Here is a 70,441-nt window from a genome sequence, read left to right on the forward strand (position 1 = left end):
TCCCTTGGGTCTATCTGGGCAGCAGAAATTTGAGGAGCGGACAATTTTGGTCTGTTATCCATCCTTCGATATAAGGATTCTTTTCAGTCAGGTCCCAGCCGAGTGCCAGGGGCCCCAGGGAACATCCTTTGGCCATTTTCCCTGGGAAAGAAAATTCACCAGTCCAGGTTGCTGATGTCAGTTTGTAGGGCTCCCTTGGGTCTATCAGGGCAGCAGAAATTTTAGGAGGGGACAACTTCGGTCTGGGGTCCATCCTTCGATATAGGGATTCTTTACAGTCAGGACCCAGCCCAGGTCCAGGGGCCCCTGGGCACATCCTTTGGCCATTTTTCCTAGGAAAGAAAATTCACCAGTCCAGGTTCCTGATGTTAGTTTGTAGGGCTCCCTTGGGTCTATCAGGGCAGAACAAGTATGAGGTGGGGACAACTTCGGTGTGGGGTCCATCCTTCGATATAAGGATTTTTTGCAGTCATGTTCCAGCCCAGGGCCAGGGGCCCCTGGGCACATCCTTTGGCCATTTTCCCTGGGAAAGAAAACTTACCAGTCCAGGTTCCTGATGTCCGTTTGTAGGGCTCCCTTGGGTCTACCTGGGCAGCACAACTTTGAGGAGGGGACAATTTTGGCCTGTAATCCAGCCTTCGATATAGGGATTCTTTACAGTCAGGGCCCAGCCAGGGGCCAGGGGCCCCTGGGCACATCCTTTGGCCATTTTCCCTGGGAAAGAAAACTCACCAGTCCAGGTTGCTGATGCCAGTTTGTAGGGCTCCCTTGGGTCTATCTGGGTAGCACAACTTTCAGGAGCGGACAACTTCGGTCTGAGGTCCATCGTTCGATATAAGGATTTTTAGCAGTCAGGTCGCAGCTCAGTGCCAGGGTCCCCAGGGCACAACCTTTGGCTATTTTCCCTGGGAAAGAAAACTCACCAGTCCAGGTTCCGGATGTCACTTTGTAGGGCTCCCTTGGGTCTATCAGGGCAGCACAAGTTTGAGATGGGGACAACTTCGGTGTGGGGTCCATCCTTCGATGTAAGGATTTTTAGCAGTCAGGTCCCAGCCCAGTGCAAGGGTCCCCAGGGCACATCCTTTGGCCATTTTCCCTGGAAAAGAAAACTCACCAGTCCAGGTTCCTGATGTCAGTTTGTAGGGCTCCCTTGGGTCTATCTGGGCAGCAGAAATTTGAGGAGCGGAAAATTTTGCTCTGTTATCCATCCTTCGATAGAGGGATTCTTTTCAGTCAGGTCCCAGCCGAGTGCCAGGGGCCCCAGGGAACATCCTTTGGCCATTTTCCCTGGGAAAGAAAATTCACCAGTCCAGGTTGCTGATGTCAGTTTGTAGGGCTCCCTTGGGTCTATCAGGGCAGCACAAGTATGAGATGGGGACAACTTCAGTCTGGTGTCCATCCTTCGATATAAGGATTCTTTGAAGTCAAGGCCCAGCCGAGAGTCATGGGCCCCTGAGCACATTCTTTGCCATTTTCCCTGGGAAAGAACACTCACCAGTCCAGGTTCCTGATGTCAGTTTGTAGGGCTCCCTTGGGTCTATCAGGGCAGCACAAGTTTGAGGTGGGGACAACTTCGGTGTGGGGTGCATCCTTCGATATAAGGATTCTTTGCAGTGAGGACCCTGCCCAGGGCCAGGGGCCCCTGGGGACATTCTTTGGCCATTTTCCCTGGGAAAGAACACTCACCAGTCCAGGTTCCTGATGTCAGTTTGTAGGGCTCCCTTAGGTCTATCAGGGTAGCACAAGTTTGAGGTGGGGACAACTTCGGTGTGGGGTCCATCCTTCGATATAAGGATTTTTTGCAATGAGGACCCTGCCCAGGGCCAGGGGCCCCTGGGCACATCCTTTTTCCATTTTCCCTGGGAAAGAAACTCAGCAGTCCAGGTTGCTGATGTCAGTTTGTAGGGCTCCCTTGGGTCTATCAGGGCACCACAAGTTTGAGGTGGGGACAACTTCGGTGTGCGGTCCATCCTTCGATATAAGGATTCTTTGCAGTGAGGACCCTGCCCAGGGCCAGGGGCCCCTGGGCACATCATTTTCCATTTTACCTGGAAAAGAAAACTCAGCAGTCCAGGATCCTGATGTCAGTTTGTAGGGCTCCCTTGGGTCTATCAGGGCAGCACAAATTTGAGGTGGGGACAACTTCGGTGTGGGGTCCATCCTTCGATATAAGGATTATTTGCAGTCAGGGCCAGGGGCCCCCAGGTACATCCTTTGGCCATTTTCCCTGGGAAAGAAAACTCACCAGTCCAGGTTCCTGATGTCAGTTTGTAGGGCTCCCTTGGGTCTATCAGGGCAGCACAAGTTTGAGGTGGGGACAACTTCGGTGTGGGATGCATCCTTCGATATAAGGATTTTTTGCAGTCAGGGCCAGGGGCCCCCGGGCACACCCTTTGGCCATTTTCCCTGGGAAAGAAAACTCACCAGTCCAGGTTGCTGATGTCAGTTTGTAGGGCTCCCTTGGGTCTATCAGGGCAGCACAAATTTGAGGTGGGGACAACTTCGGTGTGGGGTCCATCCTTCGATATAAGGATTTTTTGCATTCAGGTCCCAGCCCAGTGCCAGGGTCCCCAGGGCACAACCTTTGGCCATTTTCCCTGGAAAAGAAAACTCACCAGTCCAGGTTGCTGATATCAGTTTGTAGAGCTCCCTTGGGTCTATCTGGGCAGCAGAAATTTGAGGAGCAAACAATCTTGGTCTGCGATCCATCCTTCGATATTGGGATTATTTGCAGTCAGGTGTCAGCCGAGTGCCAGGGGCCCCAGGGAACATCCTTTGGCCATTTTCCCTGGGAAAGAAAATTCACCAGTCCAGGTTGCTGATGTCAGTTTGTAGGGCTCTCTTGGGTCTATCAGGGCAGCACAAGTATGAGATGGGGACAACTTCAGTCTGGTGTCCATCCTTCGATATAAGGATTCTTTGAAGTCAAGGCCCAGCCAAGAGCCATGGGCCCCTGGGCACATTCTTTGGCCATTTTCCCTGGGAAAGAACACTCACCAGTCCAGGTTCCTGATGTCACTTTGTAGGGCTCCCTTGGGTCTATCAGGGCAGCACAAGTTTGAGGTGGGGACAACTTCGGTGTGGGGTCCATCCTTCGATATAAGGATTTTTTGCAGTGAGGACCCTGCCCAGGGCCAGGGGCCCCTGGGCACATCCTTTTTCCATTTTCCCTGGGAAAGAAAACTCAGCAGTCCAGGTTCCTGATGTCAGTTTGTAGGGCTCCCTTGGGTCTATCAGGGCAGCACAAGTATGAGGTGGGGACAACTTCGGTGTGGGGTCCCTCCTTCGATATAAGGATTCTTTGCAGTGAGGACCCTGCCCAGGGCCAGGGGCCCCTGGGCACATCCTTTTTCCATTTTCCCTGGGAAAGAAAACTCACCAGTCCAGGTTGCTGATGTCAGTTTGTAGGGCTCCCTTGGGTCTATCAGGGCACCACAAGTTTGAGGTGGGGACAACTTCGGTGTGGGGTGCATCCTTCGATATAAGGATTTTTTTCAGTGAGGACCCTGCCCAGGGCCAGGGGCCCCTGGGCACATCCTTTTTCCATTTTCCCTGGGAAAGAAAACTCACCAGTCCAGGTTCCTGATGTCAGTTTGTAGGGCTCCCTTGGGTCTATCAGGGCAGCACAAGTTTGAGGTGGGGACAACTTCGGTGTTGGGTCCATCCTTCGATATAAGGATTTTTTTCAGTGAGGACCCTGCCCAGGGCCAGGGGCCCCTGGGCACATCCTTTTTCCATTTTCCCTGGGAAAGAAAACTCAGCAGTCCATGTTGATGATGTCAGTTTGTAGGGCTCCCTTGGGTCTATCAGGACAGCACAAGTTTGAGGTGGGGACAACTTCGGTGTGGGGTCCATCCTTCGATATAAGGATTATTTGAAGTCAGGGCCAGGGGCCCCCAGGCACACCCTTTGGCCATTTTCCCCGGGAAAGAAAACTCAGCAGTCCAGGTTCCTGATGTCAGTTTGTAGGGCTCCCTTGGGTCTATCAGGGCAGCACAAGTTTGAGGTGGGGACAACTTCGGTGTGGGGTCCATCCTTCGATATAAGGATTTTTTGCAGTCAGGGCCAGGGGCCCCCGGGCACATCCTTTGGCCATTTTCCCTGGGAAAGAAAACTCACCAGTCCAGGTTGCTGATGTCAGTTTGTAGGGCTCCCTTGGGTCTATCAGGGCAGCACAAATTTGAGGTGGGGACAACTTCGGTGTGGGGTCCATCTTTCGATATAAGGATTTTTAGCAGTCAGGCCCCAGCCCAGGGCCAGGGGCTCCTGGGCACATCCTTTGGCCATTTTCCCTGGAAAAGAAAACTCAACAGTCCAGGTTCCTGATGTCAGTTTGTAGAGCTCCCTTGGGTCTATCTGGGCAGCAGAAATTTGAGGAGCAAACAATCTTGGTCTGCGATCCATCCTTCGATATTGGGATTATTTGCAGTCAGGTGTCAGCCGAGTGCCAGGGGCCCCAGGGAACATCCTTTGGCCATTTTCCCTGGGAAAGAAAATTCACCAGTCCAGGTTGCTGATGTCAGTTTGTAGGGCTCTCTTGGGTCTATCAGGGCAGCACAAGTATGAGATGGGGACAATTTCAGTCTGGTGTCCATCCTTCGATATAAGGATTCTTTGAAGTCAAGGCCCAGCCAAGAGCCATGGGCCCCTGGGCACATTCTTTGGCCATTTTCCCTGGGAAAGAAAACTCACCAGTCCAGGTTCCTGATGTCAGTTTGTAGGGCTCCCTTGGGTCTATCAGGGCAGCAGAAATTTTAGGAGGGGACAACTTCGGTCTGGGGTCCATCCTTCGATATAGGGATTCTTTACAGTCAGGACCCAGCCCAGGTCCAGGGGCCCCTGGGCACATCCTTTGGTTATGTTTCCTAGGAAAGAAAATTCACCAGTCCAGGTTCCTGATGTTAGTTTGTAGGGCTCCCTTGGGCCTATCAGGGCAGCACAATTATGAGATGGGGACAACTTCGGTCTGGGGTCCATCCTTCGATATAAGAATTTTTTGCAGTCATGTTCCAGCCCAGGGCCATGGACCCCTGGGCACATCCTTTGGCCATTTTCCCTGGGAAAGAAAACTCACCAGTCCAGGTTCCTGATGCCAGTTTGTAGGGCTCACTTGGGTCTATCTGGGTAGCACAACTTTCAGGAGCGGACAACTTCGGTCTGGGGTCCATCGTTCGATATAAGGAGTTTTAGCAGTCAGGTCGCAGCTCAGTGCCAGGGTCCCCAGGGCACAACCTTTGGCCATTTTCTCTGTGAATGAAAACTCACCAGTCCAGGTTGCTGATGTCACTTTGTAGGGCTCCCTTGGGTCTATCTGGGCAGCAGAAATTTGAGGAGCAAACAATCTTGGTCTGCGATCCATCCTTCGATATTGGGATTATTTGCAGTCAGGTGTCAGCCGAGTGCCAGGGTCCCCAGGGAACATCCTTTGGCCATTTTCCCTGGGAAAGAAAATTCACCAGTCCAGGTTGCTGATGTCAGTTTGTAGGGCTCTCTAGGGTCTATCAGGGCAGCACAAGCATGAGATGGGGACAACTTCAGTCTGGTGTCCATCCTTCGATATAAGGATTCTTTGAAGTCAAGGCCCAGCCGAGAGCCATGGGCCCCTGGGCACATTCTTTGGCCATTTTCCCTGGGAAAGAACACTCACCAGTCCAGGTTGCTGATGTCAGTTTGTAGGGCTCCCTTAGGTCTATCAGGGCAGCACAAGTTTGAGGTGGGGACAACTTCGGTGTGGGGTCCATCTTTCGATATAAGGATTTTTTGCAGTCAGGGCCAGGGGCCCCCGGGCACATCCTTTGGCCATTTGCCCTGGGAAAGAAAACTCACCAGTCCAGGTTGCTGATGTCAGTTTGTAGGGCTCCCTTGGGTCTATCAGGGCAGCACAAATTTGAGGTGGGGACAACTTCGGTGTGGGGTCCATCTTTCGATATAAGGATTTTTAGCAGTCAGGCCCCAGCCCAGGGCCAGGGGCTCCTGGGCACATCCTTTGGCCATTTTCCTTGGAAAAGAAAACTCAACAGTCCAGGTTGCTGATGTCAGTTTGTAGAGCTCCCTTGGGTCTATCTGGGCAGCAGAAATTTGAGGAGCAAACAATCTTGGTATGCGATCCATCCTTCGATATTGGGATTATTTGCAGTCAGGTGTCAGCCGAGTGCCAGGGGCCCCAGGGAACACCCTTTGGCCATTTTCCCTGGGAAAGAAAATTCACCAGTCCAGGTTGCTGATGTCAGTTTGTAGGGCTCTCTTGGGTCTATCAGGGCAGCACAAGTATGAGATGGGGACACCTTCAGTCTGGTGTCCATCCTTCGATATAAGGATTCTTTGAAGTCAAGGCCCAGCCAAGAGCCATGGGCCCCTGGGCACATTCTTTGGCCATTTTCCCTGGGAAAGAAAACTCACCAGTCCAGGTTCCTGATGTCAGTTTGTAGGGCTCCCTTGGGTCTATCAGGGCAGCAGAAATTTTAGGAGGGGACAACTTCGGTCTGGGGTCCATCCTTCGATATAGGGATTCTTTACAGTCAGGACCCAGCCCAGGTCCAGGGGCCCCTGGGCACATCCTTTGGTTATGTTTCCTAGGAAAGAAAATTCACCAGTCCAGGTTCCTGATGTTAGTTTGTAGGGCTCCCTTGGGCCTATCAGGGCAGCACAATTATGAGATGGGGACAACTTCGGTCTGGGGTCCATCCTTCGATATAAGAATTTTTTGCAGTCATGTTCCAGCCCAGGGCCATGGACCCCTGGGCACATCCTTTGGCCATTTTCCCTGGGAAAGAAAACTCACCAGTCCAGGTTCCTGATGCCAGTTTGTAGGGCTCACTTGGGTCTATCTGGGTAGCACAACTTTCAGGAGCGGACAACTTCGGTCTGGGGTCCATCGTTCGATATAAGGAGTTTTAGCAGTCAGGTCGCAGCTCAGTGCCAGGGTCCCCAGGGCACAACCTTTGGCCATTTTCTCTGTGAATGAAAACTCACCAGTCCAGGTTGCTGATGTCACTTTGTAGGGCTCCCTTGGGTCTATCTGGGCAGCAGAAATTTGAGGAGCAAACAATCTTGGTCTGCGATCCATCCTTCGATATTGGGATTATTTGCAGTCAGGTGTCAGCCGAGTGCCAGGGTCCCCAGGGAACATCCTTTGGCCATTTTCCCTGGGAAAGAAAATTCACCAGTCCAGGTTGCTGATGTCAGTTTGTAGGGCTCTCTAGGGTCTATCAGGGCAGCACAAGCATGAGATGGGGACAACTTCAGTCTGGTGTCCATCCTTCGATATAAGGATTCTTTGAAGTCAAGGCCCAGCCGAGAGCCATGGGCCCCTGGGCACATTCTTTGGCCATTTTCCCTGGGAAAGAACACTCACCAGTCCAGGTTGCTGATGTCAGTTTGTAGGGCTCCCTTAGGTCTATCAGGGCAGCACAAGTTTGAGGTGGGGACAACTTCGGTGTGGGGTCCATCTTTCGATATAAGGATTTTTTGCAGTCAGGGCCAGGGGCCCCCGGGCACATCCTTTGGCCATTTGCCCTGGGAAAGAAAACTCACCAGTCCAGGTTGCTGATGTCAGTTTGTAGGGCTCCCTTGGGTCTATCAGGGCAGCACAAATTTGAGGTGGGGACAACTTCGGTGTGGGGTCCATCTTTCGATATAAGGATTTTTAGCAGTCAGGCCCCAGCCCAGGGCCAGGGGCTCCTGGGCACATCCTTTGGCCATTTTCCCTGGAAAAGAAAACTCAACAGTCCAGGTTGCTGATGTCAGTTTGTAGAGCTCCCTTGGGTCTATCTGGGCAGCAGAAATTTGAGGAGCAAACAATCTTGGTATGCGATCCATCCTTCGATATTGGGATTATTTGCAGTCAGGTGTCAGCCGAGTGCCAGGGGCCCCAGGGAACACCCTTTGGCCATTTTCCCTGGGAAAGAAAATTCACCAGTCCAGGTTGCTGATGTCAGTTTGTAGGGCTCTCTTGGGTCTATCAGGGCAGCACAAGTATGAGATGGGGACACCTTCAGTCTGGTGTCCATCCTTCGATATAAGGATTCTTTGAAGTCAAGGCCCAGCCAAGAGCCATGGGCCCCTGGGCACATTCTTTGGCCATTTTCCCTGGGAAAGAAAACTCACCAGTCCAGGTTCCTGATGTCAGTTTGTAGGGCTCCCTTGGGTCTATCTGGGCAGCAGAAATTTTAGGAGGGGACAACTTCGGTCTGGGGTCCATCCTTCGATATAGGGATTCTTTACAGTCAGGACCCAGCCCAGGTCCAGGGGCCCCTGGGCACATCCTTTGGCCATGTTTCCTAGGAAAGAAAATTCACCAGTCCAGGTTCCTGATGTTAGTTTGTAGAGCTCCCTTGGGTCTATCAGGGCAGCACAAGTATGAGATGGGGACAACTTCGGTCTGGGGTCCATCCTTCGATATAAGAATTTTTTGCAGTCATGTTCCAGCCCAGGGCCATGGACCCCTGGGCACATCCTTTGGCCATTTTCCCTGGGAAAGAAAACTCACCAGTCCAGGTTCCTGATGTCAGTTTGTAGGGCTCTCTTGGGTTTATCTGGGCAGTAGAAATTTGAGGAGCGGACCAGTTTGGTCTGCGATCCATCCTTCGATATAAGGATTTTTAGCAGTCATGTCCCAGCCCAGTGCCAGGGTCCCCAGGGCACATCCTTTGGCTATTTTCCCTGGAAAAGAAAACTCACCAGTCCAGGTTCCTGATGTCAGTTTGTAGGGCTCCCTTAGGTCTATCAGGGCAGCACAAGTTTGAGGTGGGGACAACTTCGGTGTGGGGTCCATCCTTCGATATAAGGATTTTTTGCAGTGAGGACCCTGCCCAGGGCCAGGGGCCCCTGGGCACATCCTTTTTCCATTTTCCCTGGGAAAGAAAACTCAGCAGTCCAGGTTCCTGATGTCAGTTTGTAGGGCTCCCTTGGGTCTATCAGGGCAGCACAAGTATGAGGTGGGGACAACTTCGGTGTGGGGTCCCTCCTTCGATATAAGGATTCTTTGCCGTGAGGACCCTGCCCAGGGCCAGGGGCCCCTGGGCACATCCTTTTTCCATTTTCCCTGGGAAAGAAAACTCACCAGTCCAGGTTGCTGATGTCAGTTTGTAGGGCTCCCTTGGGTCTATCAGGGCACCACAAGTTTGAGGTGGGGACAACTTCGGTGTGGGGTGCATCCTTCGATATAAGGATTTTTTTCAGTGAGGACCCTGCCCAGGGCCAGGGGCCCCTGGGCACATCCTTTTTCCATTTTCCCTGGGAAAGAAAACTCACCAGTCCAGGTTCCTGATGTCAGTTTGTAGGGCTCCCTTGGGTCTATCAGGGCAGCACAAGTTTGAGGTGGGGACAACTTCGGTGTTGGGTCCATCCTTCGATATAAGGATTTTTTTCACTGAGGACCCTGCCCAGGGCCAGGGGCCCCTGGGCACATCCTTTTTCCATTTTCCCTGGGAAAGAAAACTCAGCAGTCCATGTTGATGATGTCAGTTTGTAGGGCTCCCTTGGGTCTATCAGGGCAGCACAAATTTGAGGTGGGGACAACTTCGGTGTGGGGTCCATCTTTCGATATAAGGATTTTTAGCAGTCAGGCCCCAGCCCAGGGCCAGGGGCTCCTGGGCACATCCTTTGGCCATTTTCCCTGGAAAAGAAAACTCAACAGTCCAGGTTCCTGATGTCAGTTTGTAGAGCTCCCTTGGGTCTATCTGGGCAGCAGAAATTTGAGGAGCAAACAATCTTGGTCTGCGATCCATCCTTCGATATTGGGATTATTTGCAGTCAGGTGTCAGCCGAGTGCCAGGGGCCCCAGGGAACATCCTTTGGCCATTTTCCCTGGGAAAGAAAATTCACCAGTCCAGGTTGCTGATGTCAGTTTGTAGGGCTCTCTTGGGTCTATCAGGGCAGCACAAGTATGAGATGGGGACAATTTCAGTCTGGTGTCCATCCTTCGATATAAGGATTCTTTGAAGTCAAGGCCCAGCCAAGAGCCATGGGCCCCTGGGCACATTCTTTGGCCATTTTCCCTGGGAAAGAAAACTCACCAGTCCAGGTTGCTGATGTCAGTTTGTAGGGCTCCCTTGGGTCTATCAGGGCAGCACAAATTTGAGGTGGGGACAACTTCGGTGTGGGGTCCATCTTTCGATATAAGGATTTTTAGCAGTCAGGCCCCAGCCCAGGGCCAGGGGCTCCTGGGCACATCCTTTGGCCATTTTCCCTGGAAAAGAAAACTCAACAGTCCAGGTTCCTGATGTCAGTTTGTAGAGCTCCCTTGGGTCTATCTGGGCAGCAGAAATTTGAGGAGCAAACAATCTTGGTCTGCGATCCATCCTTCGATATTGGGATTATTTGCAGTCAGGTGTCAGCCGAGTGCCAGGGGCCCCAGGGAACATCCTTTGGCCATTTTCCCTGGGAAAGAAAATTCACCAGTCCAGGTTGCTGATGTCAGTTTGTAGGGATCCCTTGGGTCTATCAGGGCAGCACAAGTATGAGATGGGGACAATTTCAGTCTGGTGTCCATCCTTCGATATAAGGATTCTTTGAAGTCAAGGCACAGCCAAGAGCCATGGGCCCCTGGGCACATTCTTTGGCCATTTTCCCTGGGAAAGAAAACTCACCAGTCCAGGTTCCTGATGTCAGTTTGTAGGGCTCCCTTGGGTCTATCAGGGCAGCAGAAATTTTAGGAGGGGACAACTTCGGTCTGGGGTCCATCCTTCGATATAGGGATTCTTTACAGTCAGGACCCAGCCCAGGTCCAGGGGCCCCTGGGCACATCCTTTGGTTATGTTTCCTAGGAAAGAAAATTCACCAGTCCAGGTTCCTGATGTCAGTTTGTAGGGCTCTCTTGGGTTTATCTGGGCAGCAGAAATTTGAGGAGCGGACCAGTTTGGTCTGCGATCCATCCTTCGATATAAGGATTTTTAGCAGTCATGTCCCAGCCCAGTGCCAGGGTCCCCAGGGCACATCCTTTGGCTATTTTCCCTGGAAAAGAAAACTCACCAGTCCAGGTTCCTGATGTCAGTTTGTAGGGCTCCCTTAGGTCTATCAGGGCAGCACAAGTTTGAGGTGGGGACAACTTCGGTGTGGGGTCCATCCTTCGATATAAGGATTTTTTTCAGTGAGGACCCTGCCCAGGGCCAGGGGCCCCTGGGCACATCCTTTTTCCATTTTCCCTGGGAAAGAAAACTCAGCAGTCCAGGTTCCTGATGTCAGTTTGTAGGGCTCCCTTGGGTCTATCAGGGCAGCACAAGTATGAGGTGGGGACAACTTCGGTGTGGGGTCCCTCCTTCGATATAAGGATTCTTTGCAGTGAGGACCCTGCCCAGGGCCAGGGGCCCCTGGGCACATCCTTTTTCCATTTTCCCTGGGAAAGAAAACTCACCAGTCCAGGTTGCTGGTGTCAGTTTGTAGGGCTCCCTTGGGTCTATCAGGGCACCACAAGTTTGAGGTGGGGACAACTTCGGTGTGGGGTGCATCCTTCGATATAAGGATTTTTTTCAGTGAGGACCCTGCCCAGGGCCAGGGGACCCTGGGCACATCCTTTTTCCATTTTCCCTGGGAAAGAAAACTCACCAGTCCAGGTTCCTGATGTCAGTTTGTAGGGCTCCCTTGGGTCTATCAGGGCAGCACAAGTTTGAGGTGGGGACAACTTCGGTGTTGGGTCCATCCTTCGATATAAGGATTTTTTTCAGTGAGGACCCTGCCCAGGGCCATGGGCCCCTGGGCACAACCTTTTTCCATTTTCCCTGGGAAAGAAAACTCAGCAGTCCATGTTGATGATGTCAGTTTGTAGGGCTCCCTTGGGTCTATCAGGGCAGCACAAATTTGAGGTGGGGACAACTTCGGTGTGGGGTCCATCTTTCGATATAAGGATTTTTAGCAGTCAGGCCCCAGCCCAGGGCCAGGGGCTCCTGGGCACATCCTTTGGCCATTTTCCCTGGAAAAGAAAACTCAACAGTCCAGGTTCCTGATGTCAGTTTGTAGAGCTCCCTTGGGTCTATCTGGGCAGCAGAAATTTGAGCAGCAAACAATCTTGGTCTGCGATCCATCCTTCGATATTGGGATTCTTTGCAGTCAGGTGTCAGCCGAGTGCCAGGGGCCCCAGGGAACATCCTTTGGCCATTTTCCCTGGGAAAGAAAATTCACCAGTCCAGGTTGCTGATGTCAGTTTGTAGGGCTCTCTTGGGTCTATCAGGGCAGCACAAGTATGAGATGGGGACAATTTCAGTCTGGTGTCCATCCTTCGATATAAGGATTCTTTGAAGTCAAGGCCCAGCCAAGAGCCATGGGCCCCTGGGCACATTCTTTGGCCATTTTCCCTGGGAAAGAAAACTCACCAGTCCAGGTTGCTGATGTCAGTTTGTAGGGCTCCCTTGGGTCTATCAGGGCAGCACAAATTTGTGGTGGGGACAACTTCGGTGTGGGGTCCATCTTTCGATATAAGGATTTTTAGCAGTCAGGCCCCAGCCCAGGGCCAGGGGCTCCTGGGCACATCCTTTGGCCATTTTCCCTGGAAAAGAAAACTCAACAGTCCAGGTTCCTGATGTCAGTTTGTAGAGCTCCCTTGGGTCTATCTGGGCAGCAGAAATTTGAGGAGCAAACAATCTTGGTCTGCGATCCATCCTTCAATATTGGGATTATTTGCAGTCAGGTGTCAGCCGAGTGCCAGGGGCCCCAGGGAACATCCTTTGGCCATTTTCCCTGGGAAAGAAAATTCACCAGTCCAGGTTCCTGATGTTAGTTTGTAGGGCTCCCTTGGGTCTATCAGGGCAGCACAAGTATGAGATGGGGACAACTTCGGTCTGGGGTCCATCCTTCGATATAAGAATTTTTTGCAGTCATGTTCCAGCCCAGGGCCATGGACCCCTGGGCACATCCTTTGGCCATTTTCCCTGGGAAAGAAAACTCACCAGTCCAGGTTCCTGATGTCAGTTTGTAGGGCTCTCTTGGGTTTATCTGGGCAGCAGAAATTTGAGGAGCGGACCAGTTTGGTCTGCGATCCATCCTTCGATATAAGGATTTTTAGCAGTCATGTCCCAGCCCAGTGCCAGGGTCCCCAGGGCACATCCTTTGGCTATTTTCCCTGGAAAAGAAAACTCACCAGTCCAGGTTCCTGATGCCAGTTTGTAGGGCTCACTTGGGTCTATCTGGGTAGCACAACTTTCAGGAGCGGACAACTTCGGTCTGGGGTCCATCGTTCGATATAAGGAGTTTTAGCAGTCAGGTCGCAGCTCAGTGCCAGGGTCCCCAGGGCACATCCTTTGGCCATTTTCTCTGTGAATGAAAACTCACCAGTCCAGGTTGCTGATGTCACTTTGTAGGGCTCCCTTGGGTCTATCTGGGCAGCAGAAATTTGAGGAGCAAACAATCTTGGTCTGCGATCCATCCTTCGATATTGGGATTATTTGCAGTCAGGTGTCAGCCGAGTGCCAGGGGCCACAGGGAACATCCTTTGGCCATTTTCCCTGGGAAAGAAAATTCACCAGTCCAGGTTGCTGATGTCAGTTTGTAGGGCTCTCTAGGGTCTATCAGGGCAGCACAAGCATGAGATGGGGACAACTTCAGTCTGGTGTCCATCCTTCGATATAAGGATTCTTTGAAGTCAAGGCCCAGCCGAGAGCCATGGGCCCCTGGGCACATTCTTTGGCCATTTTCCCTGGGAAAGAACACTCACCAGTCCAGGTTGCTGATGTCAGTTTGTAGGGCTCCCTTAGGTCTATCAGGGCAGCACAAGTTTGAGGTGGGGACAACTTCGGTGTGGGGTCCATCTTTCGATATAAGGATTTTTTGCAGTCAGGGCCAGGGGCCCCCGGGCACATCCTTTGGCCATTTGCCCTGGGAAAGAAAACTCACCAGTCCAGGTTGCTGATGTCAGTTTGTAGGGCTCCCTTGGGTCTATCAGGGCAGCACAAATTTGAGGTGGGGACAACTTCGGTGTGGGGTCCATCTTTCGATATAAGGATTTTTAGCAGTCAGGCCCCAGCCCAGGGCCAGGGGCTCCTGGGCACATCCTTTGGCCATTTTCCCTGGAAAAGAAAACTCAACAGTCCAGGTTGCTGATGTCAGTTTGTAGAGCTCCCTTGGGTCTATCTGGGCAGCAGAAATTTGAGGAGCAAACAATCTTGGTATGCGATCCATCCTTCGATATTGGGATTATTTGCAGTCAGGTGTCAGCCGAGTGCCAGGGGCCCCAGGGAACATCCTTTGGCCATTTTCCCTGGGAAAGAAAATTCACCAGTCCAGATTGCTGATGTCAGTTTGTAGGGCTCTCTTGGGTCTATCAGGGCAGCACAAGTATGAGATGGGGACAACTTCAGTCTGGTGTCCATCCTTCGATATAAGGATTCTTTGAAGTCAAGGCCCAGCCAAGAGCCATGGGCCCCTGGGCACATTCTTTGGCCATTTTCCCTGGGAAAGAAAACTCACCAGTCCAGGTTCCTGATGTCAGTTTGTAGGGCTCCCTTGGGTCTATCAGGGCAGCAGAAATTTTAGGAGGGGACAACTTCGGTCTGGGGTCCATCCTTCGATATAGGGATTCTTTACAGTCAGGACCCAGCCCAGGTCCAGGGGCCCCTGGGCACATCCTTTGGCCATGTTTCCTAGGAAAGAAAAATCACCAGTCCAGGTTCCTGATGTTAGTTTGTAGAGCTCCCTTGGGTCTATCAGGGCAGCACAAGTATGAGATGGGGACAACTTCGGTCTGGGGTCCATCCTTCGATATAAGAATTTTTTGCAGTCATGTTCCAGCCCAGGGCCATGGACCCCTGGGCACATCCTTTGGCCTTTTTTTCCTGGGAAAGAAAACTCACCAGTCCAGGTTGCTGATGTCAGTTTGTAGGGCTCTCTTGGGTTTATCTGGGCAGCAGAAATTTGAGGAGCGGACCAGTTTGGTCTGCGATCCATCCTTCGATATAAGGATTTTTAGCAGTCATGTCCCAGCCCAGTGCCAGGGTCCCCAGGGCACATCCTTTGGCTATTTTCCCTGGAAAAGAAAACTCACCAGTCCAGGTTCCTGATGTCAGTTTGTAGGGCTCCCTTAGGTCTATCAGGGCAGCACAAGTTTGAGGTGGGGACAACTTCGGTGTGGGGTGCATCCTTCGATATAAGGATTTTTTGCAGTGAGGACCCTGCCCAGGGCCAGGGGCCCCTGGGCACATCCTTTTTCCATTTTCCCTGGGAAAGAAAACTCAGCAGTCCAGGTTCCTGATGTCAGTTTGTAGGGCTCCCTTGGGTCTATCAGGGCAGCACAAGTATGAGGTGGGGACAACTTCGGTGTGGGGTCCCTCCTTCGATATAAGGATTCTTTGCAGTGAGGACCCTGCCCAGGGCCAGGGGCCCCTGGGCACATCCTTTTTCCATTTTCCCTGGGAAAGAAAACTCACCAGTCCAGGTTCCTGATGTCAGTTTGTAGGGCTCCCTTGGGTCTATCAGGGCAGCAAAAGTTTGAGGTGGGGACAACTTCGGTGTGGGGTGCATCCTTCGATATAAGGATTTTTTTCAGTGAGGACCCTGCCCAGGGCCAGGGGCCCCTGGGCACATCCTTTTTCCATTTTCCCTGGGAAAGAAAACTCACCAGTCCAGGTTGCTGATGTCAGTTTGTAGGGCTCCCTTGGGTCTATCAGGGCAGCACAAGTTTGAGGTGGGGACAACTTCGGTGTTGGGTCCATCCTTCGATATAAGGATTTTTTTCAGTGAGGACCCTGCCCAGGGCCAGGGGCCCCTGGGCACATCCTTTTTCCATTTTCCCTGGGAAAGAAAACTCAGCAGTCCAGGTTCCTGATGTCAGTTTGTAGGGCTCCCTTGGGTCTATCAGGACAGCACAAGTTTGAGGTGGGGACAACTTCGGTGTGGGGTCCATCCTTCGATATAAGGATTATTTGAAGTCAGGGCCAGGGGTCCCCAGGCACACACTTTGGCCATTTTCCCCGGGAAAGAAAACTCAGCAGTCCAGGTTCCTGATGTCAGTTTGTAGGGCTCCCTTGGGTCTATCAGGGCAGCACAAGTTTGAGGTGGGGACAACTTCGGTGTGGGGTCCATCCTTCGATATAAGGATTTTTAGCAGTCAGGCCCCAGCCCAGGGCCAGGGGCTCCTGGGCACATCCTTTGGCCATTTTCCCTGGAAAAGGAAACTCAACAGTCCAGGTTCCTGATGTCAGTTTGTAGAGCTCCCTTGGGTCTATCTGGGCAGCAGAAATTTGAGGAGCAAACAATCTTGGTCTGCGATCCATCCTTCGATATTGGGATTATTTGCAGTCAGGTGTCAGCCGAGTGCCAGGGGCCCCAGGGAACATCCTTTGGCCATTTTCCCTGGGAAAGAAAATTCACCAGTCCAGGTTGCTGATGTCAGTTTGTAGGGCTCTCTTGGGTCTATCAGGGCAGCACAAGTATGAGATGGGGACAACTTCAGTCTGGTGTCCATCCTTCGATATAAGGATTCTTTGATGTCAAGGCCCAGCCAAGAGCCATGGGCCCCTGGGCACATTCTTTGGCCATTTTCCCTGGGAAAGAATACTCACCAGTCCAGGTTCCTGATGTCAGTTTGTAGGGCTCCCTTGGGTCTATCAGGGCAGCAGAAATTTTAGGAGGGGACAACTTCGGTCTGGGGTCCATCCTTCGATATAGGGATTCTTTACAGTCAGGACCCAGCCCAGGTCCAGGGGCCCCCGGGCACATCCTTTGGTGATTTTCCCTTGGAAAGAAAACTCACCAGTCCAGGTTCCTGATGTTAGTTTGTAGAGCTCCCTTGGGTCTATCAGGGCAGCACAAGTATGAGATGGGGACAACTTCGGTCTGGGGTCCATCCTTCGATATAAGAATTTTTTGCAGTCATGTTCCAGCCCAGGGCCATGGACCCCTGGGCACATCCTTTGGCCATTTTCCCTGGGAAAGAAAACTCACCAGTCCAGGTTCCTGATGTCAGTTTGTAGGGCTCTCTTGGGTTTATCTGGGCAGCAGAAATTTGAGGAGCGGACCAGTTTGGTCTGCGATCCATCCTTCGATATAAGGATTTTTAGCAGTCATGTCCCAGCCCAGTGCCAGGGTCCCCAGGGCACATCCTTTGGCTATTTTCCCAGGAAAAGAAAACTCACCAGTCCAGGTTCCTGATGCCAGTTTGTAGGGCTCCCTTGGGTCTATCAGGGCAGCACAAGTTTGAGGTGGGGACAACTTCGGTGTTGGGTCCATCCTTCGATATAAGGATTTTTTGCAGTCAGGGCCAGGGGCCCCCGGGCACATCCTTTGGCCATTTTCCCTGGGAAAGAAAATTCACCAGTCCAGGTTGCTGATGTCAGTTTGTAGGGCTCTCTTGGGTCTATCAGGGCAGCACAAGTATGAGATGGGGACAATTTCAGTCTGGTGTCCATCCTTCGATATAAGGATTCTTTGAAGTCAAGGCCCAGCCAAGAGCCATGGGCCCCTGGGCACATTCTTTGGCCATTTTCCCTGGGAAAGAAAACTCACCAGTCCAGGTTCCTGATGTCAGTTTGTAGGGCTCCCTTGGGTCTATCAGGGCAGCAGAAATTTTAGGAGGGGACAACTTCGGTCTGGGGTCCATCCTTCGATATAGGGATTCTTTACAGTCAGGACCCAGCCCAGGTCCAGGGGCCCCTGGGCACATCCTTTGGTTATGTTTCGTAGGAAAGAAAATTCACCAGTCCAGGTTCCTGATGTCAGTTTGTAGGGCTCTCTTGGGTTTATCTGGGCAGCACAAGTTTGAGGAGCAGACCAGTTTGGTCTGCGATCCATCCTTCGATATAAGGATTTTTAGCAGTCATGTCCCAGCCCAGTGCCAGGGTCCCCAGGGCACATCCTTTGGCTATTTTCCCTGGAAAAGAAAACTCACCAGTCCAGGTTCCTGATGCCAGTTTGTAGGGCTCACTTGGGTCTATCTGGGTAGCACAACTTTCAGGAGCGGACAACTTCGGTCTGGGGTCCATCGTTCGATATAAGGAGTTTTAGCAGTCAGGTCGCAACTCAGTGCCAGGGTCCCCAGGGCACAACCTTTGGCCATTTTCTCTGTGAATGAAAACTCACCAGTCCAGGTTGCTGATGTCACTTTGTAGGGCTCCCTTGGGTCTATCAGGGCAGCACAAATTTGAGGTGGGGACAACTTCGGTGTGGGGTCCATCTTTCGATATAAGGATTTTTTGCAGTCAGTCCCCAGCCCAGGGCCAGGGGCTCCTGGGCACATCCTTTGGCCATTTTCCCTGGAAAAGAAAACTCAACAGTCCAGGTTGCTGATGTCAGTTTGTAGAGCTCCCTTGGGTCTATCTGGGCAGCAGAAATTTGAGGAGCAAACAATCTTGGTATGCGATCCATCCTTCGATATTGGGATTATTTGCAGTCAGGTGTCAGCCGAGTGCCAGGGGCCCCAGGGAACATCCTTTGGCCATTTTCCCTGGGAAAGAAAATTCACCAGTCCAGGTTGCTGATGTCAGTTTGTAGGGCTCTCTTGGGTCTATCAGGGCAGCACAAGTATGAGATGGGGACAACTTCGGTCTGGGGTCCATCCTTCGATATAAGGATTCTTTGAAGTCAAGGCCCAGCCAAGAGCCATGGGCCCCTGGGCACATTCTTTGGCCATTTTCCCTGGGAAAGAAAACTCACCAGTCCAGGTTCCTGATGTCAGTTTGTAGGGCTCCCTTGGGTCTATCAGGGCAGCAGAAATTTTAGGAGGGGACAACTTCAGTCTGGGGTCCATCCTTCGATATAGGGATTCTTTACAGTCAGGACCCAGCCCAGGTCCAGGGGCCCCCGGGCACATCCTTTGGTCATTTTCCCTTGGAAAGAAAACTCACCAGTCCAGGTTCCTGATGTTAGTTTGTAGGGCTCCCTTGGGTCTATCAGGGCAGCACAAGTATGAGATGGGGACAACTTCGGTCTGGGGTCCATCCTTCGATATAAGAATTTTTTGCAGTCATGTTCCAGCCCAGGGCCATGGACCCCTGGGCACATCCTTTGGCCATTTTCCCTGGGAAAGAAAACTCACCAGTCCAGGTTCCTGATGTCAGTTTGTAGGGCTCTCTTGGGTTTATCTGGGCAGCAGAAATTTGAGGAGCGGACCAGTTTGGTCTGCGATCCATCCTTCGATATAAGGATTTTTAGCAGTCATGTCCCAGCCCAGTGCCAGGGTCCCCAGGGCACATCCTTTGGCTATTTTCCCTGGAAAAGAAAACTCACCAGTCCAGGTTCCTGATGCCAGTTTGTAGGGCTCACTTGGGTCTATCTGGGTAGCACAACTTTCAGGAGCGGACAACTTCGGTCTGGGGTCCATCGTTCGATATAAGGAGTTTTAGCAGTCAGGTCGCAGCTCAGTGCCAGGGTCCCCAGGGCACAACCTTTGGCCATTTTCTCTGTGAATGAAAACTCACCAGTCCAGGTTGCTGATGTCACTTTGTAGGGCTCCCTTGGGTCTATCTGGGCAGCAGAAATTTGAGGAGCAAACAATCTTGGTCTGCGATCCATCCTTCGATATTGGGATTATTTGCAGTCAGGTGTCAGCCGAGTGCCAGGGTCCCCAGGGAACATCCTTTGGCCATTTTCCCTGGGAAAGAAAATTCACCAGTCCAGGTTGCTGATGTCAGTTTGTAGGGCTCTCTAGGGTCTATCAGGGCAGCACAAGCATGAGATGGGGACAACTTCAGTCTGGTGTCCATCCTTCGATATAAGGATTCTTTGAAGTCAAGGCCCAGCCGAGAGCCATGGGCCCCTGGGCACATTCTTTGGCCATTTTCCCTGGGAAAGAACACTCAGCAGTCCAGGTTGCTGATGTCAGTTTGTAGGGCTCCCTTAGGTCTATCAGGGCAGCACAAGTTTGAGGTGGGGACAACTTCGGTGTGCGGTCCATCTTTCGATATAAGGATTTTTTGCAGTCAGGGCCAGGGGCCCCCGGGCACATCCTTTGGCCATTTGCCCTGGGAAAGAAAACTCACCAGTCCAGGTTGCTGATGTCAGTTTGTAGGGCTCCCTTGGGTCTATCAGGGCAGCACAAATTTGAGGTGGGGACAACTTCGGTGTGGGGTCCATCTTTCGATATAAGGATTTTTAGCAGTCAGGCCCCAGCCCAGGGCCAGGGGCTCCTGGGCACATCCTTTGGCCATTTTCCCTGGAAAAGAAAACTCAACAGTCCAGGTTGCTGATGTCAGTTTGTAGAGCTCCCTTGGGTCTATCTGGGCAGCAGAAATTTGAGGAGCAAACAATCTTGGTATGCGATCCATCCTTCGATATTGGGATTATTTGCAGTCAGGTGTCAGCCGAGTGCCAGGGGCCCCAGGGAACATCCTTTGGCCATTTTCCCTGGGAAAGAAAATTCACCAGTCCAGGTTGCTGATGTCAGTTTGTAGGGCTCTCTTGGGTCTATCAGGGCAGCACAAGTATGAGATGGGGACAACTTCAGGCTGGTGTCCATCCTTCGATATAAGGATTCTTTGAAGTCAAGGCCCAGCCAAGAGCCATGGGCCCCTGGGCACATTCTTTGGCCATTTTCCCTGGGAAAGAAAACTCACCAGTCCAGGTTCCTGATGTCAGTTTGTAGGGCTCCCTTGGGTCTATCAGGGCAGCAGAAATTTTAGGAGGGGACAACTTCGGTCTGGGGTCCATCCTTCGATATAGGGATTCTTTACAGTCAGGACCCAGCCCAGGTCCAGGGGCCCCTGGGCACATCCTTTGGCCATGTTTCCTAGGAAAGAAAATTCACCAGTCCAGGTTCCTGATGTTAGTTTGTAGAGCTCCCTTGGGTCTATCAGGGCAGCACAAGTATGAGATGGGGACAACTTCGGTCTGGGGTCCATCCTTCGATATAAGAATTTTTTGCAGTCATGTCCCAGCCCAGTGCCAGGGTCCCCAGGGCACATCCTTTGGCTATTTTCCCTGGAAAAGAAAACTCACCAGTCCAGGTTCCTGATGCCAGTTTGTAGGGCTCCCTTGGGTCTATCAGGGCAGCACAAGTATGAGATGGGGACAACTTCGGTCTGGGGTCCATCCTTCGATATAAGGATTTCTTGCAGTCATGTGCCAGCCCAGGGCCAGGGGCCCCTGGGCACAACCTTTGGCCATTTTCCCTGGGAAAGAAAACTCACCAGTCCAGGTTCCTGATGTCAGTTTGTAGGGCTCCCTTGGGTCTATCAGGGCAGCACAAATTTGAGGTGGGGACAACTTCGGTGTGGGGTCCATCTTTCGATATAAGGATTTTTAGCAGTCAGGCCCCAGCCCAGTGCCAGGGTCCCGAGGGCACATCCTTTGGCCATTTTCCCTGGAAAAGAAAACTCACCAGTCCAGGTTGCTGATGTCAGTTTGTAGAGCTCCCTTGGGTCTATCTGGGCAGCAGAAATTTGAGGAGCAAACAATCTTGGTCTGCGATCCATCCTTCGATATTGGGATTATTTGCAGTCAGGTGTCAGCCGAGTGCCAGGGGCCCCAGGGAACATCCATTGGCCATTTTCCCTGGGAAAGAAAATTCACCAGTCCAGGTTGCTGATGTCAGTTTGTAGGGCTCTCTTGGGTCTATCAGGGCAGCACAAGTATGGGATGGGGACAACTTCAGTCTGGTGTCCACCCTTCGATATAAGGATTCTTTGAAGTCAAGGCCCAGCCGAGAGCCATGGGCCCCCAGGCACATCCTTTTTCCATTTTCCCTGGGAAAGAAAACTCAGCAGTCCAGGTTGCTGATGTCAGTTTGTAGGGCTCCCTTGGGTCTATCAGGGCAGCACAAGTTTGAGGTGGGGACAACTTCGGTGTGGGGTCCCTCCTTCGATATAAGGATTCTTTGCAGTGAGGACCCTGCCCAGGGCCAGGGGCCCCTGGGCACATCCTTTTTCCATTTTCCCTGGGAAAGAAAACTCACCAGTCCAGGTTGCTGATGTCAGTTTGTAGGGCTCCCTTGGGTCTATCAGGGCACCACAAGTTTGAGGTGGGGACAACTTCAGTGTGGGGTCCATCCTTCGATATAAGGATTTTTTGCAGTCAGGGCCAGGGTCCCCTGGGCACATCCTTTGGCCATTTTCCCTGGGAAAGAAAACTCAGCAGTCCAGGTTCCTGATGTCAGTTTGTAGGGCTCCCTTGGGTCTATAAGGGCAGCACAAGTTTGAGGTGGGGACAACTTCGGTGTGGGGTCCATCGTTCGATATAAGGATTTTTTGAAGTCAGGGCCAGGGGCCCCCGGGCACATCCTTTGGTCATTTTCCCTTGGAAAGAAAACTCACCAGTCCAGGTTGCTGATGTCAGTTTGTAGTGCTCCCTTGGGTCTATCTGGGCAGCACAAATTTGAGGTGGGGACAACTTCGGTGTGGGGTCCATCCTTCGATATAAGGATTCTTCGAAGTCAAGGCCCAGACGAGAGCCATGGGCCCCTGGGCACATTCTGTGGCCATTTTCCCTGGGAAAGAACACTCACCAGTCCAGGTTCCTGATGTCAGTTTGTAGGGCTCCCTTGGGTCTATCAGGGCAGCACAAGTTTGAGGTGGGGACAACTTCGGTGTGGGGTCCATCCTTCGAAATAAGGATTTTTTTCAGTGAGGACCGTGCCCAGGGCCAGGGGCCCCTGGGCACATCCTTTTTCCATTTTCCCTGGGAAAGAAAACTCAGCAGTCCAGGTTCCTGATGTCAGTTTGTAGGGCTCCCTTGGGTCTATCAGGGCAGCACAAGTTTGAGGTGGGGACAACTTCGGTGTGGGGTCCATCCTTCGATATAAGGATTCTTTGCAGTGAGGACCCTGCCCAGGGCGAGGGGCCCCTGGGCACATCCTTTTTCCATTTTCCCTGGGAAAGAAAACTCAGCAGTCCAGGTTCCTGATGTCAGTTTGTAGGGCTCCCTTGGGTCTATCAGGGCACCACAAGTTTGAGGTTGGGACAACTTCGGTGTGGGGTCCATCCTTCGATATAAGGATTTTTTTCAGTGAGGACCCTGCCCAGGGCCAGGGGCCCCTGGGCACAACCTTCTTCCATTTTCCCTGGGAAAGAAAACTCACCAGTCCAGGTTCCTGATGTCACTTTGTAGGGCTCCCTTGGGTCTATCAGGGCAGCACAATTTTGAGGTGGGGACAACTTCGGTGTTCGGTCCATCCTTCGATATAAGGATTTTTTGCAGTGAGGACCCTGCCCAGGGCCAGGGGCCCCTGGGCACATCCTTTTTCCGTTTTCCCTGGGAAAGAAAGCTCAGCAGTCCATGTTGATGATGTCAGTTTGTAGGGCTCCCTTGGGTCTATCAGGGCAGCACAAGTTTGAGGTGGGGACAACTTCGGTGTGGGGTCCATCCTTCGATATAAGGATTTTTTGCAGTCAGGTCCAGGGGCCCCCGGGCACATCCTTTGGCCATTTTCCCTGGGAAAGAAAACTCAGCAGTCCAGGTTGCTGATGTCAGTTTGTAGGGCTCCCTTGGGTCTATCAGGGCAGCACAAATTTGAGGTGGGGACAACTTCGGTGTGGAGTCCATCCTTCGATATAAGGAATTTTTGCATTCAGGTCCCAGCCCAGTGCCAGGGTCCCGAGGGCACATCCTTTGGCCATTTTCCCTGGAAAAGAAAACTCACCAGTCCAGGTTCCTGATGTCAGTTTGTAGGGCTCCCTTGGGTCTATCTGGGCAGCAGAAATTTGAGGAGCAAACAATTTTGGTCTGCGATCCATCCTTCGATATTGGGATTCTTTGCAGTCAGGTGTCAGCCGAGTGCCAGGGTCCCAAGGGAACATCCTTTGGCCATTTTCCCTGGGAAAGAAAATTCACCAGTCCAGGTTGCTGATGTCAATTTGTAGGGCTCCCTTGGGTCTATCAGGGCAGCACAAGTATGAGATGGGGACAACTTCAGTCTGGTGTCCATCCTTCGATATAAGGATTCTTTGCAGTCAGGTCCTAGCACAGTGCCAGGGGCCCCAGGGCAAACCCTTTGGCAATTTTCCCTGGGAAAGAAAACTCAGCAGTCCAGGTTGCTGATGTCGGTTTGTAGGGCTTCCTTGGGTCTATCTGGGCAGCAGAAATTTGAGGAGGGGTCGACTTTGGTCTGTGATCCATCCTTCGACATATGGATTTTTTGCAGTCAGGCCCCAGCCCAGGGCCAGGGGCCCCTGGGCACATCCTTTGGCCATTTTCCCTTGGAAAGAAAACTCACCAGTCCAGGTTCCTGATGTCAGTTTGTAGGGCTCCCTTGGGTCTATCAGGGCAGCACATATTTTATTTCGGGACAACTTCGGTCTGGGGTCCATCCTTCAATATAAGGAGTCTTTGAAATCAGGGCCCAGCCCAGGGCCAGGGGCCCCTGGGCACATCCTTTGGCCATTTTCCCTGGGAAAGGAAACTCACCAGTCCAGGTTCCTGATGTCAGTTTGTAGGGCTCCCTTGGGTCTATCAGGGTAGCACAAGATTCAGGAGGGGACAATTTTGGTCTGTGATCCATCCTTCGATATTGGGATTCTTTACAGTCAGGACCGACCCCAGGGCCAGGGGCCCCTGGGCACATCCTTTGGCCATTTTCCCTGGGAAAGAAAACTCACCAGTCCAGGTTCCTGATGTCAGTTTGTAGGGCTCCCTTGGGTCTATCAGGGCAGCACAAGTTTGAGGTGGGGACAACTTCGGTGTGGGGTCCATCCTTCGATATAAGGATTCTTTGCAGTGAGGACCCTGCCCAGGGCGAGGGGCCCCTGGGCACATCCTTTTTCCATTTTCCCTGGGAAAGAAAACTCAGCAGTCCAGGTTCCTGATGTCAGTTTGTAGGGCTCCCTTGGGTCTATCAGGGCAGCAGAAATTTTAGGAGGGGACAACTTCGATCTGGGGTCCATCCTTCGATATAGGGATTCTTTACAGTCAGGACCCAGCCCAGGTCCAGGGGCCCCTGGGCACATCCTCTCGCCATTTTTCCTAGGAAAGAAAATTCACCAGTCCAGGTTCCTGATGTTAGTTTGTAGGGCTCCCTTGGGTCTATCAGGGCAGCACAAGTATGAAATGGGGACAACTTCGGTCTGGGGTCCATCCTTCGATATAAGGATTTTTTGCAGTCATGTTCCAGCCCAGGGCCAGGGGCCCCTGGGCACATCCTTTGGCCATTTTCCCTGGGAAAGAAAACTCACCAGTCCAGGTTCCTGATGTCAGTTTGTAGGGCTCCCTTGGGTCTACCTGGGCAGCAGAAATTTGAGGAGCGGACAAGTTTGGTCTGCGATGCATCCTTCCATAGAGGGATTCTGTGCAGTCAGGTCCCTGCCGAGTGCCAGCGGCCCCAGGGAACATCCTTTGGCCATTTACCCTGGGAAAGAAAACTCACCAGTCCAGGTTCCTGATGTCAGTTTGTAGGGCTCCCTTAGGTCTACCTGGGCAGCACAACTTTGAGGAGGGGACAATTTTGGTCTGTAATCCAGCCTTCGATATAGGGATTCTTTACAGTCAGGCCCCAGCCAGGGGCCAGGGGCCCCTGGGCACATCCTTTGGCCATTTTCCCTGGGAAAGAAAACTCACCAGTCCAGCTTGCTGATGCCAGTTTGTAGGGCTCACTTGGGTCTATCTGGGTAGCACAACTTTCAGGAGCGGACAACTTCGGTCTGGGGTCCATCCTTCGATATAAGGATTTTTAGCAGTCAGGTCCCAGCCCAGTGCCAGGGTCCCCTGGGCACATCCTTTTTCCATTTTCCCTGGGAAAGAAAACTCAGCAGTCCAGGTTCCTGATGTCAGTTTGTAGGGCTCCCTTAGGTCTATCAGGGCAGCACAAGTTTGAGGTGGGGACAACTTCGGTGTGGGGTCCATCCTTCGATATAAGGATTTTTTGCAGTGAGGACCCTGCCCAGGGCCAGGGGCCCCTGGGCACATCCTTTTTCCATTTTCCCTGGGAAAGAAAACTCACCAGTCCAGGTTCCTGATGTCAGTTTGTAGGGCTCCCTTGGGTCTATCAGGGCAGCACAAGTTTGAGGTGGGGACAACTTCGGTGTGGGGTCCCTCCTTCGATATAAGGATTTTTTGCAGTGAGGACCCTGCCCAGGGCCAGAGGCCCCTGGGCACATCCTTTTTCCATTTTCCCTGGAAAACAAAACTCAGCAGTCAATGTTGATGATGTCAGTTTGTAGGGCTCCCTTGGGTCTATCAGGGCAGCACAAGTTTGAGGTGGGGACAACTTCGGTGTGCAGTCCATCCTTCGATATAAGGATTCGTTGCAGTCAGGGCCAGGGGCCCCCAGGCACATCTATTGGCCATTTTCCCTGGGAAAGAAAACTCAGCAGTCCAGGTTCCTGATGTCAGTTTGTAGGGCTCCCTTGGATCTATCAGGGCAGCACAAATTTGAGGTGGGGACAACTTCGGTGTGGGGTCCATCCTTAGATATAAGGATTTTTAGCAGTCAGGCCCCAGCCCAGTGCCAGGGTCCCGAGGGCACATCCTTTGGCCATTTTCCCTGGAAAAGAAAACTCACCAGTCCAGGTTGCTGATGTCAGTTTGTAGAGCTCCCTTGGGTCTATCTGGGCAGCAGAAATTTGAGGAGCAAACAATCTTGGTCTGCGATCCATCCTTCGATATTGGGATTATTTGCAGTCAGGTGTCAGCCGAGTGCCAGGGGCCCCAGGGAACATCCATTGGCCATTTTCCCTGGGAAAGAAAATTCACCAGTCCAGGTTGCTGATGTCAGTTTGTAGGGCTCTCTTGGGTCTATCAGGGCAGCACAAGTATGGGATGGGGACAACTTCAGTCTGGTGTCCACCCTTCGATATAAGGATTCTTTGAAGTCAAGGCCCAGCCGAGAGCCATGGGCCCCCAGGCACATCCTTTTTCCATTTTCCCTGGGAAAGAAAACTCAGCAGTCCAGGTTGCTGATGTCAGTTTGTAGGGCTCCCTTGGGTCTATCAGGGCAGCACAAGTTTGAGGTGGGGACAACTTCGGTGTGGGGTCCCTCCTTCGATATAAGGATTCTTTGCAGTGAGGACCCTGCCCAGGGCCAGGGGCCCCTGGGCACATCCTTTTTCCATTTTCCCTGGGAAAGAAAACTCACCAGTCCAGGTTGCTGATGTCAGTTTGTAGGGCTCCCTTGGGTCTATCAGGGCACCACAAGTTTGAGGTGGGGACAACTTCAGTGTGGGGTCCATCCTTCGATATAAGGATTTTTTGCAGTCAGGGCCAGGGTCCCCTGGGCACATCCTTTGGCCATTTTCCCTGGGAAAGAAAACTCAGCAGTCCAGGTTCCTGATGTCAGTTTGTAGGGCTCCCTTGGGTCTATAAGGGCAGCACAAGTTTGAGGTGGGGACAACTTCGGTGTGGGGTCCATCGTTCGATATAAGGATTTTTTGAAGTCAGGGCCAGGGGCCCCCGGGCACATCCTTTGGTCATTTTCCCTTGGAAAGAAAACTCACCAGTCCAGGTTGCTGATGTCAGTTTGTAGTGCTCCCTTGGGTCTATCTGGGCAGCACAAATTTGAGGTGGGGACAACTTCGGTGTGGGGTCCATCCTTCGATATAAGGATTCTTCGAAGTCAAGGCCCAGACGAGAGCCATGGGCCCCTGGGCACATTCTGTGGCCATTTTCCCTGGGAAAGAACACTCACCAGTCCAGGTTCCTGATGTCAGTTTGTAGGGCTCCCTTGGGTCTATCAGGGCAGCACAAGTTTGAGGTGGGGACAACTTCGGTGTGGGGTCCATCCTTCGAAATAAGGATTTTTTTCAGTGAGGACCGTGCCCAGGGCCAGGGGCCCCTGGGCACATCCTTTTTCCATTTTCCCTGGGAAAGAAAACTCAGCAGTCCAGGTTCCTGATGTCAGTTTGTAGGGCTCCCTTGGGTCTATCAGGGCAGCACAAGTTTGAGGTGGGGACAACTTCGGTGTGGGGTCCATCCTTCGATATAAGGATTCTTTGCAGTGAGGACCCTGCCCAGGGCGAGGGGCCCCTGGGCACATCCTTTTTCCATTTTCCCTGGGAAAGAAAACTCAGCAGTCCAGGTTCCTGATGTCAGTTTGTAGGGCTCCCTTGGGTCTATCAGGGCACCACAAGTTTGAGGTTGGGACAACTTCGGTGTGGGGTCCATCCTTCGATATAAGGATTTTTTTCAGTGAGGACCCTGCCCAGGGCCAGGGGCCCCTGGGCACAACCTTCTTCCATTTTCCCTGGGAAAGAAAACTCACCAGTCCAGGTTCCTGATGTCACTTTGTAGGGCTCCCTTGGGTCTATCAGGGCAGCACAATTTTGAGGTGGGGACAACTTCGGTGTTCGGTCCATCCTTCGATATAAGGATTTTTTGCAGTGAGGACCCTGCCCAGGGCCAGGGGCCCCTGGGCACATCCTTTTTCCGTTTTCCCTGGGAAAGAAAGCTCAGCAGTCCATGTTGATGATGTCAGTTTGTAGGGCTCCCTTGGGTCTATCAGGGCAGCACAAGTTTGAGGTGGGGACAACTTCGGTGTGGGGTCCATCCTTCGATATAAGGATTTTTTGCAGTCAGGTCCAGGGGCCCCCGGGCACATCCTTTGGCCATTTTCCCTGGGAAAGAAAACTCAGCAGTCCAGGTTGCTGATGTCAGTTTGTAGGGCTCCCTTGGGTCTATCAGGGCAGCACAAATTTGAGGTGGGGACAACTTCGGTGTGGAGTCCATCCTTCGATATAAGGAATTTTTGCATTCAGGTCCCAGCCCAGTGCCAGGGTCCCGAGGGCACATCCTTTGGCCATTTTCCCTGGAAAAGAAAACTCACCAGTCCAGGTTCCTGATGTCAGTTTGTAGGGCTCCCTTGGGTCTATCTGGGCAGCAGAAATTTGAGGAGCAAACAATTTTGGTCTGCGATCCATCCTTCGATATTGGGATTCTTTGCAGTCAGGTGTCAGCCGAGTGCCAGGGTCCCAAGGGAACATCCTTTGGCCATTTTCCCTGGGAAAGAAAATTCACCAGTCCAGGTTGCTGATGTCAATTTGTAGGGCTCCCTTGGGTCTATCAGGGCAGCACAAGTATGAGATGGGGACAACTTCAGTCTGGTGTCCATCCTTCGATATAAGGATTCTTTGCAGTCAGGTCCTAGCACAGTGCCAGGGGCCCCAGGGCAAACCCTTTGGCAATTTTCCCTGGGAAAGAAAACTCAGCAGTCCAGGTTGCTGATGTCGGTTTGTAGGGCTTCCTTGGGTCTATCTGGGCAGCAGAAATTTGAGGAGGGGTCGACTTTGGTCTGTGATCCATCCTTCGACATATGGATTTTTTGCAGTCAGGCCCCAGCCCAGGGCCAGGGGCCCCTGGGCACATCCTTTGGCCATTTTCCCTTGGAAAGAAAACTCACCAGTCCAGGTTCCTGATGTCAGTTTGTAGGGCTCCCTTGGGTCTATCAGGGCAGCACATATTTTATTTCGGGACAACTTCGGTCTGGGGTCCATCCTTCAATATAAGGAGTCTTTGAAATCAGGGCCCAGCCCAGGGCCAGGGGCCCCTGGGCACATCCTTTGGCCATTTTCCCTGGGAAAGGAAACTCACCAGTCCAGGTTCCTGATGTCAGTTTGTAGGGCTCCCTTGGGTCTATCAGGGTAGCACAAGATTCAGGAGGGGACAATTTTGGTCTGTGATCCATCCTTCGATATTGGGATTCTTTACAGTCAGGACCGACCCCAGGGCCAGGGGCCCCTGGGCACATCCTTTGGCCATTTTCCCTGGGAAAGAAAACTCACCAGTCCAGGTTCCTGATGTCAGTTTGTAGGGCTCCCTTGGGTCTATCAGGGCAGCACAAGTTTGAGGTGGGGACAACTTCGGTGTGGGGTCCATCCTTCGATATAAGGATTCTTTGCAGTGAGGACCCTGCCCAGGGCGAGGGGCCCCTGGGCACATCCTTTTTCCATTTTCCCTGGGAAAGAAAACTCAGCAGTCCAGGTTCCTGATGTCAGTTTGTAGGGCTCCCTTGGGTCTATCAGGGCAGCAGAAATTTTAGGAGGGGACAACTTCGATCTGGGGTCCATCCTTCGATATAGGGATTCTTTACAGTCAGGACCCAGCCCAGGTCCAGGGGCCCCTGGGCACATCCTCTCGCCATTTTTCCTAGGAAAGAAAATTCACCAGTCCAGGTTCCTGATGTTAGTTTGTAGGGCTCCCTTGGGTCTATCAGGGCAGCACAAGTATGAAATGGGGACAACTTCGGTCTGGGGTCCATCCTTCGATATAAGGATTTTTTGCAGTCATGTTCCAGCCCAGGGCCAGGGGCCCCTGGGCACATCCTTTGGCCATTTTCCCTGGGAAAGAAAACTCACCAGTCCAGGTTCCTGATGTCAGTTTGTAGGGCTCCCTTGGGTCTACCTGGGCAGCAGAAATTTGAGGAGCGGACAAGTTTGGTCTGCGATGCATCCTTCCATAGAGGGATTCTGTGCAGTCAGGTCCCTGCCGAGTGCCAGCGGCCCCAGGGAACATCCTTTGGCCATTTACCCTGGGAAAGAAAACTCACCAGTCCAGGTTCCTGATGTCAGTTTGTAGGGCTCCCTTAGGTCTACCTGGGCAGCACAACTTTGAGGAGGGGACAATTTTGGTCTGTAATCCAGCCTTCGATATAGGGATTCTTTACAGTCAGGCCCCAGCCAGGGGCCAGGGGCCCCTGGGCACATCCTTTGGCCATTTTCCCTGGGAAAGAAAACTCACCAGTCCAGCTTGCTGATGCCAGTTTGTAGGGCTCACTTGGGTCTATCTGGGTAGCACAACTTTCAGGAGCGGACAACTTCGGTCTGGGGTCCATCCTTCGATATAAGGATTTTTAGCAGTCAGGTCCCAGCCCAGTGCCAGGGTCCCCTGGGCACATCCTTTTTCCATTTTCCCTGGGAAAGAAAACTCAGCAGTCCAGGTTCCTGATGTCAGTTTGTAGGGCTCCCTTAGGTCTATCAGGGCAGCACAAGTTTGAGGTGGGGACAACTTCGGTGTGGGGTCCATCCTTCGATATAAGGATTTTTTGCAGTGAGGACCCTGCCCAGGGCCAGGGGCCCCTGGGCACATCCTTTTTCCATTTTCCCTGGGAAAGAAAACTCACCAGTCCAGGTTCCTGATGTCAGTTTGTAGGGCTCCCTTGGGTCTATCAGGGCAGCACAAGTTTGAGGTGGGGACAACTTCGGTGTGGGGTCCCTCCTTCGATATAAGGATTTTTTGCAGTGAGGACCCTGCCCAGGGCCAGAGGCCCCTGGGCACATCCTTTTTCCATTTTCCCTGGAAAACAAAACTCAGCAGTCAATGTTGATGATGTCAGTTTGTAGGGCTCCCTTGGGTCTATCAGGGCAGCACAAGTTTGAGGTGGGGACAACTTCGGTGTGCAGTCCATCCTTCGATATAAGGATTCGTTGCAGTCAGGGCCAGGGGCCCCCAGGCACATCCTTTGGCCATTTTCCCTGGGAAAGAAAACTCAGCAGTCCAGGTTCCTGATGTCAGTTTGTAGGGCTCCCTTGGATCTATCAGGGCAGCACAAATTTGAGGTGGGGACAACTTCGGTGTGGGGTCCATCCTTAGATATAAGGATTTTTTGCATTCAGGTCCCAGCCCAGTGCCAGGGTCCCGAGGGCACATCCTTTGGCCATTTTCCCTGGAAAAGAAAACTCACCAGTCCAGGTTCCTGATGTCAGTTTGTAGGGCTCCCTTGGGTCTATCTGGGCAGCAGAAATTTGAGGAGCGGACAATTTTAGTCTGCGATCCATCCTTCGATATTGGGATTCTTTGCAGTCAGGTGTCAGCCGAGTGCCAGGGTCCCCAGGGAACATCCTTTGGCCATTTTCCCTGGGAAAGAAAATTCACCAGTCCAGGTTGCTGATGTCAGTTTGTAGGGCTCCCTTGGGTCTATCAGGGCACCACAAGTATGAGATGGGGACAACTTCAGTCTGGTGTCCATCCTTCGATATAAGGATTCTTTGAAGTCAAGGCCCAGCCGACAGCCATGGGCCCCTGGGCACATTCTTTGGCCATTTTCCCTGGGAAAGAACACTCACCAGTCCAGGTTGCTGATGTCAGTTTGTAGGGCTCCCTTGGGTCTATCAGGGCAGCACAAGTTTGAGGTGGGGACAACTTCGGTGTGGGGTCCATCCTTCGATATAAGGATTTTTTGCAGTGAGGACCCTGCCCAGGGCCAGGGGCCCCTGGGCACATCCTTTGGCCATTTTCCCTGGGAAAGAAAACTCACCAGTCCAGGTTGCTGATGTCAGTTTGTAGGGCTCCCTTGGGTCTATCAGGGCAGCACAAGTTTGAGGTGGGGACAATTTCAGTGTGGGGTCCATCCTTCGATATAAGGATTCTTTGCAGTGAGGACCCTGCCCAGGGCCAGGGGCCCCTGGGCACATCCTTTTTCCATTTTACCTGGAAAAGAAAACTCAGCAGTCCAGGTTGCTGATGTCAGTTTGTAGGGCTCCCTTGGGTCTATCAGGGCAGCACAAGTTTGAGGTGGGGACAACTTCGGTGTGGGGTGCATCTTTCGATATAAGGATTTTTTGCAGTGAGGACCCTGCCCAGGGCCAGGGGCCCCTGGGCACATCCTTTTTCCATTTTCCCTGGGAAAGAAAACTCACCAGTCCAGGTTGCTGATGTCACTTTGTAGGGCTCCCTTGGGTCTATCAGGGCAGCACAAGTTTGAGGTGGGGACAACTTCGGGGTGGGGTCCATCCTTCGATATAAGGATTTTTTGCAGTCAGGGCCAGGGTCCCCAGGGCACAACCTTTGGCCATTTTCCCTGAAAAAGAAAACTCAGCAGTCCAGGTTGCTGATGTCAGTTTGTAGGGCTCCCTTGGGTCTATCAGGGCAGCACAAGTTTGAGGTGGGGACAACTTCGGTGTGGGGTCCATCCTTCGATATACGGATGTTTTGAAGTCAGGGCCAGGGTCCCCCGGGCACATCCTTTGGCCATTTTCCCTGGGAAAGAAAACTCACCAGTCCAGGTTGCTGATGTCAGTTTGTAGGGCTCCCTTGGGTCTATCTGGGCAGCAAAAGTTTGAGGTGGGGACAACTTCAGTGTGGGGTCCATCCTTCGATATAAGGATTTTTTTCAGTGAGGACCCTGCCCAGTGCCATGGTCCCCAGGGCACATCCTTTGGCCATTTTCCCTGGAAAAGAAAACTCAACAGTCCAGGTTGCTGATGTCAGTTTGTAGAGCTCCCTTGGGTCTATCTGGGCAGCAGAAATTTGAGGAGCAAACAATCTTGGTATGCGATCCATCCTTCGATATTGGGATTATTTGCAGTCAGGTGTCAGCCGAGTGCCAGGGGCCCCAGGGAACATCCTTTGGCCATTTTCCCTGGGAAAGAAAATTCACCAGTCCAGGTTGCTGATGTCAGTTTGTAGGGCTCTCTTGGGTCTATCAGGGCAGCACAAGTATGAGATGGGGACAACTTCAGGCTGGTGTCCATCCTTCGATATAAGGATTCTTTGAAGTCAAGGCCCAGCCAAGAGCCATGGGCCCCTGGGCACATTCTTTGGCCATTTTCCCTGGGAAAGAAAACTCACCAGTCCAGGTTCCTGATGTCAGTTTGTAGGGCTCCCTTGGGTCTATCAGGGCAGCAGAAATTTTAGGAGGGGACAACTTCGGTCTGGGGTCCATCCTTCGATATAGGGATTCTTTACAGTCAGGACCCAGCCCAGGTCCAGGGGCCCCTGGGCACATCCTTTGGCCATGTTTCCTAGGAAAGAAAATTCACCAGTCCAGGTTCCTGATGTTAGTTTGTAGAGCTCCCTTGGGTCTATCAGGGCAGCACAAGTATGAGATGGGGACAACTTCGGTCTGGGGTCCATCCTTCGATATAAGAATTTTTTGCAGTCATGTCCCAGCCCAGTGCCAGGGTCCCCAGGGCACATCCTTTGGCTATTTTCCCTGGAAAAGAAAACTCACCAGTCCAGGTTCCTGATGCCAGTTTGTAGGGCTCCCTTGGGTCTATCAGGGCAGCACAAGTATGAGATGGGGACAACTTCGGTCTGGGGTCCATCCTTCGATATAAGGATTTCTTGCAGTCATGTGCCAGCCCAGGGCCAGGGGCCCCTGGGCACAACCTTTGGCCATTTTCCCTGGGAAAGAAAACTCACCAGTCCAGGTTCCTGATGTCAGTTTGTAGGGCTCCCTTGGGTCTATCAGGGCAGCACAAATTTGAGGTGGGGACAACTTCGGTGTGGGGTCCATCTTTCGATATAAGGATTTTTAGCAGTCAGGCCCCAGCCCAGTGCCAGGGTCCCGAGGGCACATCCTTTGGCCATTTTCCCTGGAAAAGAAAACTCACCAGTCCAGGTTGCTGATGTCAGTTTGTAGAGCTCCCTTGGGTCTATCTGGGCAGCAGAAATTTGAGGAGCAAACAATCTTGGTCTGCGATCCATCCTTCGATATTGGGATTATTTGCAGTCAGGTGTCAGCCGAGTGCCAGGGGCCCCAGGGAACATCCATTGGCCATTTTCCCTGGGAAAGAAAATTCACCAGTCCAGGTTGCTGATGTCAGTTTGTAGGGCTCTCTTGGGTCTATCAGGGCAGCACAAGTATGGGATGGGGACAACTTCAGTCTGGTGTCCACCCTTCGATATAAGGATTCTTTGAAGTCAAGGCCCAGCCGAGAGCCATGGGCCCCCAGGCACATCCTTTTTCCATTTTCCCTGGGAAAGAAAACTCAGCAGTCCAGGTTGCTGATGTCAGTTTGTAGGGCTCCCTTGGGTCTATCAGGGCAGCACAAGTTTGAGGTGGGGACAACTTCGGTGTGGGGTCCCTCCTTCGATATAAGGATTCTTTGCAGTGAGGACCCTGCCCAGGGCCAGGGGCCCCTGGGCACATCCTTTTTCCATTTTCCCTGGGAAAGAAAACTCACCAGTCCAGGTTGCTGATGTCAGTTTGTAGGGCTCCCTTGGGTCTATCAGGGCACCACAAGTTTGAGGTGGGGACAACTTCAGTGTGGGGTCCATCCTTCGATATAAGGATTTTTTGCAGTCAGGGCCAGGGTCCCCTGGGCACATCCTTTGGCCATTTTCCCTGGGAAAGAAAACTCAGCAGTCCAGGTTCCTGATGTCAGTTTGTAGGGCTCCCTTGGGTCTATAAGGGCAGCACAAGTTTGAGGTGGGGACAACTTCGGTGTGGGGTCCATCGTTCGATATAAGGATTTTTTGAAGTCAGGGCCAGGGGCCCCCGGGCACATCCTTTGGTCATTTTCCCTTGGAAAGAAAACTCACCAGTCCAGGTTGCTGATGTCAGTTTGTAGTGCTCCCTTGGGTCTATCTGGGCAGCACAAATTTGAGGTGGGGACAACTTCGGTGTGGGGTCCATCCTTCGATATAAGGATTCTTCGAAGTCAAGGCCCAGACGAGAGCCATGGGCCCCTGGGCACATTCTGTGGCCATTTTCCCTGGGAAAGAACACTCACCAGTCCAGGTTCCTGATGTCAGTTTGTAGGGCTCCCTTGGGTCTATCAGGGCAGCACAAGTTTGAGGTGGGGACAACTTCGGTGTGGGGTCCATCCTTCGAAATAAGGATTTTTTTCAGTGAGGACCGTGCCCAGGGCCAGGGGCCCCTGGGCACATCCTTTTTCCATTTTCCCTGGGAAAGAAAACTCAGCAGTCCAGGTTCCTGATGTCAGTTTGTAGGGCTCCCTTGGGTCTATCAGGGCAGCACAAGTTTGAGGTGGGGACAACTTCGGTGTGGGGTCCATCCTTCGATATAAGGATTCTTTGCAGTGAGGACCCTGCCCAGGGCGAGGGGCCCCTGGGCACATCCTTTTTCCATTTTCCCTGGGAAAGAAAACTCAGCAGTCCAGGTTCCTGATGTCAGTTTGTAGGGCTCCCTTGGGTCTATCAGGGCACCACAAGTTTGAGGTTGGGACAACTTCGGTGTGGGGTCCATCCTTCGATATAAGGATTTTTTTCAGTGAGGACCCTGCCCAGGGCCAGGGGCCCCTGGGCACAACCTTCTTCCATTTTCCCTGGGAAAGAAAACTCACCAGTCCAGGTTCCTGATGTCACTTTGTAGGGCTCCCTTGGGTCTATCAGGGCAGCACAATTTTGAGGTGGGGACAACTTCGGTGTTCGGTCCATCCTTCGATATAAGGATTTTTTGCAGTGAGGACCCTGCCCAGGGCCAGGGGCCCCTGGGCACATCCTTTTTCCGTTTTCCCTGGGAAAGAAAGCTCAGCAGTCCATGTTGATGATGTCAGTTTGTAGGGCTCCCTTGGGTCTATCAGGGCAGCACAAGTTTGAGGTGGGGACAACTTCGGTGTGGGGTCCATCCTTCGATATAAGGATTTTTTGCAGTCAGGTCCAGGGGCCCCCGGGCACATCCTTTGGCCATTTTCCCTGGGAAAGAAAACTCAGCAGTCCAGGTTGCTGATGTCAGTTTGTAGGGCTCCCTTGGGTCTATCAGGGCAGCACAAATTTGAGGTGGGGACAACTTCGGTGTGGAGTCCATCCTTCGATATAAGGAATTTTTGCATTCAGGTCCCAGCCCAGTGCCAGGGTCCCGAGGGCACATCCTTTGGCCATTTTCCCTGGAAAAGAAAACTCACCAGTCCAGGTTCCTGATGTCAGTTTGTAGGGCTCCCTTGGGTCTATCTGGGCAGCAGAAATTTGAGGAGCAAACAATTTTGGTCTGCGATCCATCCTTCGATATTGGGATTCTTTGCAGTCAGGTGTCAGCCGAGTGCCAGGGTCCCAAGGGAACATCCTTTGGCCATTTTCCCTGGGAAAGAAAATTCACCAGTCCAGGTTGCTGATGTCAATTTGTAGGGCTCCCTTGGGTCTATCAGGGCAGCACAAGTATGAGATGGGGACAACTTCAGTCTGGTGTCCATCCTTCGATATAAGGATTCTTTGCAGTCAGGTCCTAGCACAGTGCCAGGGGCCCCAGGGCAAACCCTTTGGCAATTTTCCCTGGGAAAGAAAACTCAGCAGTCCAGGTTGCTGATGTCGGTTTGTAGGGCTTCCTTGGGTCTATCTGGGCAGCAGAAATTTGAGGAGGGGTCGACTTTGGTCTGTGATCCATCCTTCGACATATGGATTTTTTGCAGTCAGGCCCCAGCCCAGGGCCAGGGGCCCCTGGGCACATCCTTTGGCCATTTTCCCTTGGAAAGAAAACTCACCAGTCCAGGTTCCTGATGTCAGTTTGTAGGGCTCCCTTGGGTCTATCAGGGCAGCACATATTTTATTTCGGGACAACTTCGGTCTGGGGTCCATCCTTCAATATAAGGAGTCTTTGAAATCAGGGCCCAGCCCAGGGCCAGGGGCCCCTGGGCACATCCTTTGGCCATTTTCCCTGGGAAAGGAAACTCACCAGTCCAGGTTCCTGATGTCAGTTTGTAGGGCTCCCTTGGGTCTATCAGGGTAGCACAAGATTCAGGAGGGGACAATTTTGGTCTGTGATCCATCCTTCGATATTGGGATTCTTTACAGTCAGGACCGACCCCAGGGCCAGGGGCCCCTGGGCACATCCTTTGGCCATTTTCCCTGGGAAAGAAAACTCACCAGTCCAGGTTCCTGATGTCAGTTTGTAGGGCTCCCTTGGGTCTATCAGGGCAGCACAAGTTTGAGGTGGGGACAACTTCGGTGTGGGGTCCATCCTTCGATATAAGGATTCTTTGCAGTGAGGACCCTGCCCAGGGCGAGGGGCCCCTGGGCACATCCTTTTTCCATTTTCCCTGGGAAAGAAAACTCAGCAGTCCAGGTTCCTGATGTCAGTTTGTAGGGCTCCCTTGGGTCTATCAGGGCAGCAGAAATTTTAGGAGGGGACAACTTCGATCTGGGGTCCATCCTTCGATATAGGGATTCTTTACAGTCAGGACCCAGCCCAGGTCCAGGGGCCCCTGGGCACATCCTCTCGCCATTTTTCCTAGGAAAGAAAATTCACCAGTCCAGGTTCCTGATGTTAGTTTGTAGGGCTCCCTTGGGTCTATCAGGGCAGCACAAGTATGAAATGGGGACAACTTCGGTCTGGGGTCCATCCTTCGATATAAGGATTTTTTGCAGTCATGTTCCAGCCCAGGGCCAGGGGCTCCTGGGCACATCCTTTGGCCATTTTCCCTGGGAAAGAAAACTCACCAGTCCAGGTTCCTGATGTCAGTTTGTAGGGCTCCCTTGGGTCTACCTGGGCAGCAGAAATTTGAGGAGCGGACAAGTTTGGTCTGCGATGCATCCTTCCATAGAGGGATTCTGTGCAGTCAGGTCCCTGCCGAGTGCCAGCGGCCCCAGGGAACATCCTTTGGCCATTTACCCTGGGAAAGAAAACTCACCAGTCCAGGTTCCTGATGTCAGTTTGTAGGGCTCCCTTAGGTCTACCTGGGCAGCACAACTTTGAGGAGGGGACAATTTTGGTCTGTAATCCAGCCTTCGATATAGGGATTCTTTACAGTCAGGCCCCAGCCAGGGGCCAGGGGCCCCTGGGCACATCCTTTGGCCATTTTCCCTGGGAAAGAAAACTCACCAGTCCAGCTTGCTGATGCCAGTTTGTAGGGCTCACTTGGGTCTATCTGGGTAGCACAACTTTCAGGAGCGGACAACTTCGGTCTGGGGTCCATCCTTCGATATAAGGATTTTTAGCAGTCAGGTCCCAGCCCAGTGCCAGGGTCCCCTGGGCACATCCTTTTTCCATTTTCCCTGGGAAAGAAAACTCAGCAGTCCAGGTTCCTGATGTCAGTTTGTAGGGCTCCCTTAGGTCTATCAGGGCAGCACAAGTTTGAGGTGGGGACAACTTCGGTGTGGGGTCCATCCTTCGATATAAGGATTTTTTGCAGTGAGGACCCTGCCCAGGGCCAGGGGCCCCTGGGCACATCCTTTTTCCATTTTCCCTGGGAAAGAAAACTCACCAGTCCAGGTTCCTGATGTCAGTTTGTAGGGCTCCCTTGGGTCTATCAGGGCAGCACAAGTTTGAGGTGGGGACAACTTCGGTGTGGGGTCCCTCCTTCGATATAAGGATTTTTTGCAGTGAGGACCCTGCCCAGGGCCAGAGGCCCCTGGGCACATCCTTTTTCCATTTTCCCTGGAAAACAAAACTCAGCAGTCAATGTTGATGATGTCAGTTTGTAGGGCTCCCTTGGGTCTATCAGGGCAGCACAAGTTTGAGGTGGGGACAACTTCGGTGTGCAGTCCATCCTTCGATATAAGGATTCGTTGCAGTCAGGGCCAGGGGCCCCCAGGCACATCCTTTGGCCATTTTCCCTGGGAAAGAAAACTCAGCAGTCCAGGTTCCTGATGTCAGTTTGTAGGGCTCCCTTGGATCTATCAGGGCAGCACAAATTTGAGGTGGGGACAACTTCGGTGTGGGGTCCATCCTTAGATATAAGGATTTTTTGCATTCAGGTCCCAGCCCAGTGCCAGGGTCCCGAGGGCACATCCTTTGGCCATTTTCCCTGGAAAAGAAAACTCACCAGTCCAGGTTCCTGATGTCAGTTTGTAGGGCTCCCTTGGGTCTATCTGGGCAGCAGAAATTTGAGGAGCGGACAATTTTAGTCTGCGATCCATCCTTCGATATTGGGATTCTTTGCAGTCAGGTGTCAGCCGAGTGCCAGGGTCCCCAGGGAACATCCTTTGGCCATTTTCCCTGGGAAAGAAAATTCACCAGTCCAGGTTGCTGATGTCAGTTTGTAGGGCTCCCTTGGGTCTATCAGGGCACCACAAGTATGAGATGGGGACAACTTCAGTCTGGTGTCCATCCTTCGATATAAGGATTCTTTGAAGTCAAGGCCCAGCCGACAGCCATGGGCCCCTGGGCACATTCTTTGGCCATTTTCCCTGGGAAAGAACACTCACCAGTCCAGGTTGCTGATGTCAGTTTGTAGGGCTCCCTTGGGTCTATCAGGGCAGCACAAGTTTGAGGTGGGGACAACTTCGGTGTGGGGTCCATCCTTCGATATAAGGATTTTTTGCAGTGAGGACCCTGCCCAGGGCCAGGGGCCCCTGGGCACATCCTTTGGCCATTTTCCCTGGGAAAGAAAACTCACCAGTCCAGGTTGCTGATGTCAGTTTGTAGGGCTCCCTTGGGTCTATCAGGGCAGCACAAGTTTGAGGTGGGGACAATTTCAGTGTGGGGTCCATCCTTCGATATAAGGATTCTTTGCAGTGAGGACCCTGCCCAGGGCCAGGGGCCCCTGGGCACATCCTTTTTCCATTTTACCTGGAAAAGAAAACTCAGCAGTCCAGGTTGCTGATGTCAGTTTGTAGGGCTCCCTTGGGTCTATCAGGGCAGCACAAGTTTGAGGTGGGGACAACTTCGGTGTGGGGTGCATCTTTCGATATAAGGATTTTTTTCAGTGAGGACCCTGCCCAGGGCCAGGGGCCCCTGGGCACATCCTTTTTCCATTTTCCCTGGGAAAGAAAACTCACCAGTCCAGGTTGCTGATGTCACTTTGTAGGGCTCCCTTGGGTCTATCAGGGCAGCACAAGTTTGAGGTGGGGACAACTTCGGGGTGGGGTCCATCCTTCGATATAAGGATTTTTTGCAGTCAGGGCCAGGGTCCCCAGGGCACAACCTTTGGCCATTTTCCCTGAAAAAGAAAACTCAGCAGTCCAGGTTGCTGATGTCAGTTTGTAGGGCTCCCTTGGGTCTATCAGGGCAGCACAAGTTTGAGGTGGGGACAACTTCGGTGTGGGGTCCATCCTTCGATATACGGATGTTTTGAAGTCAGGGCCAGGGTCCCCCGGGCACATCCTTTGGCCATTTTCCCTGGGAAAGAAAACTCACCAGTCCAGGTTGCTGATGTCAGTTTGTAGGGCTCCCTTGGGTCTATCTGGGCAGCAAAAGTTTGAGGTGGGGACAACTTCAGTGTGGGGTCCATCCTTCGATATAAGGATTTTTTTCAGTGAGGACCCTGCCCAGTGCCATGGTCCCCAGGGCACATCCTTTGGCCATTTTCCCTGGAAAAGAAAACTCAACAGTCCAGGTTCCTGATGTCAGTTTGTAGGGCTCCCTTGGGTCTATCAGGGCAGCAGAAATTTTAGGAGGGGACAACTTCGGTCTGGGGTCCATCCTTCGATATAGGGATTCTTTACAGTCAGGACCCAGCCCAGGTCCAGGGGCCCCTGGGCACATCCTTTGGCCATTTTTCCTAGGAAAGAAAATTCACCAGTCCAGGTTCCTGATGTTAGTTTGTAGGGCTCCCTTGGGTCTATCAGGGCAGCACAAGTATGAGGTGGGGACAACTTCGGTGTGGGGTCCATGCTTCGATATAAGGATTTTTTGCAGTCATGTTCCAGCCCAGGGCCAGGGGCCCATGGGCACATCCTTTGGCCATTTTCCCTGGGAAAGAAAACTTACCAGTCCAGGTTCCTGATGTCCGTTTGTAGGGCTCCCTTGGGTCTACCTGGGCAGCACAACTTTGAGGAGGGGACAATTTTGGCCTGTAATCCAGCCTTCGATATAGGGATTCTTTACAGTCAGGGCCCAGCCAGGGGCCAGGGGCCCCTGGGCACATCCTTTGGCCATTTTCCCTGGGAAAGAAAACTCACCAGTCCAGGTTGCTGATGCCAGTTTGTAGGGCTCCCTTGGGTCTATCTGGGTAGCACAACTTTCAGGAGCGGACAACTTCGGTCTGAGGTCCATCGTTCGATATAAGGATTTTTAGCAGTCAGGTCGCAGCTCAGTGCCAGGGTCCCCAGGGCACAACCTTTGGCTATTTTCCCTGTGAAAGAAAACTCACCAGTCCAGGTTCCGGATGTCAGTTTGTAGGGCTCCCTTGGGTCTATCAGGGCAGCACAAGTTTGAGATGGGGACAACTTCGGTGTGGGGTCCATCCTTCGATGTAAGGATTTTTAGCAGTCAGGTCCCAGCCCAGTGCAAGGGTCCCCAGGGCACATCCTTTGGCCATTTTCCCTGGAAAAGAAAACTCACCAGTCCAGGTTCCTGATGTCAGTTTGTAGGGCTCCCTTGGGTCTATCTGGGCAGCAGAAATTTGAGGAGCGGAAAATTTTGGTCTGTTATCCATCCTTCGATAGAGGGATTCTTTTCAGTCAGGTCCCAGCCGAGTGCCAGGGGCCCCAGGGAACATCCTTTGGCCATTTTCCCTGGGAAAGAAAATTCACCAGTCCAGGTTGCTGATGTCAGTTTGTAGGGCTCCCTTGGGTCTATCAGGGCAGCACAAGTATGAGATGGGGACAACTTCAGTCTGGTGTCCATCCTTCGATATAAGGATTCTTTGAAGTCAAGGCCCAGCCGAGAGTCATGGGCCCCTGAGCACATTCTTTGCCATTTTCCCTGGGAAAGAACACTCACCAGTCCAGGTTCCTGATGTCAGTTTGTAGGGCTCCCTTGGGTCTATCAGGGCACCACAAGTTTGAGGTGGGGACAACTTCGGTGTGGGGTGCATCCTTCGATATAAGGATTCTTTGCAGTGAGGACCCTGCCCAGGGCCAGGGGCCCCTGGGGACATTCTTTGGCCATTTTCCCTGGGAAAGAACACTCACCAGTCCAGGTTCCTGATGTCAGTTTGTAGGGCTCCCTTAGGTCTATCAGGGTAGCACAAGTTTGAGGTGGGGACAACTTCGGTGTGGGGTCCATCCTTCGATATAAGGATTTTTTGCAATGAGGACCCTGCCCAGGGCCAGGGGCCCCTGGGCACATCCTTTTTCCATTTTCCCTGGGAAAGAAACTCAGCAGTCCAGGTTGCTGATGTCAGTTTGTAGGGCTCCCTTGGGTCTATCAGGGCAGCACAAGTTTGAGGTGGGGACAACTTCGGTGTGCGGTCCATCCTTCGATATAAGGATTCTTTGCAGTGAGGACCCTGCCCAGGGCCAGGGGCCCCTGGGCACATCATTTTCCATTTTACCTGGGAAAGAAAACTCAGCAGTCCAGGATCCTGATGTCAGTTTGTAGGGCTCCCTTGGGTCTATCAGGGCAGCACAAATTTGAGGTGGGGACAACTTCGGTGTGGGGTCCATCCTTCGATATAAGGATTATTTGCAGTCAGGGCCAGGGGCCCCCAGGTACATCCTTTGGCCATTTTCCCTGGGAAAGAAAACTCACCAGTCCAGGTTCCTGATGTCAGTTTGTAGGGCTCCCTTGGGTCTATCAGGGCAGCACAAGTTTGAGGTGGGGACAACTTCGGTGTGGGATGCATCCTTCGATATAAGGATTTTTTGCAGTCAGGGCCATGGGCCCCCGGGCACACCCTTTGGCCATTTTCCCTGGGAAAGAAAACTCACCAGTCCAGGTTGCTGATGTCAGTTTGTAGGGCTCCCTTGGGTCTATCAGGGCAGCACAAATTTGAGGTGGGGACAACTTCGGTGTGGGGTCCATCTTTCGATATAAGGATTTTTTGCATTCAGGTCCCAGCCCAGTGCCAGGGTCCCGAGGGCACAACCTTTGGCCATTTTCCCTGGAAAAGAAAACTCACCAGTCCAGGTTCCTGATGTCAGTTTGTAGGGCTCCCTTAGGTCTATCAGGGCAGCACAAGTTTGAGGTGGGGACAACTTCGGTGTGGGGTCCATCCTTCGATATAAGGATTCTTTGAAGTCAAGGCCCAGCCAAGAGCCATGGGCCCCTGGGCACATTCTTTGGCCATTTTCCCTGGGAAAGAAAACTCACCAGTCCAGGTTCCTGATGTCAGTTTGTAGGGCTCCCTTGGGTCTATCAGGGCAGCAGAAATTTTAGGAGGGGACAACTTCGGTCTGGGGTCCATCCTTCGATATAGGGATTCTTTACAGTCAGGACCCAGCCCAGGTCCAGGGGCCCCTGGGCACATCCTTTGGTTATGTTTCCTAGGAAAGAAAATTCACCAGTCCAGGTTCCTGATGTTAGTTTGTAGGGCTCCCTTGGGCCTATCAGGGCAGCACAAGTATGAGATGGGGACAACTTCGGTCTGGGGTCCATCCTTCGATATAAGAATTTTTTGCAGTCATGTTCCAGCCCAGGGCCATGGACCCCTGGGCACATCCTTTGGCCATTTTCCCTGGGAAAGAAAACTCACCAGTCCAGGTTCCTGATGCCAGTTTGTAGGGCTCACTTGGGTCTATCTGGGTAGCACAACTTTCAGGAGCGGACAACTTCGGTCTGGGGTCCATCGTTCGATATAAGGAGTTTTAGCAGTCAGGTCGCAGCTCAGTGCCAGGGTCCCCAGGGCACAACCTTTGGCCATTTTCTCTGTGAATGAAAACTCACCAGTCCAGGTTGCTGATGTCACTTTGTAGGGCTCCCTTGGGTCTATCTGGGCAGCAGAAATTTGAGGAGCAAACAATCTTGGTCTGCGATCCATCCTTCGATATTGGGATTATTTGCAGTCAGGTGTCAGCCGAGTGCCAGGGTCCCCAGGGAACATCCTTTGGCCATTTTCCCTGGGAAAGAAAATTCACCAGTCCAGGTTGCTGATGTCAGTTTGTAGGGCTCTCTAGGGTCTATCAGGGCAGCACAAGCATGAGATGGGGACAACTTCAGTCTGGTGTCCATCCTTCGATATAAGGATTCTTTGAAGTCAAGGCCCAGCCGAGAGCCATGGGCCCCTGGGCACATTCTTTGGCCATTTTCCCTGGGAAAGAACACTCAGCAGTCCAGGTTGCTGATGTCAGTTTGTAGGGCTCCCTTAGGTCTATCAGGGCAGCACAAGTTTGAGGTGGGGACAACTTCGGTGTGGGGTCCATCTTTCGATATAAGGATTTTTTGCAGTCAGGGCCAGGGGCCCCCGGGCACATCCTTTGGCCATTTGCCCTGGGAAAGAAAACTCACCAGTCCAGGTTGCTGATGTCAGTTTGTAGGGCTCCCTTGGGTCTATCAGGGCAGCACAAATTTGAGGTGGGGACAACTTCGGTGTGGGGTCCATCTTTCGATATAAGGATTTTTAGCAGTCAGGCCCCAGCCCAGGGCCAGGGGCTCCTGGGCACATCCTTTGGCCATTTTCCCTGGAAAAGAAAACTCAACAGTCCAGGTTGCTGATGTCAGTTTGTAGAGCTCCCTTGGGTCTATCTGGGCAGCAGAAATTTGAGGAGCAAACAATCTTGGTATGCGATCCATCCTTCGATATTGGGATTATTTGCAGTCAGGTGTCAGCCGAGTGCCAGGGGCCCCAGGGAACACCCTTTGGCCATTTTCCCTGGGAAAGAAAATTCACCAGTCCAGGTTGCTGATGTCAGTTTGTAGGGCTCCCTTGGGTCTATCAGGGCAGCAGAAATTTTAGGAGGGGACAACTTCGGTCTGGGGTCCATCCTTCGATATAGGGATTCTTTACAGTCAGGACCCAGCCCAGGTCCAGGGGCCCCTGGGCACATCCTTTGGCCATGTTTCCTAGGAAAGAAAATTCACCAGTCCAGGTTCCTGATGTTAGTTTGTAGAGCTCCCTTGGATCTATCAGGGCAGCACAAGTATGAGATGGGGACAACTTCGGTCTGGGGTCCATCCTTCGATATAAGAATTTTTTGCAGTCATGTTCCAGCCAAGGGCCATGGACCCCTGGGCACATCCTTTGGCCATTTTCCCTGGGAAAGAAAACTCACCAGTCCAGGTTCCTGATGTCAGTTTGTAGGGCTCTCTTGGGTTTATCTGGGCAGTAGAAATTTGAGGAGCGGACCAGTTTGGTCTGCGATCCATCCTTCGATATAAGGATTTTTAGCAGTCATGTCCCAGCCCAGTGCCAGGGTCCCCAGGGCACATCCTTTGGCTATTTTCCCTGGAAAAGAAAACTCACCAGTCCAGGTTCCTGATGTCAGTTTGTAGGGCTCCCTTAGGTCTATCAGGGCAGCACAAGTTTGAGGTGGGGACAACTTCGGTGTGGGGTCCATCCTTCGATATAAGGATTTTTTGCAGTGAGGACCCTGCCCAGGGCCAGGGGCCCCTGGGCACATCCTTTTTCCATTTTCCCTGGGAAAGAAAACTCAGCAGTCCAGGTTCCTGATGTCAGTTTGTAGGGCTCCCTTGGGTCTATCAGGGCAGCACAAGTATGAGGTGGGGACAACTTCGGTGTGGGGTCCCTCCTTCGATATAAGGATTCTTTGCAGTGAGGACCCTGCCCAGGGCGAGGGGCCCCTGGGCACATCCTTTTTCCATTTTCCCTGGGAAAGAAAACTCACCAGTCCAGGTTGCTGATGTCAGTTTGTAGGGCTCCCTTGGGTCTATCAGGGCACCACAAGTTTGAGGTGGGGACAACTTCGGTGTGGGGTCCCTCCTTCGATATAAGGATTTTTTTCAGTGAGGATCCTGCCCAGGGCCAGGGGCCCCTGGGCACATCCTTTTTCCATTTTCCCTGGGAAAGAAAACTCACCAGTCCAGGTTCCTGATGTCAGTTTGTAGGGCTCCCTTGGGTCTATCAGGGCAGCACAAGTTTGAGGTGGGGACAACTTCGGTGTTGGGTCCATCCTTCGATATAAGGATTTTTTTCACTGAGGACCCTGCCCAGGGCCAGGGGCCCCTGGGCACATCCTTTTTCCATTTTCCCTGGGAAAGAAAACTCAGCAGTCCATGTTGATGATGTCAGTTTGTAGGGCTCCCTTGGGTCTATCAGGGCAGCACAAATTTGAGGTGGGGACAACTTCGGTGTGGGGTCCATCTTTCGATATAAGGATTTTTAGCAGTCAGGCCCCAGCCCAGGGCCAGGGGCTCCTGGGCACATCCTTTGGCCATTTTCCCTGGAAAAGAAAACTCAACAGTCCAGGTTCCTGATGTCAGTTTGTAGAGCTCCCTTGGGTCTATCAGGGCAGCAGAAATTTGAGCAGCAAACAATCTTGGTCTGCGATCCATCCTTCGATATTGGGATTATTTGCAGTCAGGTGTCAGCCGAGTGCCAGGGGCCCCAGGGAACATCCTTTGGCCATTTTCCCTGGGAAAGAAAATTCACCAGTCCAGGTTGCTGATGTCAGTTTGTAGGGCTCTCTTGGGTCTATCAGGGCAGCACAAGTATGAGATGGGGACAATTTCAGTCTGGTGTCCATCCTTCGATATAAGGATTCTTTGAAGTCAAGGCCCAGCCAAGAGCCATGGGCCCCTGGGCACATTCTTTGGCGATTTTCCCTGGGAAAGAAAACTCACCAGTCCAGGTTGCTGATGTCAGTTTGTAGGGCTCCCTTGGGTCTATCAGGGCAGCACAAATTTGAGGTGGGGACAACTTCGGTGTGGGGTCCATCTTTCGATATAAGGATTTTTAGCAGTCAGGCCCCAGCCCAGGGCCAGGGGCTCCTGGGCACATCCTTTGGCCATTTTCCCTGGAAAAGAAAACTCAACAGTCCAGGTTGCTGATGTCAGTTTGTAGGGCTCCCTTGGGTCTATCAGGGCACCACAAGTTTGAGGTGGGGACAACTTCGGTGTGGGGTGCATCCTTCGATATAAGGATTTTTTTCAGTGAGGACCCTGCCCAGGGCCAGGGGCCCCTGGGCACATCCTTTTTCCATTTTCCCTGGGAAAGGAAACTCACCAGTCCAGGTTCCTGATGTCAGTTTGTAGGGCTCCCTTGGGTCTATCAGGGCAGCACAAGTTTGAGGTGGGGACAACTTCGGTGTTGGGTCCATGCTTCGATATAAGGATTTTTTTCAGTGAGGACCCTGCCCAGGGCCAGGGGCCCCTGGGCACATCCTTTTTCCATTTTCCCTGGGAAAGAAAACTCAGCAGTCCATGTTGATGATGTCAGTTTGTAGGGCTCCCTTGGGTCTATCAGGACAGCACAAGTTTGAGGTGGGGACAACTTCGGTGTGGGGTCCATCCTTCGATTTAAGGATTATTTGAAGTCAGGGCCAGGGGCCCCCAGGCACACCCTTTGGCCATTTTCCCCGGGAAAGAAAACTCAGCAGTCCAGGTTCCTGATGTCAGTTTGTAGGGCTCCCTTGGGTCTATCAGGGCAGCACAAGTTTGAGGTGGGGACAACTTCGGTGTGGGGTCCATCCTTCGATATAAGGATTTTTTGAAGTCAGGGCCAGGGGCCCCCGGGCACATCCTTTGGCCATTTTCCCTGGGAAAGAAAACTCACCAGTCCAGGTTGCTGATGTCAGTTTGTAGGGCTCCCTTGGGTCTATCAGGGCAGCACAAATTTGAGGTGGGGACAACTTCGGTGTGGGGTCCATCTTTCGATATAAGGATTTTTAGCAGTCAGGCCCCAGCCCAGGGCCAGGGGCTCCTGGGCACATCCTTTGGCCATTTTCCCTGGAAAAGAAAACTCAACAGTCCAGGTTCCTGATGTCAGTTTGTAGAGCTCCCTTGGGTCTATCTGGGCAGCAGAAATTTGAGGAGCAAACAATCTTGGTCTGCGATCCATCCTTCGATATTGGGATTATTTGCAGTCAGGTGTCAGCCGAGTGCCAGGGGCCCCAGGGAACATCCTTTGGCCATTTTCCCTGGGAAAGAAAATTCACCAGTCCAGGTTGCTGATGTCAGTTTGTAGGGCTCTCTTGGGTCTATCAGGGCAGCACAAGTATGAGATGGGGACAATTTCAGTCTGGTGTCCATCCTTCGATATAAGGATTCTTTGAAGTCAAGGCCCAGCCAAGAGCCATGGGCCCCTGGGCACATTCTTTGGCCATTTTCCCTGGGAAAGAAAACTCACCAGTCCAGGTTCCTGATTTCAGTTTGTAGAGCTCCCTTGGGTCTATCAGGGCAGCAGAAATTTTAGGAGGGGACAACTTCGGTCTGGGGTCCATCCTTCGATATAGGGATTCTTTACAGTCAGGACCCAGCCCAGGTCCAGGGGCCCCTGGGCACATCCTTTGGTTATGTTTCCTAGGAAAGAAAATTCACCAGTCCAGGTTCCTGATGTTAGTTTGTAGGGCTCCCTTGGGCCTATCAGGGCAGCACAAGTATGAGATGGGGACAACTTCGGTCTGGGGTCCATCCTTCGATATAAGAATTTTTTGCAGTCATGTTCCAGCCCAGGGCCATGGACCCCTGGGCACATCCTTTGGCCATTTTCCCTGGGAAAGAAAACTCACCAGTCCAGGTTCCTGATGCCAGTTTGTAGGGCTCACTTGGGTCTATCTGGGTAGCACAACTTTCAGGAGCGGACAACTTCGGTCTGGGGTCCATCGTTCGATATAAGGAGTTTTAGCAGTCAGGTCGCAGCTCAGTGCCAGGGTCCCCAGGGCACAACCTTTGGCCATTTTCTCTGTGAATGAAAACTCACCAGTCCAGGTTGCTGATGTCACTTTGTAGGGCTCCCTTGGGTCTATCTGGGCAGCAGAAATTTGAGGAGCAAACAATCTTGGTCTGCGATCCATCCTTCGATATTGGGATTATTTGCAGTCAGGTGTCAGCCGAGTGCCAGGGTCCCCAGGGAACATCCTTTGGCCATTTTCCCTGGGAAAGAAAATTCACCAGTCCAGGTTGCTGATGTCAGTTTGTAGGGCTCTCTAGGGTCTATCAGGGCAGCACAAGCATGAGATGGGGACAACTTCAGTCTGGTGTCCATCCTTCGATATAAGGATTCTTTGAAGTCAAGGCCCAGCCGAGAGCCATGGGCCCCTGGGCACATTCTTTGGCCATTTTCCCTGGGAAAGAACACTCACCAGTCCAGGTTGCTGATGTCAGTTTGTAGGGCTCCCTTAGGTCTATCAGGGCAGCACAAGTTTGAGGTGGGGACAACTTCGGTGTGGGGTCCATCTTTCGATATAAGGATTTTTTGCAGTCAGGGCCAGGGGCCCCCGGGCACATCCTTTGGCCATTTGCCCTGGGAAAGAAAACTCACCAGTCCAGGTTGCTGATGTCAGTTTGTAGAGCTCCCTTGGGTCTATCTGGGCAGCAGAAATTTGAGGAGCAAACAATCTTGGTATGCGATCCATCCTTCGATATTGGGATTATTTGCAGTCAGGTGTCAGCCGAGTGCCAGGGGCCCCAGGGAACACCCTTTGGCCATTTTCCCTGGGAAAGAAAATTCACCAGTCCAGGTTGCTGATGTCAGTTTGTAGGGCTCTCTTGGGTCTATCAGGGCAGCACAAGTATGAGATGGGGACACCTTCAGTCTGGTGTCCATCCTTCGATATAAGGATTCTTTGAAGTCAAGGCCCAGCCAAGAGCCATGGGCCCCTGGGCACATTCTTTGGCCATTTTCCCTGGGAAAGAAAACTCACCAGTCCAGGTTCCTGATGTCAGTTTGTAGGGCTCCCTTGGGTCTATCAGGGCAGCAGAAATTTTAGGAGGGGACAACTTCGGTCTGGGGTCCATCCTTCGATATAGGGATTCTTTACAGTCAGGACCCAGCCCAGGTCCAGGGGCCCCTGGGCACATCCTTTGGCCATGTTTCCTAGGAAAGAAAATTCACCAGTCCAGGTTCCTGATGTTAGTTTGTAGAGCTCCCTTGGGTCTATCAGGGCAGCACAAGTATGAGATGGGGACAACTTCGGTCTGGGGTCCATCCTTCGATATAAGAATTTTTTGCAGTCATGTTCCAGCCAAGGGCCATGGACCCCTGGGCACATCCTTTGGCCATTTTCCCTGGGAAAGAAAACTCACCAGTCCAGGTTCCTGATGTCAGTTTGTAGGGCTCTCTTGGGTTTATCTGGGCAGTAGAAATTTGAGGAGCGGACCAGTTTGGTCTGCGATCCATCCTTCGATATAAGGATTTTTTGCAGTCATGTCCCAGCCCAGTGCCAGGGTCCCCAGGGCACATCCTTTGGCTATTTTCCCTGGAAAAGAAAACTCACCAGTCCAGGTTCCTGATGTCAGTTTGTAGGGCTCCCTTGGGTCTATCAGGGCAGCACAAGTATGAGGTGGGGACAACTTCGGTGTGGGGTCCCTCCTTCGATATAAGGATTCTTTGCAGTGAGGACCCTGCCCAGGGCCAGGGGCCCCTGGGCACATCCTTTTTCCATTTTCCCTGGGAAAGAAAACTCACCAGTCCAGGTTGCTGATGTCAGTTTGTAGGGCTCCCTTGGGTCTATCAGGGCACCACAAGTTTGAGGTGGGGACAACTTCGGTGTGGGGTGCATCCTTCGATATAAGGATTTTTTTCAGTGAGGACCCTGCCCAGGGCCAGGGGCCCCTGGGCACATCCTTTTTCCATTTTCCCTGGGAAAGAAAACTCACCAGTCCAGGTTCCTGATGTCAGTTTGTAGGGCTCCCTTGGGTCTATCAGGGCAGCACAAGTTTGAGGTGGGGACAACTTCGGTGTTGGGTCCATCCTTCGATATAAGGATTTTTTTCACTGAGGACCCTGCCCAGGGCCAGGGGCCCCTGGGCACATCCTTTTTCCATTTTCCCTGGGAAAGAAAACTCAGCAGTCCATGTTGATGATGTCAGTTTGTAGGGCTCCCTTGGGTCTATCAGGGCAGCACAAATTTGAGGTGGGGACAACTTCGGTGTGGGGTCCATCTTTCGATATAAGGATTTTTAGCAGTCAGGCCCCAGCCCAGGGCCAGGGGCTCCTGGGCACATCCTTTGGCCATTTTCCCTGGAAAAGAAAACTCAACAGTCCAGGTTCCTGATGTCAGTTTGTAGAGCTCCCTTGGGTCTATCAGGGCAGCAGAAATTTGAGCAGCAAACAATCTTGGTCTGCGATCCATCCTTCGATATTGGGATTATTTGCAGTCAGGTGTCAGCCGAGTGCCAGGGGCCCCAGGGAACATCCTTTGGCCATTTTCCCTGGGAAAGAAAATTCACCAGTCCAGGTTGCTGATGTCAGTTTGTAGGGCTCTCTTGGGTCTATCAGGGCAGCACAAGTATGAGATGGGGACAATTTCAGTCTGGTGTCCATCCTTCGATATAAGGATTCTTTGAAGTCAAGGCCCAGCCAAGAGCCATGGGCCCCTGGGCACATTCTTTGGCCATTTTCCCTGGGAAAGAAAACTCACCAGTCCAGGTTGCTGATGTCAGTTTGTAGGGCTCCCTTGGGTCTATCAGGGCAGCACAAATTTGAGGTGGGGACAACTTCGGTGTGGGGTCCATCTTTCGATATAAGGATGTTTAGCAGTCAGGCCCCAGCCCAGGGCCAGGGGCTCCTGGGCACATCCTTTGGCCATTTTCCCTGGAAAAGAAAACTCAACAGTCCAGGTTCCTGATGTCAGTTTGTAGAGCTCCCTTGGGTCTATCAGGGCAGCAGAAATTTGAGGAGCAAACAATCTTGGTCTGCGATCCATCCTTCGATATTGGGATTATTTGCAGTCAGGTGTCAGCCGAGTGCCAGGGGCCCCAGGGAACATCCTTTGGCCATTTTCCCTGGGAAAGAAAATTCACCAGTCCAGGTTGCTGATGTCAGTTTGTAGGGATCCCTTGGGTCTATCAGGGCAGCACAAGTATGAGATGGGGACAATTTCAGTCTGGTGTCCATCCTTCGATATAAGGATTCTTTGAAGTCAAGGCCCAGCCAAGAGCCATGGGCCCCTGGGCACATTCTTTGGCCATTTTCCCTGGGAAAGAAAACTCACCAGTCCAGGTTCCTGATGTCAGTTTGTAGGGCTCCCTTGGGTCTATCAGGGCAGCAGAAATTTTAGGAGGGGACAACTTCGGTCTGGGGTCCATCCTTCGATATAGGGATTCTTTACAGTCAGGACCCAGCCCAGGTCCAGGGGCCCCTGGGCACATCCTTTGGTTATGTTTCCTAGGAAAGAAAATTCACCAGTCCAGGTTCCTGATGTCAGTTTGTAGGGCTCTCTTGGGTTTATCTGGGCAGCAGAAATTTGAGGAGCGGACCAGTTTGGTCTGCGATCCATCCTTCGATATAAGGATTTTTAGCAGTCATGTCCCAGCCCAGTGCCAGGGTCCCCAGGGCACATCCTTTGGCTATTTTCCCTGGAAAAGAAAACTCACCAGTCCAGGTTCCTGATGTCAGTTTGTAGGGCTCCCTTAGGTCTATCAGGGCAGCACAAGTTTGAGGTGGGGACAACTTCGGTGTGGGGTCCATCCTTCGATATAAGGATTTTTTGCAGTGAGGACCCTGCCCAGGGCCAGGGGCCCCTGGGCACATCCTTTTTCCATTTTCCCTGGGAAAGAAAACTCAGCAGTCCAGGTTCCTGATGTCAGTTTGTAGGGCTCCCTTGGGTCTATCAGGGCAGCACAAGTATGAGGTGGGGACAACTTCGGTGTGGGGTCCCTCCTTCGATGTAAGGATTCTTTGCAGTGAGGACCCTGCCCAGGGCCAGGGGCCCCTGGGCACATCCTTTTTCCATTTTCCCTGGGAAAGAAAACTCACCAGTCCAGGTTGCTGATGTCAGTTTGTAGGGCTCCCTTGGGTCTATCAGGGCACCACAAGTTTGAGGTGGGGACAACTTCGGTGTGGGGTGCATCCTTCGATATAAGGATTTTTTTCAGTGAGGACCCTGCCCAAGGCCAGGGGACCCTGGGCACATCCTTTTTCCATTTTCCCTGGGAAAGAAAACTCACCAGTCCAGGTTCCTGATGTCAGTTTGTAGGGCTCCCTTGGGTCTATCAGGGCAGCACAAGTTTGAGGTGGGGACAACTTCGGTGTTGGGTCCATCCTTCGATATAAGGATTTTTTTCAGTGAGGACCCTGCCCAGGGCCAGGGGCCCCTGGGCACATCCTTTTTCCATTTTCCCTGGGAAAGAAAACTCAGCAGTCCATGTTGATGATGTCAGTTTGTAGGGCTCCCTTGGGTCTATCAGGGCAGCACAAATTTGAGGTGGGGACAACTTCGGTGTGGGGTCCATCTTTCGATATAAGGATTTTTAGCAGTCAGGCCCCAGCCCAGGGCCAGGGGCTCCTGGGCACATCCTTTGGCCATTTTCCCTGGAAAAGAAAACTCAACAGTCCAGGTTCCTGATGTCAGTTTGTAGAGCTCCCTTGGGTCTATCTGGGCAGCAGAAATTTGAGCAGCAAACAATCTTGGTCTGCGATCCATCCTTCGATATTGGGATTCTTTGCAGTCAGGTGTCAGCCGAGTGCCAGGGGCCCCAGGGAACATCCTTTGGCCATTTTCCCTGGGAAAGAAAATTCACCAGTCCAGGTTCCTGATGTCAGTTTGTAGGGCTCTCTTGGGTCTATCAGGGCAGCACAAGTATGAGATGGGGACAATTTCAGTCTGGTGTCCATCCTTCGATATAAGGATTCTTTGAAGTCAAGGCCCAGCCAAGAGCCATGGGCCCCTGGGCACATTCTTTGGCCATTTTCCCTGGGAAAGAAAACTCACCAGTCCAGGTTGCTGATGTCAGTTTGTAGGGCTCCCTTGGGTCTATCAGGGCAGCACAAATTTGAGGTGGGGACAACTTCGGTGTGGGGTCCATCTTTCGATATAAGGATTTTTAGCAGTCAGGCCCCAGCCCAGGGCCAGGGGCTCCTGGGCACATCCTTTGGCCATTTTCCCTGGAAAAGAAAACTCAACAGTCCAGGTTCCTGATGTCAGTTTGTAGAGCTCCCTTGGGTCTATCTGGGCAGCAGAAATTTGAGGAGCAAACAATCTTGGTCTGCGATCCATCCTTCGATATTGGGATTATTTGCAGTCAGGTGTCAGCCGAGTGCCAGGGGCCCCAGGGAACATCCTTTGGCCATTTTCCCTGGGAAAGAAAATTCACCAGTCCAGGTTGCTGATGTCAGTTTGTAGGGCTCTCTTGGGTCTATCAGGGCAGCACAAGTATGAGATGGGGACAATTTCAGTCTGGTGTCCATCCTTCGATATAAGGATTCTTTGAAGTCAAGGCCCAGCCAAGAGCCATGGGCCCCTGGGCATATTCTTTGGCCATTTTCCCTGGGAAAGAAAACTCACCAGTCCAGGTTCCTGATGTCAGTTTGTAGGGCTCCCTTGGGTCTATCAGGGCAGCAGAAATTTTAGGAGGGGACAACTTCGGTCTGGGGTCCATCCTTCGATATAGGGATTCTTTACAGTCAGGACCCAGCCCAGGTCCAGGGGCCCCTGGTCACATCCTTTGGTTATGTTTCCTAGGAAAGAAAATTCACCAGTCCAGGTTCCTGATGTTAGTTTGTAGGGCTCCCTTGGGTCTATCAGGGCAGCACAAGTATGAGATGGGGACAACTTCGGTCTGGGGTCCATCCTTCGATATAAGAATTTTTTGCAGTCATGTTCCAGCCCAGGGCCATGGACCCCTGGGCACATCCTTTGGCCATTTTCCCTGGGAAAGAAAACTCACCAGTCCAGGTTCCTGATGTCAGTTTGTAGGGCTCTCTTGGGTTTATCTGGGCAGCAGAAATTTGAGGAGCGGACCAGTTTGGTCTGCGATCCATCCTTCGATATAAGGATTTTTAGCAGTCATGTCCCAGCCCAGTGCCAGGGTCCCCAGGGCACATCCTTTGGCTATTTTCCCTGGAAAAGAAAACTCACCAGTCCAGGTTCCTGATGCCAGTTTGTAGGGCTCACTTGGGTCTATCTGGGTAGCACAACTTTCAGGAGCGGACAACTTCGGTCTGGGGTCCATCGTTCGATATAAGGAGTTTTAGCAGTCAGGTCGCAGCTCAGTGCCAGGGTCCCCAGGGCACAACCTTTGGCCATTTTCTCTGTGAATGAAAACTCACCAGTCCAGGTTGCTGATGTCACTTTGTAGGGCTCCCTTGGGTCTATCTGGGCAGCAGAAATTTGAGGAGCAAACAATCTTGGTCTGCGATCCATCCTTCGATATTGGGATTATTTGCAGTCAGGTGTCAGCCGAGTGCCAGGGGCCACAGGGAACATCCTTTGGCCATTTTCCCTGGGAAAGAAAATTCACCAGTCCAGGTTGCTGATGTCAGTTTGTAGGGCTCTCTAGGGTCTATCAGGGCAGCACAAGCATGAGATGGGGACAACTTCAGTCTGGTGTCCATCCTTCGATATAAGGATTCTTTGAAGTCAAGGCCCAGCCGAGAGCCATGGGCCCCTGGGCACATTCTTTGGCCATTTTCCCTGGGAAAGAACACTCACCAGTCCAGGTTGCTGATGTCAGTTTGTAGGGCTCCCTTAGGTCTATCAGGGCAGCACAAGTTTGAGGTGGGGACAACTTCGGTGTGGGGTCCATCTTTCGATATAAGGATTTTTTGCAGTCAGGGCCAGGGGCCCCCGGGCACATCCTTTGGCCATTTGCCCTGGGAAAGAAAACTCACCAGTCCAGGTTGCTGATGTCAGTTTGTAGGGCTCCCTTGGGTCTATCAGGGCAGCACAAATTTGAGGTGGGGACAACTTCGGTGTGGGGTCCATCTTTCGATATAAGGATTTTTAGCAGTCAGGCCCCAGCCCAGGGCCAGGGGCTCCTGGGCACATCCTTTGGCCATTTTCCCTGGAAAAGAAAACTCAACAGTCCAGGTTGCTGATGTCAGTTTGTAGAGCTCCCTTGGGTCTATCTGGGCAGCAGAAATTTGAGGAGCAAACAATCTTGGTATGCGATCCATCCTTCGATATTGGGATTATTTGCAGTCAGGTGTCAGCCGAGTGCCAGGGGCCCCAGGGAACATCCTTTGGCCATTTTCCCTGGGAAAGAAAATTCACCAGTCCAGGTTGCTGATGTCAGTTTGTAGGGCTCTCTTGGGTCTATCAGGGCAGCACAAGTATGAGATGGGGACAACTTCAGTCTGGTGTCCATCCTTCGATATAAGGATTCTTTGAAGTCAAGGCCCAGCCAAGAGCCATGGGCCCCTGGGCACATTCTTTGGCCATTTTCCCTGGGAAAGAAAACTCACCAGTGCAGGTTCCTGATGTCAGTTTGTAGGGCTCCCTTGGGTCTATCAGGGCAGCAGAAATTTTAGGAGGGGACAACTTCGGTCTGGGGTCCATCCTTCGATATAGGGATTCTTTACAGTCAGGACCCAGCCCAGGTCCAGGGGCCCCTGGGCACATCCTTTGGCCATGTTTCCTAGGAAAGAAAATTCACCAGTCCAGGTTCCTGATGTTAGTTTGTAGAGCTCCCTTGGGTCTATCAGGGCAGCACAAGTATGAGATGGGGACAACTTCGGTCTGGGGTCCATCCTTCGATATAAGAATTTTTTGCAGTCATGTTCCAGCCCAGGGCCATGGACCCCTGGGCACATCCTTTGGCCATTTTCCCTGGGAAAGAAAACTCACCAGTGCAGGTTCCTGATGTCAGTTTGTAGGGCTCTCTTGGGTTTATCTGGGCAGCAGAAATTTGAGGAGCGGACCAGTTTGGTCTGCGATCCATCCTTCGATATAAGGATTTTTAGCAGTCATGTCCCAGCCCAGTGCCAGGGTCCCCAGGGCACATCCTTTGGCTATTTTCCCTGGAAAAGAAAACTCACCAGTCCAGGTTCCTGATGTCAGTTTGTAGGGCTCCCTTAGGTCTATCAGGGCAGCACAAGTTTGAGGTGGGGACAACTTCGGTGTGGGGTCCATCCTTCGATATAAGGATTTTTTGCAGTGAGGACCCTGCCCAGGGCCATGGGCCCCTGGGCACATCCTTTTTCCATTTTCCCTGGGAAAGAAAACTCAGCAGTCCAGGTTCCTGATGTCAGTTTGTAGGGCTCCCTTGGGTCTATCAGGGCAGCACAAGTATGAGGTGGGGACAACTTCGGTGTGGGGTCCCTCCTTCGATATAAGGATTCTTTGCAGTGAGGACCCTGCCCAGGGCCAGGGGCCCCTGGGCACATCCTTTTTCCATTTTCCCTGGGAAAGAAAACTCACCAGTCCAGGTTCCTGATGTCAGTTTGTAGGGCTCCCTTGGGTCTATCAGGGCACCACAAGTTTGAGGTGGGGACAACTTCGGTGTGGGGTGCATCCTTCGATATAAGGATTTTTTTCAGTGAGGACCCTGCCCAGGGCCAGGGGCCCCTGGGCACATCCTTTTTCCATTTTCCCTGGGAAAGAAAACTCACCAGTCCAGGTTGCTGATGTCAGTTTGTAGGGCTCCCTTGGGTCTATCAGGGCACCACAAGTTTGAGGTGGGGACAACTTCGGTGTTGGGTCCATCCTTCGATATAAGGATTTTTTTCACTGAGGACCCTGCCCAGGGCCAGGGGCCCCTGGGCACATCCTTTTTCCATTTTCCCTGGGAAAGAAAACTCAGCAGTCCAGGTTCCTGATGTCAGTTTGTAGGGCTCCCTTGGGTCTATCAGGACAGCACAAGTTTGAGGTGGGGACAACTTCGGTGTGGGGTCCATCCTTCGATATAAGGATTATTTGAAGTCAGGGCCAGGGGCCCCCAGGCACACACTTTGGCCATTTTCCCCGGGAAAGAAAACTCAGCAGTCCAGGTTGCTGATGTCAGTTTGTAGGGCTCCCTTAGGTCTATCAGGGCAGCACAAGTTTGAGGTGGGGACAACTTCGGTGTGGGGTCCATCCTTCGATATAAGGATTTTTTGCAGTCAGGGCCAGGGGCCCCCGGGCACATCCTTTGGCCATTTTCCCTGGGAAAGAAAACTCACCAGTCCAGGTTGCTGATGTCAGTTTGTAGGGCTCCCTTGGGTCTATCAGGGCAGCACAAATTTGAGGTGGGGACAACTTCGGTGTGGGGTCCATCTTTCGATATAAGGATTTTTAGCAGTCAGGCCCCAGCCCAGGGCCAGGGGCTCCTGGGCACATCCTTTGGCCATTTTCCCTGGAAAAGGAAACTCAACAGTCCAGGTTCCTGATGTCAGTTTGTAGAGCTCCCTTGGGTCTATCTGGGCAGCAGAAATTTGAGGAGCAAACAATCTTGGTCTGCGATCCATCCTTCGATATTGGGATTATTTGCAGTCAGGTGTCAGCCGAGTGCCAGGGGCCCCAGGGAACATCCTTTGGCCATTTTCCCTGGGAAAGAAAATTCACCAGTCCAGGTTGCTGATGTCAGTTTGTAGGGCTCTCTTGGGTCTATCAGGGCAGCACAAGTATGAGATGGGGACAACTTCAGTCTGGTGTCCATCCTTCGATATAAGGATTCTTTGAAGTCAAGGCCCAGCCAAGAGCCATGGGCCCCTGGGCACATTCTTTGGCCATTTTCCCTGGGAAAGAATACTCACCAGTCCAGGTTCCTGATGTCAGTTTGTAGGGCTCCCTTGGGTCTATCAGGGCAGCAGAAATTTTAGGAGGGGACAACTTCGGTCTGGGGTCCATCCTTCGATATAGGGATTCTTTACAGTCAGGACCCAGCCCAGGTCCAGGGGCCCCCGGGCACATCCTTTGGTCATTTTCCCTTGGAAAGAAAACTCACCAGTCCAGGTTCCTGATGTTAGTTTGTAGGGCTCCCTTGGGTCTATCAGGGCAGCACAAGTATGAGATGGGGACAACTTCGGTCTGGGGTCCATCCTTCGATATAAGAATTTTTTGCAGTCATGTTCCAGCCCAGGGCCATGGACCCCTGGGCACATCCTTTGGCCATTTTCCCTGGGAAAGAAAACTCACCAGTCCAGGTTCCTGATGTCAGTTTGTAGGGCTCTCTTGGGTTTATCTGGGCAGCAGAAATTTGAGGAGCGGACCAGTTTGGTCTGCGATCCATCCTTCGATATAAGGATTTTTAGCAGTCATGTCCCAGCCCAGTGCCAGGGTCCCCAGGGCACATCCTTTGGCTATTTTCCCAGGAAAAGAAAACTCACCAGTCCAGGTTCCTGATGCCAGTTTGTAGGGCTCCCTTGGGTCTATCAGGGCAGCACAAGTTTGAGGTGGGGACAACTTCGGTGTTGGGTCCATCCTTCGATATAAGGATTTTTTGCAGTCAGGGCCAGGGGCCCCCGGGCACATCCTTTGGCCATTTTCCCTGGGAAAGAAAATTCACCAGTCCAGGTTGCTGATGTCAGTTTGTAGGGCTCTCTTGGGTCTATCCGGGCAGCACAAGTATGAGATGGGGACAATTTCAGTCTGGTGTCCATCCTTCGATATAAGGATTCTTTGAAGTCAAGGCCCAGCCAAGAGCCATGGGCCCCTGGGCACATTCTTTGGCCATTTTCCCTGGGAAAGAAAACTCACCAGTCCAGGTTCCTGATGTCAGTTTGTGGGGCTCCCTTGGGTCTATCAGGGCAGCAGAAATTTTAGGAGGGGACAACTTCGGTCTGGGGTCCATCCTTCGATATAGGGATTCTTTACAGTCAGGACCCAGCCCAGGTCCAGGGGCCCCTGGGCACATCCTTTGGTTATGTTTCGTAGGAAAGAAAATTCACCAGTCCAGGTTCCTGATGTCAGTTTGTAGGGCTCTCTTGGGTTTATCTGGGCAGCACAAGTTTGAGGAGCGGACCAGTTTGGTCTGCGATCCATCCTTCGATATAAGGATTTTTAGCAGTCATGTCCCAGCCCAGTGCCAGGGTCCCCAGGGCACATCCTTTGGCTATTTTCCCTGGAAAAGAAAACTCACCAGTCCAGGTTCCTGATGCCAGTTTGTAGGGCTCACTTGGGTCTATCTGGGTAGCACAACTTTCAGGAGCGGACAACTTCGGTCTGGGGTCCATCGTTCGATATAAGGAGTTTTAGCAGTCAGGTCGCAGCTCAGTGCCAGGGTCCCCAGGGCACAACCTTTGGCCATTTTCTCTGTGAATGAAAACTCACCAGTCCAGGTTGCTGATGTCACTTTGTAGGGCTCCCTTGGGTCTATCTGGGCAGCAGAAATTTGAGGAGCAAACAATCTTGGTCTGCGATCCATCCTTCGATATTGGGATTATTTGCAGTCAGGTGTCAGCCGAGTGCCAGGGTCCCCAGGGAACATCCTTTGGCCATTTTCCCTGGGAAAGAAAATTCACCAGTCCAGGTTGCTGATGTCAGTTTGTAGGGCTCTCTAGGGTCTATCAGGGCAGCACAAGCATGAGATGGGGACAACTTCAGGCTGGTGTCCATCCTTCGATATAAGGATTCTTTGAAGTCAAGGCCCAGCCGAGAGCCATGGGCCCCTGGGCACATTCTTTGGCCATTTTCCCTGGGAAAGAACACTCAGCAGTCCAGGTTGCTGATGTCAGTTTGTAGGGCTCCCTTAGGTCTATCAGGGCAGCACAAGTTTGAGGTGGGGACAACTTCGGTGTGCGGTCCATCTTTCGATATAAGGATTTTTTGCAGTCAGGGCCAGGGGCCCCCGGGCACATCCTTTGGCCATTTGCCCTGGGAAAGAAAACTCACCAGTCCAGGTTGCTGATGTCAGTTTGTAGGGCTCCCTTGGGTCTATCAGGGCAGCACAAATTTGAGGTGGGGACAACTTCGGTGTGGGGTCCATCTTTCGATATAAGGATTTTTAGCAGTCAGGCCCCAGCCCAGGGCCAGGGGCTCCTGGGCACATCCTTTGGCCATTTTCCCTGGAAAAGAAAACTCAACAGTCCAGGTTGCTGATGTCAGTTTGTAGAGCTCCCTTGGGTCTATCTGGGCAGCAGAAATTTGAGGAGCAAACAATCTTGGTATGCGATCCATCCTTCGATATTGGGATTATTTGCAGTCAGGTGTCAGCCGAGTGCCAGGGGCCCCAGGGAACATCCTTTGGCCATTTTCCCTGGGAAAGAAAATTCACCAGTCCAGGTTGCTGATGTCAGTTTGTAGGGCTCTCTTGGGTCTATCAGGGCAGCACAAGTATGAGATGGGGACAACTTCAGTCTGGTGTCCATCCTTCGATATAAGGATTCTTTGAAGTCAAGGCCCAGCCAAGAGCCATGGGCCCCTGGGCACATTCTTTGGCCATTTTCCCTGGGAAAGAAAACTCACCAGTCCAGGTTCCTGATGTCAGTTTGTAGGGCTCCCTTGGGTCTATCAGGGCAGCAGAAATTTTAGGAGGGGACAACTTCGGTCTGGGGTCCATCCTTCGATATAGGGATTCTTTACAGTCAGGACCCAGCCCAGGTCCAGGGGCCCCCGGGCACATCCTTTGGTCATTTTCCCTTGGAAAGAAAACTCACCAGTCCAGGTTCCTGATGTTAGTTTGTAGGGCTCCCTTGGGTCTATCAGGGCAGCACAAGTATGAGATGGGGACAACTTCGGTCTGGGGTCCATCCTTCGATATAAGAATTTTTTGCAGTCATGTTCCAGCCCAGGGCCATGGACCCCTGGGCACATCCTTTGGCCATTTTCCCTGGGAAAGAAAACTCACCAGTCCAGGTTCCTGATGTCAGTTTGTAGGGCTCTCTTGGGTTTATCTGGGCAGCAGAAATTTGAGGAGCGGACCAGTTTGGTCTGCGATCCATCCTTCGATATAAGGATTTTTAGCAGTCATGTCCCAGCCCAGTGCCAGGGTCCCCAGGGCACATCCTTTGGCTATTTTCCCTGGAAAAGAAAACTCACCAGTCCAGGTTCCTGATGCCAGTTTGTAGGGCTCACTTGGGTCTATCTGGGTAGCACAACTTTCAGGAGCGGACAACTTCGGTCTGGGGTCCATCGTTCGATATAAGGAGTTTTAGCAGTCAGGTCGCAGCTCAGTGCCAGGGTCCCCAGGGCACAACCTTTGGCCATTTTCTCTGTGAATGAAAACTCACCAGTCCAGGTTGCTGATGTCACTTTGTAGGGCTCCCTTGGGTCTATCTGGGCAGCAGAAATTTGAGGAGCAAACAATCTTGGTCTGCGATCCATCCTTCGATATTGGGATTATTTGCAGTCAGGTGTCAGCCGAGTGCCAGGGTCCCCAGGGAACATCCTTTGGCCATTTTCCCTGGGAAAGAAAATTCACCAGTCCAGGTTGCTGATGTCAGTTTGTAGGGCTCCCTTGGTTCTATCAGGGCAGCACAAGCATGAGATGGGGACAACTTCAGTCTGGTGTCCATCCTTCGATATAAGGATTCTTCGAAGTCAAGGCCCAGCCGAGAGCCATGGGCCCCTGGGCACATTCTTTGGCCATTTTCCCTGGGAAAGAACACTCAGCAGTCCAGGTTGCTGATGTCAGTTTGTAGGGCTCCCTTAGGTCTATCAGGGCAGCACAAGTTTGAGGTGGGGACAACTTCGGTGTGCGGTCCATCTTTCGATATAAGGATTTTTTGCAGTCAGGGCCAGGGGCCCCCGGGCACATCCTTTGGCCATTTGCCCTGGGAAAGAAAACTCACCAGTCCAGGTTGCTGATGTCAGTTTGTAGGGCTCCCTTGGGTCTATCAGGGCAGCACAAATTTGAGGTGGGGACAACTTCGGTGTGGGGTCCATCTTTCGATATAAGGATTTTTAGCAGTCAGGCCCCAGCCCAGGGCCAGGGGCTCCTGGGCACATCCTTTGGCCATTTTCCCTGGAAAAGAAAACTCAACAGTCCAGGTTGCTGATGTCAGTTTGTAGAGCTCCCTTGGGTCTATCTGGGCAGCAGAAATTTGAGGAGCAAACAATCTTGGTATGCGATCCATCCTTCGATATTGGGATTATTTGCAGTCAGGTGTCAGCCGAGTGCCAGGGGCCCCAGGGAACATCCTTTGGCCATTTTCCCTGGGAAAGAAAATTCACCAGTCCAGGTTGCTGATGTCAGTTTGTAGGGCTCTCTTGGGTCTATCAGGGCAGCACAAGTATGAGATGGGGACAACTTCAGGCTGGTGTCCATCCTTCGATATAAGGATTCTTTGAAGTCAAGGCCCAGCCAAGAGCCATGGGCCCCTGGGCACATTCTTTGGCCATTTTCCCTGGGAAAGAAAACTCACCAGTCCAGGTTCCTGATGTCAGTTTGTAGGGCTCCCTTGGGTCTATCAGGGCAGCAGAAATTTTAGGAGGGGACAACTTCGGTCTGGGGTCCATCCTTCGATATAGGGATTCTTTACAGTCAGGACCCAGCCCAGGTCCAGGGGCCCCTGGGCACATCCTTTGGCCATGTTTCCTAGGAAAGAAAATTCACCAGTCCAGGTTCCTGATGTTAGTTTGTAGAGCTCCCTTGGGTCTATCAGGGCAGCACAAGTATGAGATGGGGACAACTTCGGTCTGGGGTCCATCCTTCGATATAAGAATTTTTTGCAGTCATGTCCCAGCCCAGTGCCAGGGTCCCCAGGGCACATCCTTTGGCTATTTTCCCTGGAAAAGAAAACTCACCAGTCCAGGTTCCTGATGCCAGTTTGTAGGGCTCACTTGGGTCTATCTGGGTAGCACAACTTTCAGGAGCGGACAACTTCGGTCTGGGGTCCATCGTTCGATATAAGGAATTTTAGCAGTCAGGTCGCAGCTCAGTGCCAGGGTCCCCAGGGCACAACCTTTGGCCATTTTCTCTGTGAATGAAAACTCACCAGTCCAGGTTGCTGATGTCACTTTGTAGGGCTCCCTTGGGTCTATCTGGGCAGCAGAAATTTGAGGAGCAAACAATCTTGGTCTGCGATCCATCCTTCGATATTGGGATTATTTGCAGTCAGGTGTCAGCCGAGTGCCAGGGGCCACAGGGAACATCCTTTGGCCATTTTCCCTGGGAAAGAAAATTCACCAGTCCAGGTTGCTGATGTCAGTTTGTAGGGCTCTCTTGGGTCTATCAGGGCAGCACAAGTATGAGATGGGGACAACTTCAGTCTGGTGTCCATCCTTCGATATAAGGATTCTTTGAAGTCAAGGCCCAGCCGAGAGCCATGGGCCCCTGGGCACATTCTTTGGCCATTTTCCCTGGGAAAGAACACTCACCAGTCCAGGTTCCTGATGTCAGTTTGTAGGGCTCCCTTAGGTCTATCAGGGCAGCACAAGTTTGAGGTGGGGACAACTTCGGTGTGGGGTCCATCCTTCGATATAAGGATTTTTTGCAGTGAGGACCGTGCCCAGGGCCAGGGGCCCCTGGGCACATCCTTTTTCCATTTTCCCTGGGAAAGAAAACTCAGCAGTCCAGGTTGCTGATGTCAGTTTGTAGGGCTCCCTTGGGTCTATCAGGGCAGCACAAGTTTGAGGTGGGGACAACTTCGGTGTGGGGTCCATCCTTCGATATAAGGATTCTTTGCAGTGAGGACCGTGCCCAGGGCCAGGGGCCCCTGGGCACATCCTTTTTCCATTTTCCCTGGGAAAGAAAACTCACCAGTCCAGGTTGCTGATGTCAGTTTGTAGGGCTCCCTTGGGTCTATCAGGGCACCACAAGTTTGAGGTGGGGACAACTTCGGTGTGGGGTGCATCCTTCGATATAAGGATTTTTTCAGTGAGGACCCTGCCCAGGGCCAGGGGCCCCTGGGCACATCCTTTTTCCATTTTCCCTGGGAAAGAAAACTCAGCAGTCCAGGTTCCTGATGTCAGTTTGTAGGGCTCCCTTGGGTCTATCAGGGCAGCACAAGTTTGAGGTGGGTACAACTTCGGTGTTGGGTCCATCCTTCGATATAAAGATTTTTTGCAGTGAGGACCCTGCCCAGGGCCAGGGGCCCCTGGGCATATCCTTTTTCCATATTCCCTGGGAAAGAAAACTCAGCAGTCCATGTTGATGATGTCAGTTTGTAGGGCTCCCTTGGGTCTATCAGGACAGCACAAGTTTGAGGTGGGGACAACTTCGGTGTGGGGTCCATCCTTCGATATAAGGATTTTTTGCAGTCAGGGCCAGGGTCCCCTGGGCACATCCTTTGGCCATTTTCCCTGGGAAAGAAAACTCACCAGTCCAGGTTCCTGATATCAGTTTGTAGGGCTCCCTTGGGTCTATCAGGGCAGCACAAGTTTGAGGTGGGGACAACTTCGGTGTGGGGTGCATCCTTCGATATAAGGATTTTTTGCAGTCAGGGCCAGGGTCCCCTGGGCACATCCTTTGGCCATTTTCCCTGGGAAAGAAAACTCACCAGTCCAGGTTCCTGATGTCAGTTTGTAGGGCTCCCTTGGGTCTATCTGGGCAGCACAAGTTTGAGGTGGGGACAACTTCGGTGTGGGGTCCATCCTTCGATATAGGGATTCTTTACAGTCCGGCCCCAGCCAGTGGCCAGGGGCCCCTGGGCACACCCTTTGGCCATTTTTCCTACGAAAGAAAATTCACCAGTCCAGGTTCCTGATGTTAGTTTGTAGGGCTCCCTTGGGTCTATCAGGGCAGCACAAGTATGAGATGGGGACAACTTCGGTCTGGGGTCCATCCTTCGATATAAGGATTTCTTGCAGTCATGTGCCACCCCAGGGCCAGGGGCCCCTGGGCACAACCTTTGGCCATTTTCCCTGGGAAAGAAAACTCACCAGTCCAGGTTCCTGATGTCAGTTTGTAGGGCTCCCTTGGGTCTATCAGGGCAGCACAAATTTGAGGTGGGGACAACTTCGGTGTGGGGTCCATCTTTCGATATAAGGATTTTTTGCATTCAGGTCCCAGCCCAGTGCCAGGGTCCCGAGGGCACATCCTTTGGCCATTTTCCCTGGAAAAGAAAACTCACCAGTCCAGGTTGCTGATGTCAGTTTGTAGAGCTCCCTTGGGTCTATCTGGGCAGCAGAAATTTGAGGAGCAAACAATCTTGGTCTGCGATCCATCCTTCGATATTGGGATTATTTGCAGTCAGGTGTCAGCCGAGTGCCAGGGGCCCCAGGGAACATCCTTTGGCCATTTTCCCTGGGAAAGAAAATTCACCAGTCCAGGTTGCTGATGTCAGTTTGTAGGGCTCTCTTGGGTCTATCAGGGCAGCACAAGTATGGGATGGGGACAACTTCAGTCTGGTGTCCACCCTTCGATATAAGGATTCTTTGAAGTCAAGGCCCAGCCGAGAGCCATGGGCCCCCAGGCACATCCTTTTTCCATTTTCCCTGGGAAAGAAAACTCAGCAGTCCAGGTTGCTGATGTCAGTTTGTAGGGCTCCCTTGGGTCTATCAGGGCAGCACAAGTTTGAGGTGGGGACAACTTCGGTGTGGGGTCCCTCCTTCGATATAAGGATTCTTTGCAGTGAGGACCCTGCCCAGGGCCAGGGGCCCCTGGGCACATCCTTTTTCCATTTCCCCTGGGAAAGAAAACTCACCAGTCCAGGTTGCTGATGTCAGTTTGTAGGGCTCCCTTGGGTCTATCAGGGCACCACAAGTTTGAGGTGGGGACAACTTCAGTGTGGGGTCCATCCTTCGATATAAGGATTTTTTGCAGTCAGGGCCAGGGTCCCCTGGGCACATGCTTTGGCCATTTTCCCTGGGAAAGAAAACTCAGCAGTCCAGGTTCCTGATGTCAGTTTGTAGGGCTCCCTTGGGTCTATAAGGGCAGCACAAGTTTGAGGTGGGGACAACTTCGGTGTGGGGTCCATCGTTCAATATAAGGATTTTTTGAAGTCAGGGCCAGGGGCCCCCGGGCACATCCTTTGGTCATTTTCCCTTGGAAAGAAAACTCACCAGTCCAGGTTGCTGATGTCAGTTTGTAGGGCTCCCTTGGGTCTATCTGGGCAGCACAAATTTGAGGTGGGGACAACTTCGGTGTGGGGTCCATCCTTCGATATAAGGATTTTTAGCAGTCAGGTCCCAGCCCAGTGCCAGGGTCCCCAGGGCACATCCTTTGGCCATTTTCCCTGGAAAAGAAAACTCACCAGTCCAGGTTCCTGATGTCAGTTTTTAGGGGTCCCTTGGGTCTATCTGGGCAGCACAAATTTGAGGAGCGGACAATTTTGGTCTGTTATCCATCCTTCGATATAAGGATTCTTTTCAGTCAGGTCCCAGCCGAGTGCCAGGGGCCCCAGGGAACATCCTTTGGCCATTTTCCCTGGGAAAGAAAACTCACAAGTCCAGGTTGCTGATGTCAGTTTGTAGGGCTCCCTTGGGTCTATCAGGGCAGCACAAGTTTGAGGTGGGGACAACTTCGGTGTGGGGTCCATCCTTCGATATAAGGATTCTTCGAAGTCAAGGCCCAGACGAGAGCCATGGGCCCCTGGGCACATTCTGTGGACATTTTCCCTGGGAAAGAACACTCACCAGTCCAGGTTCCTGATGTCAGTTTGTAGGGCTCGCTTGGGTCTATCAGGGCAGCACAAGTTTGAGGTGGGGACAACTTCGGTGTGGGGTCCATCCTTCGAAATAAGGATTTTTTTCAGTGAGGACCGTGCCCAGGGCCAGGGGCCCCTGGGCACATCCTTTTTCCATTTTCCCTGGGAAAGAAAACTCAGCAGTCCAGGTTCCTGATGTCAGTTTGTAGGGCTCCCTTGGGTCTATCAGGGCAGCACAAGTTTGAGGTGGGGACAACTTCGGTGTGGGGTCCATCCTTCGATATAAGGATTCTTTGCAGTGAGGACCCTGCCCAGGGCCAGGGGCCCCTGGGCACATCCTTTTTCCATTTTCCCTGGGAAAGAAAACTCAGCAGTCCAGGTTCCTGATGTCAGTTTGTAGGGCTCCCTTGGGTCTATCAGGGCACCACAAGTTTGAGGTTGGGACAACTTCGGTGTGGGGTGCATCCTTCGATATAAGGATTTTTTGCAGTGAGGACCCTGCCCAGGGCCAGGGGCCCCTGGGCACAACCTTCTTCCATTTTCCCTGGGAAAGAAAACTCACCAGTCCAGGTTCCTGATGTCACTTTGTAGGGCTCCCTTGGGTCTATCAGGGCAGCACAATTTTGAGGTGGGGACAACTTCGGTGTTCGGTCCATCCTTCGATATAAGGATTTTTTGCAGTGAGGACCCTGCCCAGGGCCAGGGGCCCCTGGGCACATCCTTTGGCCATTTTCCCTGGGAAAGAAAGCTCAGCAGTCCATGTTGATGATGTCAGTTTGTAGGGCTCCCTTGGGTCTATCAGGGCAGCACAAGTTTGAGGTGGGGACAACTTCGGTGTGGGGTCCATCCTTCGATATAAGGATTTTTTGCAGTCAGGGCCAGGGGCCCCCAGGCACATCCTTTGGCCATTTTCCCTGGGAAAGAAAACTCACCTGTCCAGGTTCCTGATGTCAGTTTGTAGGGCTCCCTTGGGTCTATAAGGGCAGCACAAGTTTGAGGTGGGGACAACTTCGGTGTGGGGTCCATCCTTCGATATAAGGATTTTTTGCAGTCAGGTCCAGGGGCCCCCGGGCACATCCTTTGGCCATTTTCCCTGGAAAAGAAAACTCAGCAGTCCAGGTTGCTGATGTCAGTTTGTAGGGCTCCCTTGGGTCTATCAGGGCAGCACAAATTTGAGGTGGGGACAACTTCGGTGTGGAGTCCATCCTTCGATATAAGGAATTTTTGCATTCAGGTCCCAGCCCAGTGCCAGGGTCCCGAGGGCACATCCTTTGGCCATTTTCCCTGGAAAAGAAAACTCACCAGTCCAGGTTCCTGATGTCAGTTTGTAGGGCTCCCTTGGGTCTATCTGGGCAGCAGAAATTTGAGGAGCAAACAATTTTGGTCTGCGATCCATCCTTCGATATTGGGATTCTTTGCAGTCAGGTGTCAGCCGAGTGCCAGGGTCCCAAGGGAACATCCTTTGGCCATTTTCCCTGGGAAAGAAAATTCACCAGTCCAGGTTGCTGATGTCAATTTGTAGGGCTCCCTTGGGTCTATCAGGGCAGCACAAGTATGAGATGGGGACAACTTCAGTCTGGTGTCCATCCTTCGATATAAGGATTCTTTGCAGTCAGGTCCTAGCACAGTGCCAGGGGCCCCAGGGCAAACCCTTTGGCAATTTTCCCTGGGAAAGAAAACTCAGCAGTCCAGGTTCCTGATGTCGGTTTGTAGGGCTTCCTTGGGTCTATCTGGGCAGCAGAAATTTGAGGAGGGGTCGACTTTGGTCTGTGATCCATCCTTCGATATATGGATTTTTTGCAGTCAGGCCCCAGCCCAGGGCCAGGGGCCCCTGGGCACATCCTTTGGCCATTTTCCCTGGGAAAGAAAACTCACCAGTCCAGGTTGCTGATGTCAGTTTGTAGGGCTCCCTTGGGTCTATCAGGGCAGCACATATTTTATTTCGGGACAACTTCGGTCTGGGGTCCATCCTTCAATATAAGGAGTCTTTGAAATCAGGGCCCAGCCCAGGGCCAGGGGCCCCTGGGCACATCCTTTGGCCATTTTCCCTGGGAAAGGAAACTCACCAGTCCAGGTTCCTGATGTCAGTTTGTAGGGCTCCCTTGGGTCTATCAGGGTAGCACAAGATTCAGGAGGGGACAATTTTGATCTGTGATCCATCCTTCGATATTGGGATTCTTTACAGTCAGGACCCACCCCAGGGCCAGGGGCCCCTGGGCACATCCTTTGGCCATTTTCCCTGGGAAAGAAAACTCACCAGTCCAGGTTCCTGATGTCAGTTTGTAGGGCTCCCTTGGGTCTATCAGGGCAGCACAAGTTTGAGGTGGGGACAACTTCGGTGTGGGGTCCATCCTTCGATATAAGGATTCTTTGCAGTGAGGACCCTGCCCAGGGCGAGGGGCCCCTGGGCACATCCTTTTTCCATTTTCCCTGGGAAAGAAAACTCAGCAGTCCAGGTTCCTGATGTCAGTTTGTAGGGCTCCCTTGGGTCTATCAGGGCACCACAAGTTTGAGGTTGGGACAACTTCGGTGTGGGGGGCATCCTTCGATATAAGGATTTTTTTCAGTGAGGACCCTGCCCAGGGCCAGGGGCCCCTGGGCACAACCTTTTTCCATTTTCCCTGGGAAAGAAAACTCACCAGTCCAGGTTCCTGATGTCAGTTTGTAGGGCTCCCTTGGGTCTATCAGGGCAGCACAAGTTTGAGGTGGGGACAACTTCGGTGTGGGGTGCATCCTTCGATATAAGGATTTTTTGCAGTGAGGACCCTGCCCAGGGCCAGGGGCCCCTGGGCACATCCTTTTTCCATTTTCCCTGGGAAAGAAAACTCAGCAGTCCAGGTTCCTGATGTCAGTTTGTAGGGCTCCCTTGGGTCTATAAGGGCAGCACAAGTTTGAGGTGGGGACAACTTCGGTGTGGGGTCCATCGTTCGATATAAGGATTTTTTGAAGTCAGGGCCAGGGGCCCCCGGGCACATCCTTTGGTCATTTTCCCTTGGAAAGAAAACTCACCAGTCCAGGTTGCTGATGTCAGTTTGTAGGGCTCCCTTGGGTCTATCTGGGCAGCACAAATTTGAGGTGGGGACAACTTCGGTGTGGGGTCCATCCTTCGATATAAGGATTTTTAGCAGTCAGGTCCCAGCCCAGTGCCAGGGTCCCCAGGGCACATC

Source organism: Lonchura striata, chromosome 4 (genome assembly GCF_046129695.1).
Source record: "Lonchura striata isolate bLonStr1 chromosome 4, bLonStr1.mat, whole genome shotgun sequence".
Classification (NCBI taxonomy): Eukaryota; Metazoa; Chordata; class Aves; order Passeriformes; family Estrildidae; genus Lonchura; species Lonchura striata.